Source organism: Gossypium hirsutum, chromosome A03, assembly GCF_007990345.1.
Source record: "Gossypium hirsutum isolate 1008001.06 chromosome A03, Gossypium_hirsutum_v2.1, whole genome shotgun sequence".
NCBI classification, from domain to species: Eukaryota; Viridiplantae; Streptophyta; class Magnoliopsida; order Malvales; family Malvaceae; genus Gossypium; species Gossypium hirsutum.
In genome coordinates, this window is record NC_053426.1 from 101,073,430 (window position 1) to 101,145,518 (window position 72,089).

The window sequence follows — 72,089 nt, forward strand, 5'->3', positions numbered from 1 at the left end:
TGATTATGTACCATAATTTTAAGTAATATATCAAACATAGTTTATATCTTAAATTTTTATTACTTAATTATTTAACTCTTATTTTTTTCTAACTTATTGAACAACACTTCAAGTAGAGTTAAGCTTGAAAACTCAAGACTCCCGCAAAACGAACATAAATTATGGGGCTATCAGATCTTAATTATGCCCTTTAATGCTTCAGTAAAGGATGCCATTACAATAAAGGAAGCAAATAACTTGGGCACATCAAAGAAATGAGACTGTGTGAGAGAAAGAGGGTCTTACCTAGATATTTATACTTTTATCTTTAGAAAGCACGAAGCATATTCATTCGTTGGCAAACTTGCCAAACTTGCATTTTTGGCATGACGGTCTGCCTAGTGACCAATATATTGAACACTTTTATCAAAATGTGTTTATTTTTGTTTCATATGCATGATAAAAAATTTTGAAGCTTTGAGATTGGGGAGAAGATTATGGGAGAGAATCTCAATTGTAAAGCCTACCACCACTTATGTGTGTTAAGGTCCCATTAAATGCCCCTAACATAACCCTACCTTTAAACCCTATAAATAGTCTATAACACTAAAGAACAGCCCATACCACCACTTATTGCCCTAAGGGTTCATGAATAAAATGTGTGTGGTAAAACTAGTCTTTCCACAGTAACCATCAACATTTGATATCCACTTTTCTTTGGAAGATTCACTTATTGGTTGTTACTATTTTAGAGTGGGTTTATTTGCCTATCTCTACTTTATAAGTGTAAACATGAGCATTATTAGTATATACGAGTAATTGTTACAAATGGGACACAATATATACTTTGTAGTCATTGGAGATACTTGGAGCAAGTTCTTTTTATGAGCTTGATGTCGACTTTGATGCAATATGAGCATTGAGTAACAATGTCTATAAGAACTTACGCCTTAATATCCTTCATAGGGAAAATTTTAAACCAAATTCTCCTAACTTTATTTGACCATTTTGAGTGACAAATCAACTCAATTAAAGATGTGGCACCCCCACACCCGACCTGATTGTTGGATCTAAATGTGTGACATCACATTATGTTGCTAAAACAATTCAGACTAATACAACATAATTCTATCAGGTTTAATTCACATTTATCAATAGTATAACAAATCAATCGTTTAATAAAAGCATTCACATGAATTCATAAGGTTTAAGATTTTATTTCATCTAATTTCGAGATTATGCTAAGATAAAACCGGAGTTAGGACACGAATCCCCAAACTCATTTGCCAAAATTCAAGGTTTTGTCTCAAGATGGTCCCCCATCTCAAGATAGGCCATAACTTATTTTGAAAATTCTAGCTTAAAAACTAACATGTTTGAGACACTAGAAGTTGTGTTTCAAGGTAAAGTCCCTCATGTCTCGAGACTAGCCCTCCCATATTTTCTTATTTTTGCGTCGATGTTTGGATGTCTTGAGACAAGGGATTCTTATCTCGAGACCTAAAATAGGGAAAAATTAATTTAGCTTCGAAATACTTTAGCCTTGAGACAAAGGCTACTTGTCTTGAGACTAGCTTGCCAAGTCTCAAGACATTAAGCACATTGGAGAACAATAAGGTAAAATTTATTCTAACTATCTTGAGATATGTTCTTCCTGTCTCGAGACTTAATGATCAAATAGCCAAAATTACACATTTCTAAGTATCCAAAGCCTTAATCAATTGAACCCAAACTTACCTAAAATTTGCCTCAAAACATAATCATCAGATCAATCTATCTAAACACATTCAAATATCACCAAATCATAACCTTCAATCATCAACACTTAACCAGTCAATTCACACAATCAGACTAATAAAAACAGGCATATTTAAATAATAGTCAAAAGATAAAATCCAACCATTATAACATTATAGGCCAACTACTAAAAGTACCAAATCATTAACTTAGGCAACAAGCCTACCAACCTAGATACATGTCATATGACCTCAAAACCATGTATACAAACAAAATAAGGACGTAATGGTTTCCAAGCTGAGTTGGAGAGTTGGATTCTTGACCAAAAGTTTTTTTATAGCTTTTATCCAATACTTGCATGCGAAAATAAACAAATTCGTATGCTAAGTAATGGTTACTCAGTGGTGCTAACATAATTCGAATTCAATTATAAACATAATAAAATCAAACATACAACCATTTAGCAAGATTATTCATAATAACCAACAACATTTTAAGAATAACATTATTGGAACATATACAATTGAAAATCATTAAGCCATTTATGGCACGTTTGGTTCATTGTAATGAAATAGAGTTGTAATTAGTAATTCAATTGTTTGGTTGAATGGAATGAAACAAAGCTGTACTAGTATTTTTGTGTTTGGTTAAATGGAATAGATTTGTAATAGCATAAGAAAAAAAGCTAAAATGACCAGAGTACCCTTAGCAGAATTTTGTTAGATGATGATTATTGTTATTAAATTTTAATAAGATTATTATTAAATATGATTTAATAAAAAAATAATTAAATAACATTCTTAATATAATTATATTATATTATATTATATTATATTAAAAGATTTTTTATTTTTATATAAAATTATATTAAAATATTTAAAATATTTTATTTAGTACATTTTAAAATAATACACTAGTATTTGAATCCGTTGCTTCTCAAGTTATATTCATTATAGTTGACACACAAAAAATACATTCTAAAAGTTTAATTACTAATGAATTTAAAATCTATAAAAATATTTTTGAATTCAACAAATTCATATCTTTAACTATTTTTTAATCTAATTTTATTTGTTTAAAGTATATACATTTTATTCTTACTATTTACATCTTCCTTTTGTTTTTTAAAAATAATTAATATTAATTGTTAAAAAATATTTAAAATTTATATTTTATATATAAAAATATTAATAATGAGCTAATAATAAATTAATTTCTTTTATATCCTTACTAAAAAATATATAATATTAATGAATTTAAACATCACATTTACTTTAGCCAATAATATTTTATATCATAACATCATGTCTAAAGTAAATGTTTAATCTATTAAAAGTACTTTTTGATAGCAAACTAAACACTTTTAAACTAAATTCTTTAAAGTATTCGTCCTCTTTTGTAATGACGTCGTTCCGAATTGTGTCGTAAAAAAAATAATTTGCTCTTTACTTTAACATAAATGTACTAATTTATCTATTTCTTAAATAGAGATCAAAATACAATCTGACTCGTAATATAAGAGCCTCCATGATAGTTCTACCTTTAGCCAATCTCACCACCAGTAATGAAAGCTTTCCATGGCCGAGTTTTACAAGCTGATCCAATGTTAGACTTTATGCCTATACATGTTACCAAGTTCTATACCAAGCAAAAATTGTCCTCAATAAAGAAAAGGTATAACTCTTATTTTCCTTTATTAGCAAATTTCATGAAAAAACAAAGAGAGCCTCTGAAAAAAATTATGGGGCAAATCAAAGTTACTTCACCTCAATTAAACAAGGAATGACTAAAAATAGTTATCACATTTTTTTCACTTTATTCTTTTTAAAAATGCAAAATCATTGACATAAAAAGGAATATGGCAACACCATGAAAGTCAACAACAGACTGAAACTTCAAAATTCTTTTTAAGTCTACCATACTCTTACCAAAATGAGCTTTTTTTTAAGCTCTTAAGGCTTGAGTGCCAATGCAAGTCCGACCTTAGGGCTCTTATCAATCGACTTTGTATCCACCTCTCCAGAAATGGTAAAGACGGATTTCGAGTGCCACTTGTGCTGGATGAGTACGTTTGCCTTACCGGCATGGTTCATCTGTGCCTTGATTGTGGTTAATGGATCCAATGCATGTTGTGTACCCACAGTGATGGTGTTCACATTGGTAGAGAAGCTATGGGTCACCTCAGCACCAATAATAGTGTTGGTTGATGGATTCACAATATGGTAGTAAGATGCATTAATCGAATTATCCTTTTCATTCATGCATTGACAAACAATGTATTAAACTTGAGATTATATCATTGCCTAGTCTTCGTGTCAAATGAGATATCAGTACCTAGTGCAAGAACATCTGTTCCAAGCACACCCGAGAAGTTAACTATCGGATTGGCAGTCAATCCAATGCTTCAGCTTATCCCAGCATACTCATGCAAATATTAGAGTTCAATCTGGTATACACAAAAGCGAAAAAAAAGGCATGTCCAACAGCATCTCAAAACACATTCTAAGTAACATGTTCTTGCGAAAAAAGCCAAAACAAGAATAAAGCTTAGAAAGATACAAATTGAAATCTGAGATAGAATTTTGTACCTTGCCAGACCTTTGATCAGGGACTCTGAAGCCAAAGATTGCCTTTAGCCCAGGTACAGGTTTATCAACTGTTATGGTGGTAAATAGCTTATAAACATAATGTACTTTAGTACAAAAAACGATTTTCAAAAAGGCTTACAAAAGATGGCATACATATATATCAACAATAAAGGAATATAAGAAGGTAAAAAAGAAACTATGAACTAAACCAAAGAGATCCTTCAATTGAAAAGCATTTCCGCCATAGGTCAGGTTTATAACACCCCTAACCCGTATCCGTCACCGGAACAAGTTTACGAAGCATTACCGAAATTTACAGGTCAAATAAATAGATATTTCACATCATATAGAATTCATATTAGAAATCAATTGAAATCAAGCATAATGTCCCTTATGTGAGCCATCGAGGCCCAAAATACACATTAGAAACAAGTCGGGAGAATTTTTTAGAAAATATTAAAGTTTTTCAAAGATGCAGGGGACACACGCCGGTGTGGCTCACACGGTCAAGAGTCACACCCGTGTCTCAGGCCATTTAGGTATTCGAAATAGGGGCACACAACTATGTCCCAACTCGTGTCCAAACTTGTGAGGTCTCTGACTTGGGTCACACAGCCAAGCCACACACCCGTGTGCTAGGCCGTGTGAGGATATTGACTTGCATTCTTAAAAAGATACAGGTGACACATGCCCGTGTCTCTACCCGTGTGGAAAAAAATAGGCCATTTTACAAGCTATATTTATCACCTAATTTGGTGTTAGCTTACAATCAACATTATGCATATCAACAAGCCAAAATTAGGCACTAAAACAAACCAAAATCAAGCTTTTCACATATAATGTCTTCATATACAACCAATATGTCTTTAGGCACCTCAGATGACAGATTATAACATGTGTACTCATGTATTCAATATATTCATATGTATAACTAACTTAAATGCATATTTGTACCCAAGGTTTACCAAACTAATTTGCATTATTTCAAACCAAGTTACTTACCTACCAAAACATATCATTTGATGCCAAAATGTATTTCAAATACTAGCATATTTAGTTATATATACCTTATATATCAAGGTACCGATTCATGATCAACTCATCGCATACTAAAACACAAGTATAGAAATGCACATTTAGCTAACACTTTACCTTTCACTATACATGAACTAAACCACACATCAACCACATAAGGCAAATATGCACAAACCAAAATGTGCCAAAACACAAGCCAAATAAGTGGCTAATCTCCACAAAATACATATAGGCCAGCATTTAGCCAAAATAACCTATACATGCCATTATAACCAAAATCAAAACATCCAAAAGTACAAATAAAACCAATGGATAGTGTGATATAACTTTGACAAGCTTCCAACCTAATCAAGCTTCTGATAATCTGAAAAGTAAAGAAAAACAAATACGTAAGCAATGAATGATTAGTAAGCTCGTATAAACTTTAATCATATCAATTCATTTCAAATATGAAATTTATACATATCAAGAATAATCCAATATCGATACCCCAAGATTCATGAAGCTATATTCAACAACTCACAAGGTGATTAAATTCACAACATCACTTATACATAACATCCCTAGCATAGTAGGATTTTAAATAACTTTAAACCTTACAACTCTTTCATGAGCTCAAACATATTTTCATTTGAACACTTACCATTTCAATACAACTGTGTATTTGCTTTAGTGGTTAAGTGTTTTGGGTGTGTGTGGGAGGTTTTGGGTTCAATTTCCCACTTTGGCAATTTTTTTCATTTTTGATCCAAGACTCACCCTTGTTGAGTAGGCTTATAGAAAATTATCTGTTAATCCATATCAGAATGAGCCTACTGGTTCGAATGGTAAGGAGGTTAGTATGTGAGAGGACCTATGTTCGAATCCTTGCACGAGCGTGGAGGTTATATTTTTACTCGGTTGTTTGATAGGGTTTTGCTGGAGTTGGATTCTGAGAAGTCGGTTGTTAGTGGGTAGTGGGGAGTAATTTGAGGGATTTAGGAGTTATCTTTCATTTTTATTCTTTTGTTTTCAAAAATTTTCACTCTTTCCAGAAAAGAAAACTGACGTCTATTTTGTTTTGTTTCCCTTTGCTCCTTCGTTTTTTCTTTTCTTTTGTTGTTTCCCACTCCTTTGTTTCGATCGGTTGTCAAATATCTGTAATCTGCTTCTTCATTTTCCCTCGATTGTTGGTAAGTGGGATTCTAGAGCTTTTTAGTTTTCGATTTCCAAATTACCATTTGGAATCTTAATTTTTATTTTGGTAGTAGTAAATCGAGTAGGGCGAGGTTCTCTTCTAGCAGAATTGTAGTAGAAATTGCTCAAGAGGTTAGTAAGTGTCAAATGCTTGATTATTCATCATTGTCAATTTCTTTGGTTCAGTTTAATTGTGGATTGAGACTGACTATGTGAGTTTGGTTTGTCAATATTAGGTACTGTATGTCTTGAGAGTGTTTCCATACCAGAATCGTACCAGGTGTGTTCCCAAATCGTGAAAAATGAGGTTTTGGCTTTCACCGAAATTGCCCACTGTCATGTCACGAGGGCGTATGGTCACTCATGTGGTTGGCTGTGTGCGAGAACACGGCCGTGTGGTACTGTGAGGGTGATTGTGTAGGTCACACGAGCTAGGCCAAGTTGGGCATGTAGGCCCATACAGGCATGCCACACGCGCATGTGGATTTGGGGCCAGGTCGTGTGGGCCACACGGGCAAGGCCAATCTAGGTGTATGGGCCTAAATTTTTGAAATTTTCCCAAGGGTCGCACGGGTCGTTTCGATCAACTGTGGGCCTACCATAGGGTCGGTAAGGGCTAACCAAACCCTAGCTTATGTGATCTGGTATTCTGATAGTATGCTCTGAGTAGGACATTTTTATGCATATTTGACTATTCTGCTATATGTATGTCTGTTATCTGTATAGAAGCATGCTGAGCATGTCTAATTTGTAATATATGTATCTGATTTCTGTAACTGTTTTGGGGTGAGATTTGTTGTAATGACCCGAATTTTTACAGTTATCAAAAAAGTGCATTTTCGGGTCTCCGTTTCTGAAAAATAGATTTGTAAATATTTATTAAAAATATTTACGAAGTTAAGAGAGTGATTAATTAAAGTTTAATGAAACAAATTAGCTTAAATAAAGGATAATTAGATAAAAGGATTAAATTGAATGAAGTGTGAAAGTTTAATTATAGGATAAAGAAATTGAAATGACTAAATAAGTAAATAAGCCAAAGGAGTGCCAAGTGTATGGCAAAAATAAAATATATGTGTAATAAGTATTATACATACATTTGTAATACATGTATGTATTTACTTATTATTTAAGTAAATAATTAATATATTTATTATTATTAAATTGATATTATATGATGAATAGATTAAATAAAGACAAGTGTATGGTAATGATTTGGTACAAATGTATTAATAAAAAAATACATACATTTGTAATATATGTATTTGATATTAAATGGATATTTATTATTTAGTGAAAGATATTTATTAAATAAATAATTATATTATAATATATTTATATGATAAATAAATGTAAAATAACAAGTGTATGGTGGGATGAAATACAAATGTAATAATATATGTGTGCCCAAGTATAAAATAAATATTTGATATTAAGTAGATATTTAATAAAGTCATTATTATTATTATTGTTATTATATATTGTATATATATATATATAAAGTAAAACAAAAAGAAAAAGAAAAAAGAAAGGCAACAGAGAATGAGACGAAACAGGGGAAAGAAAGGAAGGAAAGAAAAATAAAAGGAAAATTGGGGTTTTTGAAGCCTTAAGCTTTACTAGGTAAGTCAATTTGATCCCCTTTCTTGTAATTTTGATGTTTATGAAATTCTAGAGAAGAGTACTACATGAATTATATCAAAAGTTAGGGAGTTAATGAATTTTTTTGTGTTGATTAAGTTGAACAAAAAGATGAATTAAGGGCTAAATTGATAGAAATTCAAGTTAGAAATGAAATAAGGATTGAATTGTAAAGTGATTCATAAGTTTTATGCTTTAAGGACTAAATTGAAAGAATTTCGAAATTATGGTTTTATGATGAAAAATAGATAATTATGTCTAAGTTTGGTTAAAAATTGAGTAGAAATAAAGTATGAATTAAGATAGAAAAGTAAGTGAATTTAGTTAGGATTAAATTGAAATTAAAGTAGAAAATCAACATTTTGCATTAAGACTGTTTGGGACAGCAGCAGTAGTTTAAGTTTGAAAAATCACCAAAAAGTATAAATTGAATTAGAGGATGAATAAAATATTAAATTAAATCTTATTGAGTCTAATTTCTTATAGAAGAAACGGTTTTTAGCAATTGAATTGTAAATTATAAGATATAATGAGTTTTGTGAGACAAGGTCAGAATGAATTCGGGTTTCCCTGTTCTGAATTTGAAAAATCACAAAAAATTGAATAAAAATAATTAGAGGCTTAAAGTTATATTTTTATAATTCATAATGAGTATATTTTCAGTATAAATCAACGGGAATATTATCTGAGTTCTGTACTGTGAGATAATTAATTTTTAGTGAAGAAGGGTCGGAACTATCAGACAGCAGAATAGGGGTGAATTTAAAGAATAAACTGTACCTAATGGCTAAAATAAAAATTATGAAAATTTTATTTTAAAAATATATATGAGTCTAGTTTCAGGGAAAATTAATGGATCTTAATTTGGAGTTTCATAGCTCGAGTTATAAATATTTAGTGACTATGACACAGATGGACAACTTGAATATTCATAAAAGTAAATAATAAAAATTATAGATAATGTTACTTACAAGTGTGTTATATACACTAAGGATGTGGGATGGAGAGGAGAAGGAGAAAAAATATGTATGAATATTCATCTAGCATGGCTAATTTGCATGTTTTAGGCTCAGGGACTAAATTGAATAAAAGTAAAACTTTATGGGTAATTTTGTAAAAATGTCAAAAATGACCAAATTGCATGAAATGGATTATTTTATTATTTAAATTACAAAATTGAATGAAATTATTAATTTAATTCAAGATCGGGGGAAAACATGTTTTAGGGATTAAATTGAAAAGTGTTGAAATTATGGAAAATTCTGATATTTTATAGAATTCATGGATTGTTATCAATATGTATGAGAATAATATCTAGAAATAAGGATTAAATTGCAAGAACTTTATTTTCCTGACCCTAAGGATGAAATCGTCATTAATTAAAAGTTTAGGGGCAAAATGGTAATTTTTCCTAGAGCATTAATTAAATGCATTAGAATATGAAATGAATGAAAATGATGATCAAATTTATTTATAAAGATCCGGATGACTCAAAAATGAGACTTGATCGTGGAAAATAAAAGATATCGGATTAATGAAATTATAAATACAAACAAGCAATGAGGTAAGTTTGTGTAACTTGAATTGTATTTTAAATACTTGAAATATGTGGTTATGTGATGAAAATATGATTTGAATGTTCAATTCATGATAATTGATGAAATATTGCTAATACTCGATATAAATTGAAAATAAAGCCCGGTTGAATGAAAGGAAAATTCGATGGATCTCTGAAAAGGAATTGATGATAAAAAGGATCTAGTCCGGACGAGTGATCCTATTCTGATACAGTCCTCCCAAAGAATACGTGTAAAATGGATTTATCTCGGACGGGTAATCCGAATTAGGGTCTGAATTTAGCCTGGACTGGTAATTCAGATCCAAGCTTATTAGAGTAATTGTCATTGCAGGGGATTTAGCCTGGACTGGTAATCCCGACAATACTCTTTGAGTTTATATTACAGGGGATTTAGCCTAGACTGGTAATCCCACTGTAAGGATGAGGTTCGCGGGAGTGTGAAAGATACCATGGCAACCTGATATGAAATGTGTAAGACCATGGTTGAAAGATACCATGGCAACCTGATATGAAATGTGTAAGACCATGGTTGAAAGATACCATGACAACCTGATATGAAATGTGTAAGACCATGGTTGAAAGATACCATGGCAACGTGATATGAAATGAATAAGACCATGGTTGAAAGATACCATGGCAACGTGACATGAAAAGAATAAGACCATAGTTGAAAGATACCATGGCAGCATGACAGAAAATGAATGAGTAAGACCATAGTTGAAAGACACTATGGCATCATGTCAAAGATAAATAAGACCGTGGATGGGAGACGCTATGACATCTATTGGACAATTGATATGTAGGTAATACTTATCAGATGACGAATAGTTATATGAAATGGTTGTGTGAAATGTTTACAAGAACTAGTCATATGGAAATATATGTACAAAATAGTTGTATGAAATAATTATGAAGATAAATAAACGAAATAAGTATAAGTACATGGAATATAATTTATGTCAGGTTTGATATAAACTATTACCGGAATAAATATACATAAAATATATGGAAATGATAGAGCATGAAATAGTGATATAATGAAATGAATGATATATGCTTATGAAGAAACGGTAAGAGCATGATATGTTTCATGACATGTACATATATGATTATCTTTGATATGTTGATACAAGGAAATTATGTAAGTTGAGACTGTTATTAAACTCAAGTGCGATATGTAGAGAAAATAAGTATATCAATGTTGAATTTAGATGAAATGTGTGCAAGTATACTAACAATGATGTTGTTTGACGCTTAGACAAGTGCCAAACTATTGATTGAACAGTAACATATTTAATTATAAGGAGCATTGAAATAGTAGGTACTTAGATGAAAATAAAATTTAAGATTTTGTGAATTTTTTTTTATAATCCCGATTTAATTCTGGTTGGTTTCTAATGTATCTTTGGGGCTTCGAGGGTCCAATAGAGAGACGTTATGATTATTTCTAAAATATGAATAATAAATGACTCAGAATTATCTGAAAATGTTCAGTAAACTCCGGTAATGCCTCGTACCCTATTTCGAAAATGGATACGGGTAGGGGGTGTTACATTTGTATATGTTGAGGAAGTGTTCTGTATGGCGATCGCAGCTTATATTCTGGAAGCATGGCTGCATAATATCTGATATGTGTCATATTGACATGATATGGTGTGTAGGGATGGGTGGGTGTTTTTAACCCCACATGGTGTCTTGGGATGGAGGGAGTTGGTGTGTAGAAGATGGGGTAGGATTTTGCATATCTATATCTATTATCTGAATCTAAAATGGACATAAGTCCGTATTTGTATTTGACTAAGCATGAGATTTCTGAATGTTTTGCCTGCGTATTTCTGTTGGGTTACACACTGAGTTTACGAAAACCCACATCTGTTGTCTATTCTATACAGGTAATCTACAGACTTAAGCGGATCGGTGCGGTGGAGACTCAACGGTGACCACTCATACGAGAACTTATTATACTCAGTAATTATGGTTTTTATTTAAATTTCTAACTTAATTGAGAGTTTGTAATTTATGGGACTCTCTGGGTGATTTTCAAACTTTTGGTTTTGGTTTGTTGCTTGTTTATTTGAATGGTTTAACAAAATGTTTAAGCAAATGATGTTTTTACTCAAACAAAAAGGTTTTTCTAAAAATACAAATTGGATTTCCAAAATATAACGATATTCTTAGACTTCCGTTGTAAAATATGTTTTGACAAACAAGCCGATTAATTAACGTTTTCGGCAATGGACATAAAAGAATATGAGTTAATAAGCTGAGATGATATAACATAACAAATCTGTTTTCAAAACCCATTCTTCGTAACATCTCCAGATTCGGCCATAACATCTAGGCCGGGTGTAACAGTCCAGTTTAGACCCTAGTCGGGATAGTGGTTTCAAGACCACAGATCTAAGTCAGAAAAATATTTTAATATTATTTTCTATGTTTAAAATATGTAAATTAGTATGTGTGAAAATTTCATATCAAAATTTAATCGTTTGTGTGCTCAATTTGATAAAAAGGACCTAATCGAGTAAATTGTAAAAGTTGCTTGTCATATGTTAAAAGTGCTTATTTGCTATGTCTCTTTAATTGAGAGGTCCTTATGTTGTTATTATGCCATTTGCATGATAAGTGGACAATTATGGCCTTGTATATTAATGTTTTATTAATATTTTCATTAAGGACAAATTGAAAAATTTTAATTAAAGGTTAATTAAATTAAACAAAACACAAAATAAGGTTATTTTGTGTTCATCCTAGCCGAATTCATCAAAGAAAAATAAAGAAAACTTGAGCTAGGGTTCGGCCATGTTAAAGTTTGATTAAATGTTCGTTTTTGATCCGTTTTCGATAATTTCTATGTTTTTGTGATCGTTGCTTTGTGATTTACTAAGCCCATGTCTCAATTTCTAAAATTTTGATGATTTTGAGTTATGTCGTTATTGATAATGTGAGCTTTGTAAAGTTTGATGATAGTAAATGAAAGATATGTGTTAGATTACTAAGTTTTATCTTTGAATTGTTTATGAATTTGAGTAATTTGGGCTAAATTGTGAAATTTGAAAATTGAGGGACTAAAATGTGAAATAAATGAAATATGTGGACTTTTATGAGTGCTATGAATATTCGTCTAGGCATGTGTACAAAGAAATTTTGTTAAGTTTGATGATAGTAAATGAAAGATATGTGTTAGATTACTAAGTTTTATCTTTGAATTGTTTATGAATTTGAGTAATTTGGGCTAAATTGTGAAATTTGTAAATTGAGGGACTAAAATGTGAAATAAATGAAATATTTGGACTTGTATGAGTGCTATGAATATTCGTCTAGGCATGTGTACAAAGAAATTTTATGTATTTTGTGATTTTGTGAATTAGGGACTAAATTGTCAAAATATGAAAATGTGAGGGCTATTTTGTAAAATTCCCTAAATGTGTGTTTTTGGATTGATTTGAATGATTTGGTGAATAAAAGAGTTAAATTTAAATTTATTTAGATCAAGAACAAAAGAAAACGAAATTAGATCAGGGAAAGTCGAAAGTTGTCGAGTAGTCGATTCTGTTCATTCGAATCCGTACAAGGTAAGTCTATATACAAATAAATGTATTTGAAATGGTTTATTTATAATTATATGTTAATGAAAAATGATGAATGGCTTTATGCCTTGAATATGAGATATCCGAGAAAGTATCTACAAAGTTCCGACGTCCGTAAAGCCTCGTACGAACCTTAGGAATAGTTAGGATACATATGCCATGACATAGGATCCGATATGTGTTATCGTATAAGACCATGTTTGGGATGTTGGCATCGACTTATGATTTACGTGTAAGACCATGTTTGAGACGTTGGCATCGTATTTGATTTCGTGTAAAACCCTGTCTGGGATAGTGGCATCGATATTTGATTACATGTAAGACCACGTTCGGGACGTTGGCATTGTACGACATTTCTGAATTATCAGTGTATCCTTATAATTTCGAACTATTCAACGAGCATTCTGAGAAAATAAATGACTATGTGAATTTGTATCCAATTCAGGTACGTTTGAATTGTATATCATATGTGAGAATGAAAGGTAAGAAAATGTACCTTGATGAATATATGATATAATTATGAGTTACTATGAGAATGAGTTATGATATGTATATGTGAGTTATGTTCAAATGAATTATAAGAGATATGTGGTTAAGTGAATGTATTTTTCCTTAAAATTTATAAATGAATTGGTGTTAATTGTTAAGTTTATTTGTATATGGCTTACTAAGCTTTTGAAAGCTTATGGTGTGTGTTTGCACTGTTTTATAGATATCAAAGCTACTGGGAGCTCGGGGATTGTCAAGGATCATCATCACACTACTGAACCTTATTTTGGTACCTTTTGACATTGTGAATATTAGAATATGGCATGTATAGGCTAGAAGTATTTGGATATGTTTTGTAATGTATATATCATGCCATGTGATATGGCTAGTTTGTTGTTGAACTTATGGTTTGATTTTGGTATATGATATGTGATGCGACTTATGCTTATGTACTGTATTTATGAGTGACCAAATAAAATGGTCAATTCTAGTAAGTTTTCGAATGTGCATATTTGAGAAATTGGTAAGTTTATAGCATGTGATTGAATGAAGTAAAATGAGGCTATGAAACAAAAGTATAGATATGATTTTGTGTTATGTTTTGGCATAATTTGGTACGACTATTAAGCATGAAATTGGTTGAAAATGTTATGGCATGATTGGTGCAAGTTTTGGTATTGAAATTGGTTGATATTATAGTGCAAATATGCTTGGTTTGATGCTTGTAGGTTTGACCCAAATTGGGTGGCAAATTGGCTTTTCAAATGGCCTATTTTTTTTCCGCACGGACAGAGACATGGGTGTGTGTCTCAGCCATTTGTGACACGCGATCATGTTGCACGGCCGTGTGTCCCCTAGGGTACTCTACAATTTTAAGTCAATCTTGAGCACGGCTAAGGCACACGGGCGTGTGGCTAGCCGTGTGACTCAAGTCAGTTTTGACCACGACCAAGGCACACTGGCATGTCTTGTGGCAGTGTGATTAAGTTAGTATGTATGCCTTGTTTTTACATGGCCTAGACACACGGGCGTGTCTAAAGCTGTGTCAGGCACACGGCCTGTTCACACGGGCGTGTGACCTGTACAACTTTGAAAAATATTTAAGTTTTAAAAAATTTTGTATGAGCTCGGTTTAGTCTCTACCTCTTTCTAATGCATGCTTAAGGTCTTGATGATCTATATAAGGGACATTATTGTGATGTATGACTACGATTTTTGAATGAAGTTTATGAATTATTCATAAAATGTTCCAATTGTCTGGTAACGCCTATAACCCCAGTCTGGCGATGGATACAGGTTATGGGTGTTATATTTGGTTGGTATCAAAGCTACGGTTTAGTCGATTCTAGGACTAACGTAACGTATGTGAGTCTAGCTATACATGTAATATTTATGAAATACGATAGTGTGATCCTGACAATGAAAATGTGTTTTCATATAGCAAATGGATCCCGAACGAGCCGTAGCTGACTATGTCGAGAGTAATGCGCCTGCTCTCGTGCAAGGGACAACGCCTTTCGATTCTAGACCGGCTAGAAGTAGCCATGATGGAGAGGCTAGACAAGCCTTCTATCAAATGATGAATGATTGGTTCAGTCAATACATTAGAACTAATCTGGCTGTTCAACAACCCCCAACCCCGACTAATCCTCTACAAGTCCCTGTTATGCCACAAGCTAATTTGACTCAGTTAAATAAGCCTCCAGTTGATAAAATTAGAAAATATGGGGGCTGAAGAATTTCGTGCTACTAGGAATGATGATGCTGAAAGAGCCAAATTCTAGTTAGAGAACATGATACGAGTGTTCGATGAATTGTTTTTGAATCCGGATGAATGCATAAAATGTGCCATTTCAATTCTGAGAGATACGGCGTATCACTAATGGAAGACTTTGATATCGATGGTTCCAAGAGAGTGAGTCACCTGGGATTTCTTCCAAGTTGAATTTCGAAAGAAATACATCAGTCAGAAATTTATCGACCAGAAACACAAAGAGTTTCTTGAGCTTAAACAAGACAATATGTTTGTTACAGAATATGAGCGAGAATTTGTAAGACTAAGTCAGTATGCTCGAGAATGTGTATCTACTGAGGCAATAATATGCAAAAGATTTGAAGATGGTCTGAATGAAAATATTCGTTTGTTAGTCGAGATTCTTGAGATAAAAAAATTTGTAATGCTTGTTGAACGAGCATGCAAATCTGAAAAGCTCAGGAAAGAGAAAAGAAAAGCTGATTCAGAAGCTAGAGAAGTGCAAAAGAGATCATCGAACCAGTCACTTCAATCTGCCTTAAAGAAGTTTTGAGATGAGTATAGCGGTTCAAAGGCTAATGTGGGATATGCGAGTAGAGATCGTACGAGATGGCATTCGAGTTTCAGAGCTCCAACTATATCTATTGCTAGTGTTGGAAATGTTCGATCTGATTGCTCTGAGTGCAAACACCGTGGTAAAAGACATCACGACAATTGTAGATTGTATGATCGGGCTTGTTTCAAATGTGGATCATTAGACCATTTTATCAGTGACTGCCCCGAGTCTGTCGAGCAAGAAATTGTGCAAAATCTGAGGCCAAGTGGCAATGCATCTCGTGGTAGACCTCCCAGAAATACGGGAAATGTGAGTGTAGTCAAAGAGGGATTAAAGACACTTCTGTTCAATTCGAGGTTAGAGCACCTACTAGAGCCTATGCCATTCGAGCTCGTAAGGAAGCTTCGTCTCCAGATGTTATAACCGGTACTTTCACACTTTATGATACTTCTGTGATTACTTTGATAGATACTAGATCCACACATTCGTATATATGCATGAATTTAGTATCCAGTAAGACTTTTCCCGTAGAGTCTATTGAATTTGTGATTAGAGTATCGAACCCCCTATGCAGATGTGTTTTGGTTGATAATGTCTTGAAGAAATGCCTGTTAATGTTTAGAGACATTTGTTTTTCGGTCGATCTGATGTTATTACCTTTTGATGAGTTTGATATAATTCTGAGTATGAATTGGTTAATGTTGCATGATGCTATTGTGAATTACAAACGGAAACTATTGATTTGAGATGTAAAAATGATGAAATAGTTCGAATTGAATCTAGTGATTTAAATGGGTTACCAGCTATGATTTCGTCAATGAAAGCTCTGAGTATTGTGAGAAAAGGTTGTGAAGCCTATTTTGCCTATGTGATTGATTCGAAAATGTCAGAAAAGAAATTGATTCGAAAATGTCAGAAAAGAAAGTTGAATCAGTGCTTGTTGTTTGTGAATTTCCTGATGTGTTTTCTGGGGAACTTCCTGGATTACCTCCGATACGAAAAGTTAAATTTGGCATTGAGTTAATACCAAGAACTACTCCTATTTTGATAGCTCTGTATAAAATAGCTCTGACCTAATTAAAACAATTAAAGTCTCAGTTGTAAGAATTGACCGATAGAAGGTTTGCTAGATCGAGTTTCTCACCTTGGGGTGCACTAGTTCTGTTTGTGAAAAAGAAAGATGGTACGATGAGAATGTGCATTGATTAACGTTAGATGGATAAAGTGACTATCAAGAATAAATACCCTCTGCCTCGAATTAATGATTTGTTTGATCAATTGAAAGGAGCTACCGTGTTTTCGAAGATAGATTTAAGATCCGATTATTATCAGCTGCAAGTAAAAGACTCAGACATTCCGAAAACTACATTCAGAACAAGGTATGACCACTATGAGTTCTTAGCTATGCCTTTCGAATTAACTAATGTACCTACTATCTTTATGGATTTGATGAACAAAATTTTCAGACCCCATTTAGATCGATTTGTTGTTGTATTTATTGATGACATATTGATTTATTCGCTTGATAAATCCGAGCATGCTGAGCATCTGAGAATAGTATTACAGACTTTGCGTGATAAACAATTATATGCAAAGTTTAGCAAATGTGAATTCTGGTTACGAAAAGTCAGTTTTCTGGGCCATATTGTATCAGTATCAGGTATCCAAGTCGATCCGAGCAAAATTTCAGCTATTTTGGATTGAAAGCCTCCAAGAAATGTCTCCTAAGTTTGTAGTTTTCTGGGACTTACTGGTTATTATAGACGGTTCGTAAAAAAATTTTCGATGATTGCAACTCTATTAACGAAAATGCTTCAGAAAGATGTGAAGTTTGAACGGTCAAAAAGTGTCAGAAAGGTTTTGATCAATTGAAAGCCCTATTCACTGAATCTCCAATGTTAGTACAACCTGAATCGGGTAAAGAATTTGTGATCTATAGTGATGCTTCATTGAATGGTTTGGATGTGTTTTGATGTAGGAAGGAAAAGTCATTGTTTATGCTTTGAGACAGTTAAAGCCGCACGAAAAGAACTATCTGACGCATGACCTTAAGTTAGCTATGATTATGTTTGCTTTGAAGATTTGGCGCCACTATCTGTTCAGTGAGAAATCTCACGTTTATTCTGATCATAAGAGTTTGAAATATCTGATGACTCAAAAATATTTGAACCTGTGACAGAGAAGATTGCTAGAACTGTTAAAAGACTATGAGTGTAACACCCCTTAACCCCGAACCGTCGCCGGAACAGAATTACGAGGCATTACCAGACGTATCGAACGATTTACAACAATTCTTAAATAAATAACCAATATATTAAAATAATTCATAAAATTTATTAGTTTGTTTACCAAATGACTTCATTTTTTTTTATAAAAATTTCGGCAGCATTTCTGCTTATTTTTACATAAAACCCCCTGCAAATTAAAACCATATAGTTCCCAAATATCACCAATTCAACCAATTCATTTCACATTCACATTTTCTATTCTAAATACTTCTAATCAAACTCAATCTACACAATATCAATTTAAAATTTAACAATGTACTAATTAGATAAAATAGATAGACTTCTTTCATTAAAATCCATAAACTTTTAATACTAACATTTTTAACCATTATATATTAAAACATAATAACCTTTATACACAATCTATGTACATGCCACCTTTACCAAAGGAAAAATACATCACCAAGTTTTGCCGAAGCCGGGATTAATCTGGATGCTGAACCGGGACCTTTGACTTCTATCGACCTGCGCACGGAAACAACCATACGCTGAGTAATTCATACTCAGTGGTATTACCATAATTCAAATTATAACAATAATGTACATGTAATGCATAAATCGTATATACAATTTAAATTCAATATTTCAACAATAGCAATTCATCAACCAATATCGTATATCCACAATTTGAGTTTGAATAAATCACGAACCTTAGGTTCATTTCTCAATCTCATTTCACATTTCAATTCACAATTCAACTTTTTCATATCATTTCAATAGCTCGTTTGACCAACTCGTTCGGTTTATCATTTCATCATTTACCCTATTAACAAAACTCGGACTTTGGCGGATACACGGATCCAACCAAACACACCAGAATGGCACCCAGTGCCTCATCGGATAGTTCGAAGCAATAGTTGACACCCAGTGTCTCATCGGCAAAGCCGAAGAAAGTTGGTACCCAGTACCTCATCGAATCTATCCGAAGAAATATAGTGACACCCAGTGTCTCATCGACTCGAGGTCGAAGTATCCCTGAACTCTTCCAATCCTATGGCATGCCAACTATATCCGACTCAGCCCGACTAGTTAATAGGGTATTTAAATCACATATATTCTCAATTCAATCACAATTTCTCACACTTTCAATTCAATCATTTTTCCACCTTCAATCAATAATTATTTCACAAATTCACACATTTTCACAACTCAATACATTTCCATACAATTTAATACCATTCACAATTCGATTCAAATTCATTTCCCGCTTTCAATCAACAAACAATTCAAATATTAATTCATATAAACTATTCAATTTAATTCCCACTCATAATAATAATAATAATACTAATAATAAATTAATACTAATATTATACTTACCTCACATTTCATTTACTAGACACTTAAATTAAAATTTAGCATTTAATAATAAATAACTTGAATTATAGTAATACAAACCGTTATTCTCCCGTTTTAGTCCTCGATAACTTTCTCCTTTCCTTTTGACGCCGATGCCTCGGGTTCTTTGTTAGCTACGAAAATAATAATTTGTAATATTAATTACAGCACTAATTATAATAAATAATTGAATTTCTATTCAATTTCTTCCTAATTCTCAATTTAATCCTAACTAAATTCACTTACTTTCCTAATTCAATTCACACTCTATTTCTATTCAAATTTCATCCAAACTAAAATTTAACTATCAAAATTTCAGCATATTTTGCTAATTTCGAATTTCCCTCAATTTAGTCCCTAAAACATAAAACTTATAGTTTCTTTTACAATTTAATCCCTTTTTCAATTCTAACTTAAAATTCCTTCAAGTTAATCCCTAATTCATCTCTTTTGTTCAACATAAACTATACTTGAAACCTATGAATTTACAAAATATCAACTTAATTCCATCAAAACTTTGTTTTAAAGCTTTTAAAACATTAGAATTAAGAGAAAAGGGCTAATTTGACTTACCAATCAAAGCTTTAAACCTTAAACCTTCAATTTTTCCTTTTTCTTTCTTTTTTCTTCTTTCTCCCCTGTTTCTTCTCTGTTTCGTCTTTGGCTATTCTGTTTCTTTCTTCTTTTGTTTCTTTTATTCTTTTATTTTAACTTACTTTACTTTATTTACTTTATTTTATTTCTTTTGTTTTCTTTTATTTAATTACTTTAATATAATAATTAAAACAAATATCTATTTAGTAATTAAATATAAGTATTACAAATGTATGTATTTTATTAATACACTTGTATTAAATATCACCATACATTTGTCTTTATTTAATTTATTTCTTAATATAATATTTATAATATAATTAATTTAATAATATCTTTATAATTAATTTATATATTTATATAAATAAATAATATAAAAATCTAAGATTTTTACAATGTTATGCCGCTCAACCTCCAAATGTGGCTTAATTGCCCATTTGGTCCCTCTTATTTTCTTTTGATCTATAATTAAACATTTACCCTTTATTCAATTTAATCCTTTTTCCTAATTATTCTTAATTAGATTAAATTCATCTATCTAAAACTTAATTAAACACACAACTAGTCTCGTAAATATTTCTAATAATTATTTTTGGACTCAATTTACTAAGACGGAGGCCCGATATTATACTTTTTCGATGCCCGTGAATTTTGGGTCATTACAATGAGCTTGTTATTGATTTTCATCCGGGGAAAGCAAATGTTGTTGCTGAAGCTTTGAATCGAAAATCACTATTTGCTCTTTGTGCGATGAATGCTTATTTGGTTGTATCCAATGATGGTTCGGTTTAGCCAAATTGAAAGCAAAACCGTTATTCATTCAGCAAATTATTGAAACTCAAAAGATTGATAATAAGATTTTAACAAAACGAGCTCAGTGTAATTTAGATTCTGATTCAGAATTTAGAGTTGATAAAGAAAATTGTCTGAGATTCCGAAATCAAATTTGTGTTCCGATAAATCTAGAATTGATTTAGATGATTTTGAATGAAGCTCACAACAGTCGTTTATCTGTTAATCCGGGTAGTACAAAATTGTATAATGATCTGAAATAGCTTTATTGGTGGCCTGGTATGAAGCATAATATCTCTGAATTTGTTGCGAAATGCTTAATATGTCATCAAGTTAAAGTTGAACATCAAGTGCCCTCTAGTTTGTTACAACCAATTATGATTTCAGAATGGAAATGGGATAGAGTGACAATGGACTTTGTTTCAAGTTTGCCCTTATTTCCAAGAAAGAAAGATGCAATTTCGGTTGTAGTTGATCGATTGATGAAACCAGGCCATTTTATTCCAGTACGATCCGATTACTCACTTGATAAGTTAGCTAAGTTATAAATTTTCTATATTGTGAGATTGCATGGTGTGCCATTATCTATTGTGTCAGGCAGAGATCCGAGATTCACATCGCAATTTTGGAAGAAATTGTAATATACTCTGGATACGAAATTGTACTTCAGTACTACTTTTCACCAGTAGACAGATGGTCAATCCGAGTGGATTATTCAGATACTCGAGGATATGTTGAGATGTTTATTCTTGAGTTTGAAGGTACGTGGGAACAAGATTTACCTTTGATTGAATTCGCTTATAATAAAGTTTTCAACCGAGTATCAAAATAGCACCATACGAAGCCTTATATGGTCGCAAATGTCGTACACCTTTGTATTGGACGGAGCTCAGCGAGAATAAGATTTACGGGATTGACTTGATAAAAGAGACTAAACAGAAAGTAAAAGTGACTCGTGATAGTCTGAAAATAGTTTTTGATCGTCAGAAATCATATGCAGATTTGAAACGAAAAGACATTGAATTTGAGATCGGAGACAAAGTGTTTTTGAAAGTCTCACCATGGAAGAAAGTACTCCAATTTGGCAGAAAAGGCAAATTGAGTCCGAGGTTCATCGGGCCGTATGAGATTATCGAGCGTATCAGACCGGTTGTATATAGATTGTTGTTGCCAGCAGAGCTAGAAAAGATTTACAATGTATTTCACGTATCAATGCTTCGATGGTACAGATCTGATCCTTTACATGTGATTCCTTCATCTGAGATTAAGATTCAGTCTGATATGACCTATAATGAAGAACCGATCTATATTTTAGCTCGTGAGATTAAAGAACTGTGAAATAAGAAAATTTCGTAAGTAAAAGTAATGTGGCATCCACACGGTGTTGAAGAGGCTACGTGGGAGCCTGAAGATGTTATGAGGAAGCAATATCCGAATCTGTTCAACGGTAAGATTTTCAGGCACAAAAATCCCTAAGGGGGAGAATTGTAACGGTCTGGTTTAGACCCTAGTCGGGATAGTGGTTTTGGGACCATAGATTCGAGTCAGAAAAATATTTTACTATTATTTTTTTTCTTAAAATATGTAAATTAGTATGTGTGAAAATTTCGTATGAAAATTTAATCGTTTGTGTGCTTAATTTGATAAACAAGACCTAATCGCGTAAATTGTAAAAGTTGCTTGTCATATGTTAAAAGTGCTAATTTGCTATGTCTCTTGGATTGAGAGGTCTTTATGTTTTTATTATGCCATTTGCATGATAAGTGGATAATTATGGAACTGTATGTTAATGTTTTATTAATATTGTCATTAAGGGAAAAATTGAAAATTGTTAATTAAAGGTTAATTAAATTAAACAAAGCACAAAATAAGGTCATTTTGTGTTCATCCTAGCCAAATTCATCAAAGAAAAAGAAAGAAAACTTGAGCTAGGGTTCGACCAAGTTAAAGTTTGATTAAAGGTCCGTTTTTTATCCATTTTCGATAACTTCTATGTTTTTATGATCGTTATTTTATGATTTACTAAGCCCATGTCTCAATTTCTGAATTTTTTTATGGTTTTGAGTTATGCCATTATTTATAAGCTTTGTGAAGTTTGATGATAGTAAATGAAAGATATGTGTTAGATTACTAAGTTTTGTCTTTGAATTTTTTATGAATTTGAGTAATTTGGGCTAAATTGTGAAATTTGTAAATTGAGGGACTAAAATGTGAAATAAATGAAATATACGGACTTGTATGAGTGCTATGAATATTTGCCTAGGCATGTGTACTAAGAAATTTTGTGTATTTTGTGATTTTGTGAATTAGGGACTAAATTGTCAAAATATGAAAATGTGAGGGTTATTTTGTAAAATACCCTAAATGTGTGTTTGTGGATTGATTTGAATGATTTGGTGAATAAAAAAGCTAAATTTGAATTTATTTAGATCAAGAACAAAAGAAAACAGAATTAGATCAGAGAAAGTCGAATGTCGTCGAGTAGCTGATTCTGTTCATTCGAATCCGTACGAGGTAAGTCTATATACAAATAAATGTATTTGAAATGGTTTATTTATGATTATATGTTATTGAACAATGATGAATGGCTTTATGCCTTGAATATGAGATATTTGAAAAAGTATCTACAAAGTTCTGATATCCATAAAGCCCCGTACGAACTTTAAGAATAGTTAGGATACATATGTCATGACATAGAATCCGATATGTGTTATCGTATATGAGTACGTCTGGGACGTTGGTATCAACTTATGATTTACGTGTAAGACAACGTTTGGGATGTTGGCATCGTATTTGATTTCGTGTAAGACCTTGTCTGGGACAATAGCATTGATATTTGATTACATGTAAGACCACATTTGGGACGTTGGCATTGTACGAGATTTTTGAATTATCCGCGTATCCGTATGATTCTGAACGGTTCAACGAGCATTCCGAGAAAATAGATGACTATGTGAATTTGTATCCAATTTAGGTACGTTTGAATTGTATATCATGTGTGAGAATGAAAGGTAAGAAAATGTACCTTGACGAATATATGATATAATTATGAGTTACTATGAGAATGAGTTATGATATGTATATGTGAGTTATGTTCAAATGAATTATAAGAGATATGTGGTTAAGTGAATGTATTTTGCCTTAAATTTTATTAATGAATTGATGTTAATTGTTAAGTTTATTTGTATATGGCTTACTAAGCTTTTGAAAGCTTATTGTGTGTGTTTGCACTATTTTATAGGTATCAAAGCTACTGGGAGCTCGGGGATTGTCAAGGATCATCATCACACTATCGAACCTTATTTTGGTACCCTTTGACATTATGAATATTAGAATATGGCATGTATAAGCTAGAAGTATTTGGATATGTTTTGTAATGTATATATCATGCCATGTGATATGGCTAGTTTGTAGTTGAACATATGGTTTGATTTTGGTATATGATATGTGATGCGACTTATGCTTATGTGATGTGTTTATGAGTGACCAAGTAAAACGCTCAATTCTGGTAGGTTTTGGAATGTGTATATTTGAGAAATTGGTAAGTTTATAGCATGTGATTGAATGAAGTAAAATGAGGCTATGAAACAAAAGTATAGATATGATTTTGTCTTATGTTTTGGCATAATTTGGTATGACTATTAAGCATGAAATTGGTTGATAATGTTATGGAATGATTGGTGTAAGTTTTGGTATTGAAATTGGTTGAAATTGTAGTGCAAATATGCTTGGTTTGATGCTTGTAGGTTTGACCCAAATTGGGTGACAAATTGACTTTTCAAATGGCCTATTTTTTTCTGCACGGGCAGAGACACGGGCGTGTGGCTCAGCCATGTACGACATACGGTCATGTTGCACGGCCATGTGTCCCCTGGGGTACCCTACAATTTTAAGTCAGTCTTGAGTACTGCCAAGGCACACGGGCGTGTGGCTAGCCGTGTGACTCAAGTCAGTTTCGACCATGGTCAAGAGACGCGGGCATGTCTTGTGGCTGTGTGATTAAGTCAGTATGTATGCCCCATTTTGACACGGCCTAGACACACGGGCATGTCTAAAGCCGTGTGAGGCGCACGGCCTGTTCACACAGGCGTATGACCTGTACAACTTTGAAAAATTTTGTATGAGCTCGGTTTAGTCCTGACCCCTTTCTAATGTATGCTTAAGGTCTCGATGATCTATATAAGGGACACTGTTATGATGTATGACTACGATTTTTGAATGAAGTTTATGAATTATTCGTAAAATGTTTCAATTGTCTGGTAATGCCTATAACCCTAGTCCGACGACGGATACGGGTTAGGGGTGTTACAATGGGTTTGGGGTGTTACATAATTTCCATGTATCAACATATCAAAGATATTCGTATATGTTCATGTCATGATACATATCATTCTCTTACCGTTTCTTCATATACATATATCATCCATCTCAATATATCATTAGCTAATTTTTCAGGAATTTTAGACCAAGCTTTTGATAAACTTTGATTTTCGACTAACCCAGCATTAACCCTTCGATATATTTCTTGCTAGAAGTATCCTTGACCCCATAGATAACGAGTAGGTCCAAATAATTCGATGGGGGTAGTTGTTGAACCATACCACATAATTCCGGCAACAAAAAAGCTACAAAAAAAGACAGCAGTTATACTATTGGCAAGGACGATTTCAATATTTCCCATACGTAATCCTTTGTATAAACGTTGGGACGGGCGGACACTAAGATGGAATAAGCCCACTAATACGCCCAATGTCCCTGCTACAATATGATGAGATGTTACTTCTCCAGGAACAAAAGGATCAAAACTCGAGACAATGGGTGTAATTCGAAAAAGAATTTCTTTCAGCAAGGATGTGAATTAGGAATGATTGGTCGACAAAATATGAACCAGAGATTGAATCTTAATATACCTCAGAACAATTCATTTTTGTTACCGCGAGATATATTGGCAGTTGCAGATAGTTTGATTGGAATGAAATTTGGAATGGGTACACGTGGCGATATGAATCATTTGAAAAATAAGTGTATTTGTTCTGTAGCGAATCTCATACAAGATCAATTCGGATTGGCTCTTGTTTGTTTAGAAAATGTAGTTAGAGGAACTATATACAGATCAATTAGGGATAAAATGATGCCGACTCCTCAGAATTTGGTAACTTCGACTCCATTAACAACCATTTATGAATCATTTTTTCGGATTACACCCATTGTCTCATGTTTTGGATCGAACAAATATATCAATATATCATGTACCATCATTTCCATGTATTTCGTGTATATACATGTATTAGTTTGTATCAAACTCAGATCGTCTCGTAACAGAACATTGCCCATTGAACCATTTAAAATATCGTTGGATAACTTTGAAATTCATTAAATAAATCACTTTACCAAGACTTTCCCAAATCAAAGAATGACTTACGGATAAGAGTACATCGTTAACAGAAGCTCATAAGAGCTGGGACTTCCAGATACGCCAATAGAAACTCGAAAGCTGAACAGAACCTCATAAGAGCTGAACAGGAACTCGTAAAAGTTGAACAAAAGCTCGAAAGAACTAAACAGAGGCTCGAAAGAGCTAAATAGAAAGTAAAACACGAGAGTTCCCAACAAATGCTGAACCCCGATTTACTTGAGTAATTTGCCAACATCTTCCTTTAATAGCGTCATACGCCAAATAACAAATATACTCAAATCCAGCGTTCCATTCAACTCGAATATTCAATTCAATATTACAATTCCAACAAGAATTCATTTTCAACAATAAAATAACTGCATAATACCATTCATCAAATTAATACAAATATTAATTTTTAACCATACGAACTTACTTGGATAAATTGCAGAAATACCGAGACTTAGGGGTATTTTGGTAATTTTTATATTCCTCGATTATCCACCCGATCTTGATCTAAATTAATAGTTTCAATAAATATATTAATTTATACAATAAAACAATTCATTTAATGTATTTTGGTTAATTTTTACACTTTTATAAAATTATCCCTAAAGTTTTACTTTTATTCAATTTAGTCCTTGAACCCAAAAAAATGCAAATTAACTTTTTTTAATACAAATACAAGCTAGCTGAATATTCATGGCATTCAATACAACCCATTTTTTCAATAATTTCACAACAAACCCTTGTATTTATACTATTTCAACAATTTAGTCCTTAATCAGAAAATTCAACAAAAATCACATAATAAAATACTTTTAAATAACAATTAATATCTTAAATTCATCATTTAATATAAAAAATCACAAGGTTCATCAATGGAAACTTTCAAAATCTTTCACAGTTTCAAAATCGAAGGTATAGGCTAGCTGGATCTAGTTGCAACGATCTCAAAAACATAAAAATTATTAAAAACGGGACGAAAATCACTTACCGATTGGACTTTAAAGCTTGGCCAAACCCTATTTCTATTTTCATGGAAGCTTTTGATTGTAATTGAGGAAGAAGATGATAACCACACCATTTTTTCTTATGTTTTTATTTTAATTTAATTTAATCCATCAAATTACCATATTACCCTTAGTTAATAATTAAGTTAAAACATCAAATCTATGCCCATATTTGTCCATCACATAAATATATGGCACAATTACCATCAAAGGAATGTTTAATTTCACAATTTTTCCTTCGATTTAATTAAATTCTAACTAAATAAACTTATTTACAATTTAATCCCAAACTTATTAAGACTAAAAGAGCAATTAATCCAAAATCTAGTGGAATCAATCATAACACCACCGCTTGGAAACTTTGACCATGGTTTAATTACCATTTAAGTCCCTTTTCCTTTATCAACTACCCATTTAATCAAATAGTGATTAAATTTTACATCTTTTACAATTTAGTCCTTTCTAATTAATTAATTATCGAAACATTAAAATTTTCCAACGAAACTTTAATACTACCTTAATGCCACTTCGTGAATATTTATAAAAATATTTTTGGCTCGGTTTATAGAAATGAGATCCCGATACCTCACTTTTTAAAACTACTTGACCTAGGATTTTACCACCCGAACCTAATAATTTATTATAAAACATAATTTACCCATTCAAAAATATTTTTAAAACCATATTTGACTTGTAAATATTAATTTACGAGCTTACTTTCCGAATTTGGTGGCCTCAAACAACTGTTTCTGATACCACTAAAAAATCGGGCTGTTGCAAGATCTCGAGCAGTATGATGTTCTAAACAATGTTATCAAGCATATATTCTCCTAGTTAAAGCTAGGGTTTCAAACAAGAGGGGAAAAGGCATGATTACTAATTTTATTTTAATAAAAGTTGGATAAAGGTCGAAGAATATATAATAGAGGAAAAAGTATCATATCTAACTTGCAAAAGAGAAATTTCGACCAAGAATTCAAACTTATACATAAAACTAGAAACCAACAAAGGAGCAGATGAAGTACTTATATTGGAGTTGATGTCCACTTTGATATCAGTTGTAACGTTCCTAGACTTCAGTTGGGTATTAACATTAGCCAAGAAAAGATCACATTTCTTCGTTCTGGCGGAGGTAATTGCCTAAAAATAAAGGGAAAAACAACAAAACAAGGCCAAATTAATTCAAGTTCATATAGCAGATTGAGAAATCAAACATCTTCCATGATACATTATAGTTAAAATATTGAGATAACCATAATGAAATTAAAGAAAAATAGTTGCTATTACAATAAGACATGCATTTTATATAAAATTAAATATGACAAAAAATCACAACTTAGGTTTCACAGGACAAAACATCTCAAATGTATTTCTTTAATAATAATTAAAGAAAACATAATCTAGATAAAAAAATTAAATAAACCCAGAAAATAAGAACCAAACTTACAACACCAGTGGGAGAGCAAACAATTAAGCAACAACTTTTTTTCCTTATATTTATAAAAAATAAAAAATACTTGGAGAAGGAGAAGGAACACTAGAGAAGGAAGAGAAGAGAACCCATTAGTCTTGAGCGAGAAAGAATGGTTTTTGGGGATGGGTTTGGAAGAAAGAGAGGAAGGAGGTGTTTAGAGGGGGTGGAGAAGTATTTAGAAGAAAAGGTTTGAGGCAACAGAAGGGAATGAAGGAAGTGTTTAGAGGTCATGAAGAGGTTCGATCTCATAGGGAAGACATTAACTCTATGTTATCTACTTTAGAGTCTCAAATGGCGTCTCTCCTTGCACGTTTTCCTTCGGCGCCTACTTTCTCCCTCCTCATGATGATTAGAGTAGCTCTAGGACATACATTTCATTTTCATAACATTTGCACCTTCATTTCTATATTTATGCATGTGCCTTTGTTTTTATTGCACTTTATTGCTTTCTTTGTATTTTGAGATACAATTTTTTTTAGTTAATTGCTCATTCAATTTTATCTCTCTCTTGTGATGAACTGACTTTTTTTTTCCTTGAGCTTTATTTGATGTTTGATATAACAAAAAGGGGAAAAAGAAAAGGTAAATTGATTGATTATTGTTTGATTATTTCTTGATGATAACTAAATGCAAATTTTTGTGTCCAATTTTCCTTAAAGTAAAAATGAATGTCAACTTGACTGACAAATTTTATTTTGGCCTCAAATTTAAAATGTCTTTTATTAATGGGAGTAATTATTCAAAAACAAATTTACCAAATGTTTTGTTATATCAAAAAGGGGGAGATTGTTAAACTAAGCTTTATTTGATAAAAGATTTTGATATAACAAATTGAAGTGTTTTTAAATATAATTTAAAATTGACAAAATGATTTTTAAATTTGAAGTTTAAGAAATAAAACTTTGAATATTTACATTAAACTCTTAGAAAAATTTGAAATACTTTTAAAATCAGTGAAAATGATTTTAACCAAGCCAAATGATTTCAATCAAGTTAAAATCATTTTAACACATCAAAATGATTTTCAAACAAGTTAGAATTGCTCCAGACCAAAAAGTATTGACACCATTTGGCCAAGTATCAATATTTTTGGAATTATTGATACGCTTAGAAAAATCGAGACCAAACATGCATTTTGTTATCAGAAACCCTAAAAATTATCGATACCATTTTTTCAATATCGATATTTTCTGAAAATAACCGATACCTTTCTTAAAAATGATACCAAAATAGCATTCTGTTTCTTATAAACCCTACAAAGTATCGATCTGGTATCGATACTTATTTCAAAAAGTAACGATAAAATAATTTTTTGGTATCGATTAATAAATCCCAACGATCACTGAATCAACATTTATTACAAAAATTATTGATACTCTTTTATTTGTTATCGATACTCGTAGTTACAAGTGAAATAAATGTTCTGGTTTTACATCCCCAACGACTATATTCACTACACCAACAACCTTAACGATTGGAAATCTATTTGAGGGTATAAATACCATCCTCCAAAGACTTGCAACATTAAGAAAAGCACTTTCAAGCAAAAATCATCAATCAAACAACCTTGAAGCTTAATTCTTTCACATTCTTCTTACATACTCTTGTGAGTTTTATCTCTATTCTCTTTCTCAAGTGTATTTTGTTGTATTTGAGCTTCATTTTGCAAACAACTTAATCTTGTAAGGATTGTTTCTTTGTTTGCTTATTTGTATCTCTTTGAGAGGGTTTGTAACTTAAGATTTGGGGTAGAAATATTAAGGAGTTATAAGGTTAAACCTTGTCTTCAAAGGTTGAACAAATTAGTGAATTTGGAAAAATCCTTAGTGATGGAAAGCTAAGGTAGTGGAGTAGGCAATTGGGGCCGAACCACTCTAAATTCTTTATGTTCATTGTTTCATTTTTTGTCTTTGTTTTCACTAAAATTTTTAAAGGCCAATTCACCCCACTATTGGCATTTTTGTTTTTTTCCGTTGAGCTAACGTAAACTTGCTATTTTTTTAACATGCATGACTCAATTCTAACCATTCAAATTTTTTTAAGTTCCCATCCATGGAAACTCAAATCAAGCTCATGAATTCTCTAATTAATCATTTGGGCTACTAGTATCTATCATTAATCATCAAGATTTTAACTAACAATTTAGAAGAAAGCTTACATATTTTTTGCTACTAGATACGAAAATGGAGAGAAGGAGAAACGTGTTTCTTCCAAGCTTGGGCGTAAGAAGAAGAATGAGAAGATGATGTTATAAAATTATTCTTTTTATTATTTCTTTCTCCCACTATGTTCTCTTATCATATAATTTAATTTAACTAAAATTATTAATAAATTATCAATGGCTATTAAACCCAATATTTAACAAATAGTGGAGATTAATGGCTTTGATCACCCCAAGCCACAAACACTTATTAATGAATAGACTAATTACTAGTTAGTCCTTAGTTTAATTACCACTTAAGGACATACTAAGTTCTAATTCAATTTTTTCTTCATTTTGGTCATTACACAACTTAGCCTCTGTACTATTTTTATTAACCGATTTAATTCAATAAGACTTTATTATTCTACCTCCCGATTCATACATAACCCATAATTATTCTATTTTAATTATTTACTAGTTCAACTCAATTTCTTCAGTTTGAAATCAAATTTTAATATATTGATAGAAATCGGATCGTTTTAAAATATCTTCTTTAACGACTAATTAGATAAGACTATGATTGAGTGCTCTTTGAAATACTAACGTAGCTTCCACACTGCTACCACCATTGTAAAGGCAATCTTCTTCAACTTGGTGTAATTTAATCTATCATTTTGAAGAACTTTACTTACACAATACACTGGGAACTGGCAAGCTCCCTCTACTTTGACTAACACAGTGATGATCATCTCATCAGATGTTGTGAACTGGAGTTGGAGTCCATCACTAAACGAAGGAGAAACTAACAAGAAGATGGAACTCAAGTAGGCTTTTAACTACTTAAAAAGATATTTGACATGCCTCATTCCATTAGAAGGGGGTTTTGAGAGCTTTAAAAAACGACGAACATCTTTTAGCCATCTTAAACACGAACTTGTTTAGAGTTGTTATCCATTCTATTAGGCATTGAATTTCTTTGCCTATCTTTGGTGGACTCATTTCAAAGATGGCTTGATTTTTTGTGTTTGCCTCAATATCTTTACTAGAAATCATGAAACCTCATATTTTATTTCCTAAGCACCAAAGTACTTCTCGAGGATCACTAATAACTTAAAGAGTATCACTTTATAATGGAATAGCCTATCCTCCATGATGAAATAAATATTTTCTTAATCCTTTGGCACCATTGTAGTCTAATTTTAGCCAAAGAAAGCATCCATAAAACTCATGTATTTGTGATCAAATGATGTATTGACTAGCCTATTAATAAAAGGTTAAGGAAAACTATCCTTAGGGCATGCTTTATTCTAATTGATGAAGTCCATACATTCTTTATTTACCATTTAGCTTCTTCACCATGACAACATTGGGGATCCAATCAAAGTATACTAATTCTTTGATAAAATCAACAACTACAAGCTTGTAACTTCTATTCTTATAACCTAAACCGTAATTGGGGCAAATCTTCTCTTCTTCTATTTGACAAGCTTGACATTTGGATCTAAATTTAAGGTATGGACTATCATCGTAGGGTTAATGCTTGGTGTATCAGCAACTGACCAGGAAAACATATCAATGTTTTCTTTTAACAAGTTGTTTAAATTGTGTTTTTCTCATTTTGGCAAGATTGGGAAATATAAGTCATCATTTTAATGTCACTATAAAGAAACGTTGCAAGGGTTTTGCCTTCTTAATTGTCTTTGTTTTTTACGATCTTGTGTTTGATCTTAAGTCTAAGCTCTCAAGAGTCACCAAACTTAACAATTAATAGGTTGATTAGTGAAACTAAAAATCGACCTTGCCTTTTTCAACGCATTTTCATTTAAGCCCATTTGTTTGAAAGCTTGCCAATGTAATTGTTGGGGATCGACCCAATTAAGCAACGAACAAGTAAAAAATAGCTGAAAAAATTGAGAAATTGAACACACAAATTTAACATGAAAAACCCCTCCAAAAATGATAAAAAACCACGGGCAAAGATAATTTTACTATAATGGCAAAAGAACGAAGAGTACAAAAAATGGAAATAAAAACTAAACCCTGAAACCCGAAAATAAAATACCCTCAAAACGTAAACACGAAATTCTCCAAAATTGTTATGAGTTCTAATATTTTAATAGACTAAATTCGTAGGTCAAATAATAAAAATAATCTAGACTAATTAGAGTTCGACTGAAACAAATAAACAAAGTTTAACTGGGAGATTATCTCTCAATTTTGACTGAAGTATGAAACATACTCAACAAATCTCCACGTTGACTCGTATTTCCACAATGTTATCTTTGCCAAAGCCTGCCACGGGCCTATCTTGAACTATGTAAGGAATTAACTGAGTCAAATTTGTGCTTAGAAGTTGGAAAACTTCTAGCCTTCGACTTATGCACTACCAAATCAAAACTAACCCGAGTCTGATTTTCACGAACATAGTGCCCAACTTTTCAAAACCTGAGAACCTCTCTTCAATGAAACAGTCATACATTTTTCCCTCCTATGACCAAGCTGCCTCCGCTTCAAACGAGTTGTCTTCAACTCTGAAATGGATGAAGGACGTCTAATTTCACCAGTCACTATAGAACCTTCTAGAATATGAAAACTACCAATCATTTTACCTTTTAACAAAATGAGAGCCCCACGAGACACCTTAATGTTGTTCGACTCAATGTTGATTCTACAACCTTTCAAGTCTGAAATACTTAAGGAGATGAGATTCTTTCATAAATTAGTTGCATACTTGACATCTAAGAGTGTCATAATCGTCCCATCGTGCATCCTAATTTTAACAATACCAATACCGGTTACCTTACTAGATGAATCGTTTTCCATGCACACAACTCCACCTTCAACCGAACTGTATGTGGAGAACCATTCTCTATTGGGACACATGTGAAAAGAACATCCTGAATCTAAAATCCACTTGGATGTAAGCTCAAAGTTATCGCTCGTTGACACTAAAAAGAAACGATCACCGCTTTCATTGGCAAAATTAGCACTAGCTACATCTTCCTCGTTACTCTTAGCAGCTCTTTTATTTCGCAATTTATAACAATCTGCTTTGACGTGATCTAACTTCCTACAATAACAACACATTTTGTCTCGCTTCTTTGATGCTACCAAAACGGAAGATTGTTTATCTGCCTTACTATCCGAACCAAACTCATTGTCTAGTTTGTCTTTACTCAGCAAATGACCCTTTACATCATCGAATGAAAGTTTATCTCTACTATAAATCAGGGTTTCCCTAAAAGACTTGTATGAAGAGGGTAAAGAGCACAATATTAGCATAGCTTGAACTTCATCGTCAATCTTAACCTCAACATTTTTTAAATCATTCAAAAGAGCAATAAATTGACTAATGTGATCTCTAAAAAGCTCACATTCGTTCATGCAAAACGTAAATAGACATTATTTCAACACTAAACGGTTAGCCAGCGACTTAGTCGCATAAAGAGTTTCTAACCTTTTTCACAAAGCGAATGAGGTTTTCTCCATAAATACCTCCTACAATACCCTATTTGCGAGGCACAATTGGATTGCAGACAGGGCCTTTTCATCAAGCTCTTCCCATTCTATCTTATCTAAATTCTCAGGCTTTTCCCAGTAACGACCTTTTTTAGGCCTGTCTGAACTAGAATTGTCATCATCCGAACTTGCCACAGATTGAAATTTGTGACACCATTGAACTTCTCAATGTCAAACCTTGTCCTGCCATCTCTGAACAGGCTTATCTACGAAATTGGAACTAGCCCTTGATACTACTTGTTGGGGATACACCCGATTAAGCAGCAAACAAGTAAAAAATAGCAGAAGAAATTGAGAAATTGAACACACAAATTTAATGTGGAAAAAACCCTCCAAAGAGGATAAAAAACCACGGGTAAAGATAATTTTATTATAATGGTAAAAGAACGATGAATACAAAAGATGGAGATAAAACTAAACCTTAAAACCCAAAAACAAAGAACCCTCAAAATGTAAACACAAAATTCTCCAAAAGTGTTCTAATTTTTTAATGGGTATTTTTTCTAATGTTGTAAAAGAACATATTTATAGGCTAAATTTACAGGTCAAATAATAAAATAATCTAAACTAATTAAAGTTTAACTGAAACAAATAAATAGAATTTAACTGAGATACTCAACAGTAAAACTTCTACTATGCTTCAACTATAAAGCAATATTCTCTTAACCTCATTTCATTGTTCATTACCATTCTCGCCCAACATTATGTCTTCATCAACTTCATTAAAATTGACTTGCCATTTATGATCTCAACGAGACTTTTTGCCGTTGGGTTTATCACCATGATGCTCCTTAAATGCACTTTATGCTTAGTGTTGGAAGTGGTCTTTTCTTCATTGTATCGCACCTTTGCAAGTTGTTTACCAAAAACCTTACCTTGTGATACGGGGTTGCGCGCGGACCAAGATCGAGTTGCCAAGTCACGAGAAACTCCTACGAAAACCCTAAACAATTAGATCTGAAACGAAACAGAAAATTAAAAGATTAGATTTTTGAATTTTCAGATCTGAAATAAAATCCCCAAATCAGCAAAGAATCAAATTGAGAATAGAAATAAGTGTTAGGGTTCTTGAAACCCTCAAGGAGATTGTGATTCTGCCCAATTGAACACCAAGATAGTTTTCCCCAAATTTCGACAATCTAATTTCACCCAAAAAGAGTATGGAAAAACCCTAGAAATTGGGGATTTTTGGGCTGATTCCTTAAGATAGAAAAAGACTGAAAACACAATAAGAACAGAAAATAGATTAGATAATGATTCAGCACAAGTAGAAATAAAGAAAAAATTGACAGTAAGAAATTAAAAGATAAGTCCTAAGAAGCCTTGAAATCTCGAAAGATCTCACAACTCCCTTCAAACGGCTCTAATCTCCCCTCCAAAGAATATCAATGGCAAGAAGAAGGTTGAAGATGGCTCCCACAATCACAAGATTGTTAAAACAACTTCTAAAGAAAACTCAAGAGAGAAATCTTGGAGAAAACTCAAAGAAAATTCTGCTCTCAACAAATCTGAAATTTTAATAATAATGATAAGTGTTTAACAAGGTGGACAGTCATGCCTTTAAATAGGCCTTATAACTAGTCCTAATCTAATTAGAAAACTAAAATAAAAAAAAACTCCTAATTATTTTAATATGGAAATTCGGTCAAAGGTCATTTTATCTGGGACTCTTGGACTGAATATTGACATAAAAATTTAAACTAAGTAAATAAATAAATAAATAAATAAAAATAAAAATAAAACTTTACAACTTGGGCCACTTTGACAATTTGGCCTGATTTTCAACTAAGTATGGATGGATTTCTTGATTGGGCTGGGAATTTGCTTATTGGGCCTCGCCTTCAAGAATTTGGGCTTTTGTGACTCGTATCATTCCCCCCTTCCTCAAAAAGATTCGTCCTCGAATCTGAAAAATCAAATGAACTCGACTTTCCTCTATCGAACGGGACTAATGGCAATTGAGTCCACTGAAAAGAATAGCCATGAGATAGTAAATAGTAACGGAAATAAGCTTGTAGTCCAATCATAAGCATAATAGAACAGGTATAACGCATGTGAATGGACAGATTCAGATTACCATGCAAACAATCTAATTTACTCACCACTGCCTCGTCAAATATTTGAAACAAAGATGGACATGTTTTAAGGCATTCAGTCGTCTCACATTGTTCCCACAAACCATGAATAAATTGCGAGTAATAAATCAAATGGTAAACATAATCGTCACAAGTAGGTATTTGAAAAGATTCACATGGTTCACAGAGTTGCATAATCATACCATGCATTAATCGATGGTCTATAGATTCACTCACACATGCATTATCAAAAACAAGAATCTTTTTATCAACCATCAAAACAGATAGATCATCAATAAATAAAATAGGACAGTCAAGCACGTTTCGATCTAAGTGTTCATCAACACGATCTTTATCACTATCCGAGGAGTACAAAAGTGTTTCAAAGGTTTCAAGCATCTTACCCCGATAAGCAAAAGAATAAGGGTCGATTTTACCTTTTTCATTTAAAACAAACCTTCGTTCATCGGGGGCATAGTGTAGTCGAATCTCCGTTGTTGAGTTAACCTTTGTCAAATGGAACTCAAACTTCATGTACAACCACATAAACTGTTTAAGGCAAGAATATAAATTGAAAACAAATTTGGCAAATTTCGTTACCTTATTCTCCAAAACAGATTTGGACAAATTCAAGGATTTTACACAAGGTAAATCAAGAGAATAACAAATCACGCTTCTTTTCGTAATGACTTTATCAACCACAATCGAAGAGTAACAATTAATCAGATCAAAATGATGGGATCTTTTAAGAACTAAGTCACCAAAAGTTTTATCAATAATTTTCAAATCTGCACTGGACTCGGTTTCTAAAATTTCCTTACCTCGCTTACCTTCGGGATCATGTAGTGTGATTTCATCTTTGCTTAAGTTGATCGTATGAAAGCGTCTTTCATTTGAGAGGTATTGAAGTTGAAAGTTATCTTTCGATCTTTCGGGAACCTGAAAAGTAGCAACACAAGAAAAATTCATATCTTGGTTAGTGGAAACATTCCTCACTAGCCTTTCCTCGTCTTTTTCTTTTGTTTCTTTTTCTAACTCATTTTCTCTTCTTTCTTCAACTTCTTTTTCAATTTTCTTTTCTGTTTCACATTCCTTTTCACTCTCAATCTCTTTTTGCTCTTTTTCATTCTCTTTTTCTTTTTCCTCACTTGTTTTAACAGAATTTCTCAGTTTGATTTGGTCCTCATGGACTTGTTCCGGAGTGAGCGGCACTAAGGTAAGTTTCTTTCCTTGATGCTTGAAAGAATACCTATTGGTACGACCATCGTGAGTGACTTTTCGATCCAGTTGCCATGGTTCTCCTAGCAACAAATGGCAGGCTTGAATAGGCATTACGTCGCACACAACTTCGTCTTGATACTTACCGATAGAAAAGGCAATGCGCACTTGTTGAGTGACCCTAAATTGGCCTTCGTTGCTAAGCCCTTGTAGTTGATAAGGTTGTGGATGCTTGGTAGTGGTTAAGCAAAGCTTTTCCACCATCGTCGTACTGGCTATGTTCGAGCAACTTTCACCATCAATAATAACTCTACAAAGCTTACCTTGTACATGGCAGCGAGTATGAAAGAGATGTTCTCGTTGCTGCTCGCTCCTTGGTTTTGCCAAAGATGATTGTCCACGATCATGAAAATCATCATCCATTCTAGTGACACGTCGAGGGCCGCGCCTTTGGGGTTGGTTATCCCTATCTTCCTTAATTGGATCTCGATATTGATGTTTTTGATTCACTCGTACCTCATTCAAAGTAGTATTCAATGCTTGAAGTGTAGCATTTATTTGTGTGATTGCAGCAGTATGTCCATCTAACTGTTGTTGGACTTTCATAAGTGCATCATTATTATCACCTTTAGACATCTTCAAAACCTGTAAAAAATAAACACTCAACACTCAAAAATAAAAGTTAGCAAACCTCACCATTAATCACTCAAAAAGAAAATTCAAATTCTCAATGAGGTCGAATTCAATCTTGTGAGTTCTTTATCAGAGTTTATATCAACCAATTAGAGAGTGTGAACCAAACTACCAAAGAATCCTAATTTGCACTAGGATGCCAAAAACTGACGAGACACCAATTGATTCGTGTTGCACCGAGGAAGAAGTTGTGCACACGTTTAAATCCTACTAACACAAGAAACAAGAAGGTGTTAGATAACGTAAAGGAAGAATAAAGGTAAACAAATGAAAACCTACAGCTAAGAATCAATAAAAATTGCTGAAAACAGAAAACCCGAAAAACTGCGGAGTAACTTGACAACTTCGTTCGAGGTGTTCCCGATCTCCAAAAATCAAGAAATTAAATCTGGAGTGTCCTTATATATTGAATTTTTGATCTGGAAATTTTGGGCACCAAATTCAACCCGCTAAATCTTTTTTTAAATTTTTATTGAATTTCGTATTTTTTGATTTTTTGACTTTTTTGACTGATTTTTTGCGGGAATAATTTTTTTATATTCAATCACAGTGCCAAAAATATGTATGTAAAATTTCAGATCAATCGGACAATGTTTACCCACTCAAATGAATTTTTTTTAAACAATTTTTCTGGGTAAAACTGCCGTTTATGCTTTAAAAAATAGAGATCAGTTTAGAAATCAACCAAGAACACCCAAAATCTGATACCAAATGATACGGGGTTGCGCGCGGACCAAGATCGAGTTGTCAAGTCACGAGAAACTCCTACGAAAACCCTAAACAATTAGATCTGAAACGAAACAGAAAATTAAAAGATTAGATTTTTGAATTTTCAGATCTGAAATAAAATCCCCAAATCAGCAAAGAATCAAATTGAGAATAGAAATAAGTGTTAGGGTTCTTGAAACCCTCAAGGAGATTGTGATTCTGCCCAATTGAACACCAAGATAGTTTTCCCCAAATTTCGACAATCTAATTTCACCCAAAAAGAGTATGGAAAAACCCTAGAAATTGGGGATTTTTGGGCTGATTCCTTAAGATAGAAAAAGACTGAAAACACAATAAGAACAGAAAATAGATTAGATAATGATTCAGCACAAGTAGAAATAAAGAAAAAATTGACAGTAAGAAATTAAAAGATAAGTCCTAAGAAGCCTTGAAATCTCGAAAGATCTCACAACTCCCTTCAAACGGCTCTAATCTCCCCTCCAAAGAATATCAATGGCAAGAAGAAGGTTGAAGATGGCTCCCACAATCACAAGATTGTTAAAACAACTTCTAAAGAAAACTCAAGAGAGAAATCTTGGAGAAAACTCAAAGAAAATTCTGCTCTCAACAAATCTGAAATTTTAATAATAATGATAAGTGTTTAACAAGGTGGACAGTCATGCCTTTAAATAGGCCTTATAACTAGTCCTAATCTAATTAGAAAACTAAAATAAAAAAAAACTCCTAATTATTTTAATATGGAAATTCGGTCAAAGGTCATTTTATCTGGGACTCTTGGACTGAATATTGACATAAAAATTTAAACTAAGTAAATAAATAAATAAATAAATAAAAATAAAAATAAAACTTTACAACTTGGGCCACTTTGACAATTTGGCCTGATTTTCAACTAAGTATGGATGGATTTCTTGATTGGGCTGGGAATTTGCTTATTGGGCCTCGCCTTCAAGAATTTGGGCTTTTGTGACTCGTATCACCTTGCCTATCAGAATTTGAAGAACCGGGTTGGGTCTCCTCAATGTGGCAATTGGTTTTGATCCATAAATTGCTTTAGTCGTCTTCGCTTTAATAAACACATAGACAGACAGTCAAATTTTTGCTTTTGTTTTTCAAATTATGTGTAAAATACCCCAAGAGAAATAGTTGAATTAATTCTGTATTTTTATCATATAAATATTATCACGGTATATATTAAGATTTCGGAGTAATTTAAAAGAAGAATTACTGCTATTGATATTATTACTCCAAAATTTTAATATATAATAATATTATGGTAATTACTCTTTTATTATCATATAATGTTAATTGCTCTTCTAAATTATGGTAATAATATTATGGCAACTCTATTCTATTTTACAAGGTAATAGTATTATGATAATTGTTTTTTCACTATCTTTAATATATATGGGTTAGTATTTGGTATACTAGCAGTTTAAATTTTTTTTTTATTTTAGAAATAATCTTGAAAAATTGTTACATGTCTTTTTTTTTAAATATATTTTTTTAATATTTTACTATATCCTTGTAAGACACTTGTCAACTCCTAATCTTATTTATAGAGTTTAAAAACTCTACTCATAATATACCAAATATTTTATATATATATATGGTAAATAGTATTATGATAATTGTTCTTTAATATATACGGTAGTAATATTATGGTAATTGCTCTCTCTTTATATAGATTTGACGGTAATTACTGTTTTAATAGCACGTATATAATAATTTCATAAATTAATGTTAATTACTCTATTCACTGAGTAGGATTATCCTCTTTTTGGCCATGTCTTCGGAAGCATTTGGAGAGGGTTTTCATTAATTGCGATTCATTTCACGACATGTTTTAATTTTTTTACATTGATTATTTATTAAATTAACACGTGTCAACCAATAATAAGGTTGCTTGTGGAAATTCTATGCTGCCACCTATTTGAATTGTTTATGCGAAGCATAAATACAACTCAAAATTAAATTGAAAGTAACATTTTGATAAAATAAATAAATAAATAAATATCTGAAACTCATCCAATTGCGGAATATTAAAATGGTTTGACTTTTACATAAATGATGTTATTTTGGTTTATCATATTAATGTCGCCACCCACCCATTTGCGTAGTACAAATGCCAGCGAATATGTACTTGGTTAAAAATTCTGACATTTTCAAATTAATTTAGAAAACTCGTACTTAAGAGATTAAACTTGGATGAACCATCAAATTTAAAGCCAAGTACAAAAGATAGTACAATTCTAACTTCCTGCCATTACCAACATAGTCTTCTATTGAATTCAACCCCAGAAGCAGTCACCTATTTAAATCCATCCATCCGCTAAAACATTGTTGGAATTGAAAATATGGCATCTGCGGTTACAACAGCCATCTTTGCTGCATTACTCATCATGGTTGTTTCCGCTCACGAGGGGCACGACCACACACCTGGAATGGCCATGTCTCCGGGACCGGCGGCCACTAATATGGCCAACATCTTGGCTCCAACTGCAGTGATGGGGGTATTCCTTGCTTTGGTTGTTGCAGTTTTGGGTCCTTTAACAGAATAATATTTAATATTGCAGTGTTGTTTCGGATTTCTTCGCTGGTCTTAATAAATGTTTTCCATGTATTGCTTCTCATTCCGCTTCCCTTTTCATTTATGAAAATTTCATGCGTTACAGTTTATTAAATTTGTTGTTCGACTTTCATTAAGAAACAAATGTATCATCATTCAAACGAGCGTACAAGACTCAACTCTCATGTCATTTTCTTATTTCATTATTAACCAAATAGTTGGGATTTGGATCCCGTCAACAAATTACATCTTAACAATACAATTTCAGACTCAAGTTTTTTTTTTATTTAACAAATTCGTCCACTGGTATTAAATTAATTAATTGTAATTACTAAAAAATAAAAGATAACAATAATAATTTTATTTAAAATAAATAAATGCAGATAAGAAACTACCCTTGATAAAAACTAAAAACTAAACCAACTCAACAAATAACTTTATTTTTTTCCCTCAGACCACAATTTGTATTTATTTAATTTATCGTATTTTTTTCTGTCACTCGCTAATTTCTGTGTCAAAATCTAGTAGAACTATATAAAATTCTGATCATAAAGGGTAATGTGTATGTATATATTTCGAGAGAGATACGTACATAAAAAAAGCGATTTTTATTTTATTTTACCCCTTCCTCTAATCTCCCATGTTTACGGTGATCTACCTCTCTCGTTTTGCAGATATTGTATAAACCATTTTTTCTCCGGCATCCCCTCTCTAAATAAATGAAGGGCAAAACACAAACAATAACTATCCATTTGAATCAAACAAGAATACGCAGGTGAAAAGTTCCTTTGATCAAATTTATGCTACGTTTTTATATACATAAATAAAACAATAGAGAGGATAATACAATGTTCGGTTCTAAACAGCAATTTTGCAAACATAGATAGGATTTCACCCGTCCCCCACCCCCCCCTCCAAAAAAAAAAGAAAAAGAAAATAGAGAAATAGGATTAGATAGGATAGGATTTAAACTACAAAATAAAAAGGATTAGATAGGTTTAAGTGTTGCATATGCTGAGATTTACATTCTAAACCTATTGGAAGCCTCCTTTTAAAGCACAAATTACATTGTCCAAGTCCATTGAAGCTTTTTTCTTGTTGAAAGCCGAAAGTTTTTGCCGTGGTCGTTATGTGGTCACGCAAGTTCAATGCAGTTCCACCGTTAATCATTGGCTACTGGAACCACCTGCGATGTGCATAATACCTATATATTTACATTAAATGAGGATTGTATGATGGAATAACCTCGTTTGGCCGACCAATGAAGCCCCTTGATATTATTTTAGAAGTCAAAATAACTACACTCGAGAATCTGACGGTTTTGTTTCCTTGAAACTATATTTTGTTAACTCATTACTGTATTTCATCTAGCCTTAGTTGGCTTCTTCTCATACTATGCCACAACAACATTCTTCATACTACATAACCACACTACGATAAGTAATCATCTTCGAAGTTGAGAGAAAATTTAGTACTGGTGAGGGATGTCAATAGGTCGGGTTTGGGCAGGGAGTGTATTCTACCACCTCGTCCTGCGCCCTGATAAGTCCACAGTGTTGATCAATGGGGGAATCTTACAAGTGCTCTTGTTGAGAACAAGCGGATAAATTACAAATAAGACCCAGAGAAAAAAAAACTAAATAAAAAGGAAGAAGAAAGAATTTTACAATAACAATGAGTTACTGTCATCCTTGACGTGCTGAAGAAATGGTTAACTTCTATCTTAACCATCTTCTTCACATCATGATCAACGCACAAATCTTGAACCACTGCAATAAATGATGGGTGCAGAAATTGATGATTTGTAATTTGTGCAGACTTCTTTATCCTGATATAACATTTCGCACGGTTTAAGCAATCATAACTATTCATCAAAAAAGGGCGGCAAGCTTTTCTTAGAAAACAAATCCCATACTGTACCTGTTCAGCATGGCTGCTTTCTCTTGTCAATTTTTAAGTGGATATTATACCATCTCTTCTTCTTAGTTCTATCTCTCGTAGAATGTTTCCTGTCTCTCACTTCACCTTCTTTGGCCTCCCTGGAGACACCCTTACTCCTGTTCCTACTTGAACTTCTCTTACTTGGAGGAATCATCGTGTAGGAAGCATGAATCTCATTCCTTTGTTTGAGAAGCTCATCAATCTGCAAAACCCGCATATAGGATTTGTCCAAGAAATTTATCCATTCACCTATGAATATCAATTCTCACGGAGCTTAACTCATAATTCCCACAAGTTAATCTCACCTCTTGCATTTCCTTTGTGTATCTGGTTGTCATCTCTGTAAATTGTGCCAGGACCTGCAGCAATCAACATGAATATCAACAAGAACAAAAGTTAAATACTGGCACACACACCACATTTGTGGAAGCAGATACCTCTCTGTATTCAGTTTCAAACTTTGACAGTTCCACCCTTTTGGAGAGAATCTCAGCTTCCACAGCTCTAAGGTTCTCTTTTTCCTCTATGAAAGGGGCCGTACAAATAGCTTCTATAGTGTAGCTTACACTCTTGAAAAAGTTGTCACCTAGAAAAAATGGTAGTGAGTTTCATCCATGCATGCAAATCAACTAACAGGAGATTTGAAGGGCATAGTAACAAAGGAAAAACCATAAACAGCAAAAAAATGTGTGCCCGGTTTTAATTCAGTTATTTCACATGGTTGAAATCCATCCAGTTTTTTGAAGAAAGCTGTATCTGGATCCTTTGCAGCCGCAACCTGCAGTGAGGCATGTCAAAACCAGATTAAGGATGACAACAAGATCAAACTTCAACTTGAAGTCCAACTATGTCATATTTGTAAATAGTCACTCACTGAGTTGACTGTTTGATCCAAGCGATAGACAGGGAAGCCAAGAAAATACATTCCCGCAGATGTAACTTTTCCTGTTTTTGCACTGTCCTCCTACACCAAAAAGAAACAAACTTACCTTCAACAGACAGATAAGTAACATATGCACAATTTAAAATGAGGCCCAAGAGCTTAAAGTTTTAAACAACTATGCTACTAATGCTTCCATTAAAAATAGAATTTTCTTATCAGAAGCACCATAAGAGATCACAGCAAAGCCATGTCCCAGACAAACCAAGTATATTGACATTTTATTACTGCACGAAAAGCACCAAACAGTTCTAAGAAAGAAAAAGAAGGTAAGAGGAAATGAATAAACACATGAAGTGAGAAAAAGACAAAGGATTGGATTACAAGTTTCTGAAGATAAATATGGTATGACAATCTGTTACAGTTCCAAAACCCAAGACAGTTTTGCCTAATTCTCCACAATGTTCTGAAAGGGGATAGGTGGAGCATATAACTGAAGAGGTAATTAAACACAAAGGTAAGAGAGATGGTTTTTACAGAATTCTCTTGCAGATGATGGGGGAAAGGCCTAAAGTTCTATGAATTGTGAGCTTGCTTTGCGCCAACCTGCTCTCTGGAAACTTGTCCTAATAATTTATCAAAAATCAACTGTTGTTGTCTAGAGATGCTTTTTCTTTACTCAAAATTGTCAAGGGAGAAGACTTAAAATTGTTCTAGAATTAACTTTACATAGCAGTTTATGAAACAGAAAATCTACATGTTATGCAGAAACAGAACAGAAGAGCATTGAATTTGGAGATTCTAAGACTTAGTTAAGGCTGTAAATGAACAGAGCGTTCAATGAACAGTTCATGAACAGTTTGGTTTTTGTTTGTTTTTGTTTGTTTATTAAGCTAAATAAATGAACATGAACAAGATTTTGAGGCTCATTTATTAAACGAACTGAACACAAACAAAGTTTGCTCAGTTCATTTATGTTCATGAACAAGCTCGTCTTTGTTAGTGTAAAGCTCATTTAATAAATCATTTAAAGCTCGTTTATTGTTCCATTAGTATATATTAATAAAAATATTATGGTTTGTATGCTTTTATATTTATAATATAATTTTTAATATTTATATTTGACTATTTTATATCTAAAAAATTCTATATATATGTTTATTTATTGTTGGATTGTTTATTATTACATTGTTCGTGAACATGCTCAATTATATGTTAATGAACATGTTTGGGAACATGTTCATTTAATGTTCACAAACATGTTTGTTTAACTTAAGCGAACAAACACGCAAAAAAAATTTGAAATTCTTAACGAACATGAACAAACTTAAAAATAAACAAACGAACATGAAAAGAGGTCCGTTCTTATATTATGGTTTGTATGCTTTTTATTTATAATATAATTATTAATATTTATATTTGACTAGTTTATATCTAAAAAATAATATATATATATGTTTATTTATTGTTGGTTTGTTTCTTATTACATTGTTCGTGAACATGTTCAATTATATGTTCATGAACATGTTTGAGAACATGTTCGTTTAATGTTCACAAACATGTTCGTTTAACTTAAGCGAACGAACACAAACAAAAATTTTGAAATTCTTAACGAACACAAACAAACTTAAAAATAAACAAATGAACACGAAAAGAGGCCCATTTGTTCAAGCTCAATTCATTTACAGCCCTAGACTTAGTGATAGTTCATCTGAAGAAACTTGCTATGCAACAGTACACAAAAAGTGCATAACTCAAAAACTTTAAGGCTTTGCTTGGTATGAAGAATGGAAAAAATGAAGATAGAAAATTTGTTAATCAAATAGTTAAGATTCATAACTACTTTCCTACTTCATAACTTAACCATTAAATTATCAAATTTTACATCGTTATCCTTCATACCAAGCAGAGCCTAGAAAGAGAAAGGGGAAGGAAGGGACCACATTACCTGCAGTGCAAGGCTTAATCCACCATTCTCTTCCTGATCAAAATACAATAGCTGCACAAAACCAATCCATTAAGAAAACAATGAGTAATTATTGATCCACCAGAAAAGGATAAAATATTATACTTCATTTTGTTTTTCGTGTCTCCTGGTAAACCAGACAATTAGTTAGTGACGTGTTCTTTTTGCAGTACAGTCGACACAAATACATAAGAATAGCGTATATAGTATAAAAGTAGTATATGTTTTTATTTCAAAATATTTTGAAAGGGGAACAAGCCCAATATGATTGCCCATTGGATCTCAATAAAGTAGGCAGCTCTTAGCAACTCATGCAACAAAAGTTAAATGTTATAAGGATCCTGAAAGCATAAATTATTATTTTAATAAAAGGGTTTCAATAGAACTCAAATGAAACACTACCAGACTTGCTTGTAATCTGATTCAAACTAAACTGAAGCAGTGACACTGGAATCAATATCAAAATTAAAACTACTGCCCTAGCCCGCAAATTAAAACTATAGAAAGAAAACACAAGCACATGCCTCAATAAAATTATCAAGAACAAAGATGTATCTATCTATTCATTGGTACTTAACTAAATATCGTCAATTGACCATGAAAGAGATGAAATACCTAAATCAAATCTGTGACTTAAAGTAAATGCTTCAATTGTTCTCAATAAATCAAATCTTATATCCTAAATCAATGAAGCACTCACAGGGCATGGTTTCTGTCTTCTATGGTGGAGAGAAGGGGAACCTTAAATTTCTTAATGTGATAAAAAGGAATGTACTCTCCCTGTTTAAATCCCTTTTCTTAAAAAATGTCACGGCTACTTAATTTTTACTGTTACCACATATTGCCAAAGGCTCAAAATGGATACAGTTCAACTTTTGTTCATTGGTATGGTAATAATGAAATCAATCTCGGTCTCTATAAATGTCAACCACCCCAACCCCCACCAAAAAAAAAAAAAAAAAAGGTTTGCATACGCAGATGCAGTTGAACCAACCAGTTTCTGACTCATTATATATCTACCTTGAACTTGCTTTTATCAGATGATTGTACTCGGCAAACAAACCCATCTCTTGCTTCCTCTTCTGTTATTTCGACAGAGTAGAAGTGAGCACATTGTTTTTCAACCTGTAAAGGTGCAATAAGTTCAGTGACTGCATAAAAATCAGTATAAAGTACCAGAAAAGAACAGGAATCTAATCACCTCACCTTCCTAGAAACAGGTTGCCCCAGTAGAAGTGGCTGAATAGTGACCACACCATTAAGTGCCTCCTCCAAGACAGTCGCAGATACAGTGGTCTTAATAGGCACACCGAGTTTACTATGTATAGGAATTAGTTAAATACATACCCAATGCATAGCACTCATAAAGGCACAGGAGAGTTGGAAATGTTAAATAATATAAAAGGAGTTACCTAAAAAGTGCAGCAAACATGGTGTTCACAGCCCCCAAGCTTGAAAGATCTAGTTCCAATTCTTGGTTTTCAGCTTCAACAGCCTGTTGAAAGGAAAGAATATCATGATCGACAAAACTCCATGATTCATCAATAAAATCACATTTTATGGTGCACGATGGTGTTAATAAGCGGAAGCATGGAACAACTGACTTCTTAACAGCCTCTGTGTACAACCTGAATGAGTGAAACAGAGAGAAAGTTGCAGATAACGATGATACTCCAACTCTTCATTTTCTCTAGAATACCCGTGTTTGACACATATTCGAACTAGGTATAGGCTTATAGTCATGGAAGTCGATACCATTCTCGCCCAAAACTAGTACCAAGTAATTTAAGTTCCATTTCGGTCAAAATTTTGGAGTGTCCAGTTTGTTTCAACCAATACAGGCCTGTACCAGTGCATATTGTTGGTACAAAATTTTTATTTTTAATTGTCCTAACCATTTTCTTTTTATAATTACATTATAAAATAAAATATACTATATTATATTAAGTTATTATACTCAATTAAGAATTTTAAAATTTATATTTGCATATACACATATTTATACATATGCAATTCAGATATACTAGAATATAAATATAATATACATTTTCTTAAGAAAGTAGTTATAAGACTATAAATATATATAAAGAAATATCTAAAAAGTATTAATAAACCCGAAACGATACATCAAAACACACTGACATCGGTACATACTAGTACCAGAAAAAAATGATACATCCACTGATTCCATACTGACAACCTTGGTTATAGTCCTCCAAAAACTTGAAATATTAAAAAAAAAAAACATTGATAATACCCATGTCAGCTCCCTATCTAAAACTTACCCACGAGTCCAAGTAACAAGGGCAGATAACCATTAGCCTAACAGTACTTCAGACATTAACTGCATGAATGCATATCTCACCTCAAAACCAGCTGTATCATACTGGTTTCTTTTATCTGGATCAGACAAGATATTGTAAGAAAATGTGACCTCCTTGAACATATCAGCTGCAACAGGATCATTTCCATTCTTATCAGGATGGTACCTGAAATGGCCCAAGATTAGCATCTATACCTAACCAACCTAAATAAAGCAAGAGTATAATAGGAGCTTAATTTGTACAATAGAAAGAAATAAACAACATGCAAATAATGAATGAATCCAACCATCTCAGAAGTAGTCAAAGTCCTGAATAGTATGTCCCAAATCAGATTTTTCCTTGTCTAAAACTCTTTGCCTAAGTGAAAGTGTGAAACCGTCAAGGGCAAATAAACAATTCTTTAGGTTCATGTTGGAAATAAGCCCCTTCCAAGGTGCACAATTACCTTTGTCCTCGGAATACTTTTGGCAATTGTTTATCTGTTTGTTTGACCGGTTTTCTAGATAACTAACTAGTTATCATAGCCAGTGCTATTGCCCCATCCTTGAACTCGTTACAAAATAGAACTCCTACGCTGAATCTATCAAATGGATAAATACCCGATTCAAAAATCTGATGTCTGGTAAAGTCCTCGACAGCTACTTGGTCTGTAATGATACAATGACTCTCCTACACCCTACCAATAGAGGGCAAAACCGCCAAACCTAATCCCAGACACTCATCAAGCTCTAATAATCATTCCCAATTTGACTTCCAGATTAAAGTCCTAAATACTTATTCTCCCAGTATACTCCATGTATGCGTGTGAGTTTAAGCCATAATTAACCAACAATTATCACTATGCTCAAATTAGTGAACCCTGATCTATAATATAGTAACTGCTAAAAACTTTCAAGAAAAAAGACCGAGAGTTTTAAACATTTCAAAACTTTCAACTTATAAATTGAAAAATTAAACATACTTGAGAGCCATTTTTCGATACGCGCTCTTGATTTCCTGATCCGTAGAGTTCCTCGAGACTCCAAGTACCTCATAGGGATCTCGACAAAGATGCTTCGCCATTCCGTCGTTTTTCTCCGACTTGGATCGATGTGGCGGCATTTTTTAAAAACACCACCAAAAAAAAATACAATAAGGGAATTTTCTTCTCGGTTTAGTTTTTCCTATCAGGAACCCTAAAAATCCAAAAGTTGAACTAATTTCTAAAACCAAATGAAAATTATTTTCCTTTTGGTTTCCACCTCATTTCAGCGAACTACAACATTTTTTGGGATTAAGAAAGGCAAAAAGAAAAGAAAATTAAAATGAGTCAGGTGCATTGAGAAGAGCAGAGAGATAGAAGAAACTCCATGGGACCTCCAAGCTGAAGCTTCGGAGGAGAGAGAGGAGACAAGGAGGGTGAAATTTTGGAGGTGAAATGGTAATATTTCTTTCTTTTTCGTTTTTTTTTTTTCGTTTTGTAACTTTTAGGAGAAAAATTATTGAGAAATCAAATCCTACCATTAGGATTAGATTTAATTTTGATTGGAATTTTAATTTGTTTAGTTAACAATTGTAATTATATGAAAATTGAATAAAATAATTTTCTTTAATCAGTTTTATTAATAAATATATTTTTGAAAATTAATTAACCAAAATAATTTATAATTATTTAGCGACTAATTAAAAAAATTAATGAGAAAGTAGTTTTAGTGAAATCTAAAATACTCCTTATTAGCTTTTTAACTTTATTTGATTAAATCAAAGCAATATAGAGATGATGTTATTATGTGAAGGAAGGTGGGATGGTGATTGGTTTTTGAAAAATACAAGGAAAATCTTTAATTGGGAAATTATATTTCAAAAAATTAAAAGAAGCAGGAATGGAAAAAGGCCGGAGCTTGATTTGCATAATCAAAGATGAAATTTAACACTACTAGCATGTTTGGTTGGGTGTATTGGCATAGCCAATACACCCCTAATCGTGGGCCCCATTTATTACGCCTCTAATCCGTTGTTTGGTTCAATGTATTGCTATTACGGGGCTAAACCATTACTGACTTAATCGGTGAAATCCACCGATTTCTAATACCTCCCTTTTGCTCCGTTTAGGCGATCCTTCAGTTTACCCTCCCTGTTTTACCCTCCCAGGCTTCACCTTTTATTTTCTTTTTCTTTACAACCGATTTGCTCCTTCTCAACCTTTTCTTTTCTTTTTGTATCATTATAGCTCCAAATTTTTGTTGTTTGATCGAATCCAAAATATTAATCTCAGTTTCGCACAAAAACTGTAAGTCAAATACCTTTCTATCAGCAGTTTATTTCTTTATCGTTTTCGTTGAATTTTGCTGCTCGTTTAGTTATTTTTTCTGTCGAATCTGTGATGAGTTATGAATATCGGATATATGTTATCATTATCTTTATTTCTCGTTGTAGTTCCTTGAAATTTTTTTTATTTTGTTGAAACCAAATGAAAAGAATCAATGGAGGGGCTGATAAAATACCCTAAAATTGAACCAGAAGACAACCAGTTTCAATTCTTATCTTCCCAGGTAATTCTTATTATTTTTCTTTCTCGTGTTAAATATCTGTTTGGTTGCATTGAAAACCAAGGAAAAGGAACTGGAAAGTTTGTAAATGTTGTTTCTCTGCTTTTTCTAATTGGGTTTAGCCCAGATGGTTGAATGAATAACCTTAACTAAGATGGAATACAATTTTCTATTGTTTATTCTTTTTTTCTTTGAAAAGGGAGCATCTGTTAGTTTTAGTTTTCTTTTTGTTTTGGATTAATTGTTATTTAGCTTCTCCAAGTAGAGGGTTGTTCTTAGTATTTCTTTGTATGAAAAAATTTGAAGGTTCTTATTGGATGCCTGAGATTGATCGCACGAGCATTGCTGCATTGTTAAGGATAGTCAGTAGCTATTAGTCAAGAGTAGCTGTTAGTCGAAGCTGTTATACAATTGGTTCAATTGTAACTATTTGCTATCCATTATAGTCTGCTAAGGAGTTAATAGTAGCTGTTAGTCGAAGCTGTTATACATATTCTTGTATGAATAGCTATAGAGACTTTATTGTAAAGAGATCATCTTTGCAGATTGATGGTATTTCAATATCAGATGTCTTCCTTCTTGTATATTTAGTGTGTATCTTGATATGCATTGATGTGATTTCCCAGTACTAGAGCAAAGTCATTGTTTAAATTGTAGGTTATTTAATTTGATATGGATTTTAGTATGGCAGCAAGTTTTATGTCGAAATGTACCTATAGGCTATAGCATATTTTGCTTCTTTTTTTTTTTTTTGCTCGCATAATATGCTTATCTTTGTTCTTTTAGTTTGTGGTTGCAAGCAGTTCTGTGTTTGCTGCCTGTTGTTTAGAGGATCTTGGGAGTGTCATATTGGGCATCCTTTGTCATGTCGTTTTTTATTTCTATTTTTTGTTTCTCCTATTTCTCCTTATGTCTGACCTTGTTTCCATTCTTGTTTATTGATGGATATTTTCTTCCATAATGGTTGTTTCCTTTTACTGTGGTTTTCCTTGTTTCAAAAAGACCAGTTCTATACTCTGGAATTAGTGATTCAGCCTGGAGGAATTTCAGACTTCCCCATCAGGTATTCTTTCATCCTTCACCTCTTCTTCTTCTCACGGTCCCCATTCCTTATGCATTTGACTTGCTTTTCCTCAGATGATGTCCCCAGCAAACAATACTGGGCCTTCATCTGGCTCACAGATGGATTTCTTAGCTGAGTTTCGTCGTGCAATTCGAAATGGCAATACCGGCAACTGACTACTGACAAAGTGTGATAATGGCAGATGTGGACTTATGAAGAAATTCATGAACTTTGCACTCGAAGTACCTGTTGTATGTGTTCATTAGTTACTGAAATCAAATGCTACTTATTTGGGCGATCGTGTTATTCAGTGTAAAGCATGGTCCAGGCATTTGTTTATGTCATGGTCCTTGGACATGTAATTTAGATGAAAACGTTATGAAATATGTCAGCTATACAGTGTTATATTATTACTCTGGAACTCTAAGGTGGTGTTTTTATTCTCTTTCCTTTTATGAGACAGTAGTAGGGGAGGGGTATTTTGTTGCCAGACCTGTATGGATTTTGATGAATGCAAATCTCTATCTAGTAAAATTAAGCTGTTGTTCTTTTTAAGACTGATCATTCATATCTGTGTTTTTAGGGAGGAATGACTGCTAAAGTGAATCAGAGTTGTATTGTTAATTCAAATCTTAAAGCTGCAGTGCCCTTTTTACTCTTTTGTTCAACCTAAAGGTTTGACATGATGATGGGAATTGATATTTGCTTTTCTAACATTGCCCTGAATTAAGCATCTAAAAAGATTCATTTTTCAAATTGTAGAACAATTATGAATTGGAAAATTTTGTATGAGAGCATTATATTCAGACATGAATAATATATAAGAATATTAATTATTCTTATATAAGAATATCACAAGCAATAACAGTCATATATTATGATTTGAGTAAATTCATATAAGAATATTGATTATTAATAATATTATTAAATTATATATTTTAATTATAATATATTTAATAATAATTATGTTAATTTATATTTTATAGTATCATATATTATGATTTGAGTAAATTCATATAAGAATATTGATTATTAAGAATTTTATTAAATTATATATTTTAATTATAATATATTTAATAATAATTATGTTTAAATATGATTAAATTATTTATTATTGATATTAATAATCTTATTAAAATTTAAATAACAATAACAATAATCATTTACCAAAACAAATTTATGGTAAGGGTATTCTAGTCATTTTAGTTTTTTCCATTATGCTATTACACCTCTATTCCATTCAACCAAACACAAGATTACTATTACGCCTCTATTCCATTACATTCAACCAAACAGTTGATTTGCTCTTACACCTCTATTCCATTACACCTCTAATCCATTACACCTCTAATCCAATACAGCTTTAATCCAATACAGCGAACCAAACGTGCCCTACGTTTGGTTGGATGGAATTGTTATTCTATTCCGCCCAAATTCCACACGCTACAGTAAAGCAGCTGTTTGGTTCACCGTTTAGGTGATTCCACGGAATTGCTATTACAGTCTCATTCCCTCAACTCACCGTTTAGGTATTCAGGGGTTGGGGGTCTGAATACCTATTCAACACCACACCGTTTAGGTTTTTGGACCAAAATAGTCTGCCTCTCTTCTTCCTAAAATTCTCTCCAGATTTCTTCCTCAACATTTATCTCCAAATCAAGTCAAGCATTCATTCGCCTTTCATCTTCATCTCTGATTCACTTCTGTTTCACTTTTGTTTTCCTTGTTCTCTTCTACATTCAGCGAAGGGGTGCTCTGAGGTTAGATCTTTTCCTTTCTTTGGCTTTTTATGTCCATCTAGAGTTTTAAAGGCTTGGATCTCTCTTTCATTCACCTTTTCTTTTTCGGTACATAGGAAACAAAGAGGAATTTTGACTTTTGGTCTACATTTCTTCCAATACTAGCTTTTATTCAAGGTCTACTCTCGATTTCTTATTTTTCTTGCTTAGATTTTGCTTGCTTGTTCGATTTTTTTCCCCAATTTTTCCTGCTTAAGTTAAGCTTGATCTTGATGACTATCAATTCATTTTCTCTTATGTTGATTGACGAGAACTAAAAGGAAAAAAAAAGTAAATTATTTAATATACATATATGTATGTCTTGAACTAGATTCTGTGCTTTCTGTTGATTAAAATATTATAAGCATGGTTTAGATGCTTTCTGTTGAAAAACGATTTAAGTGTGCTTTAAGCGAGGCTAAATAGAAGGAAAAGATTTGTGTAGTTGGCTCAAGAGTTATGCTTTAAGCATAAAAAGGTGATGCTTGGATAAATGGTATCTGGGCAAAACTTTTCCAGATATAGGTAGTGGTTATATGAAGAGAAACCACTCCTCTTTGAACTGCAGCAAGATGTAAGAGCTAAAACTCTTCAAGGAGAGTGGGCCAGTTTATTGTCTGCTACTGTTGCCTTAATTGGCTCACTCAATCCTTTTAAGAGGTAAGGGCTTGGTGTCAGTCTTTAGTTTGCCCATTATCCAAGTACTCCCAGTACATTTCTTTCAGATATTTATTCCCTCTTGTAGATGTAATATTGTGGACGTAATTTCCTTGAATGTGAATCCTCTACTAATATCCCATGATTACTGAGTTTGATTTATATTCTTGGAGATGTTTACAAGCAATCATGTTCTCGAGTGTCAAGTAAAAATGAGTTGATTTATGTACTTGGAGACTTGAAATCAGGTTTTAGAATGGCTTATTAATAATTATTTTTGTTTTCGTGAATGATCGGAAAACATTGCATTCAGTGATTTCAGCTGGTATGGATTAACCGACTTGTTTGTTTGATGACTAAATATCAGGCTGCTGAAGAACCTGGGAGTAATTCATCCAGTATAGCAAATCAACCAGTTGAAAAACGTGCCAATTCACCAAGGTATATATGTTTTCCTTTTGTATCTACTCTTGTATTTGTAGGATGTATTTAGGCCCTTAGCCTTCAAAATTATGGAACGTAGGGTTCACTGACCAAGTGCTGACTGAGTTCTATCTATTTGAGTGGCATATTTAAGTACATTCAAGTAGATATGTCAATTGGGTGAGTGGGATTAGTTTTGGCTTTGGTCAATTCATGTTATAAAATTTTTTAGTCACTTCAGTTCAGGTCAATTTCATGTTTGGATCAATTTTATGTTGGGGTCATTCCAAGTTCAGGTTATTTTGGGTTTGAGTCATTCAGGTTTGATGCTAAGGTTTTTCGAGTCAGATTATTTTCTGCACTTGGTAGTTGCAGTATCACTGTAATCTGTTGTACAGCCCTTAATCAATATGTTGTTTAGTTGCATCCATAGTTTATTGAAATTGTCAAACTGTCTCTTATGTGGCTAACTATAGATGAAAAATCATTGTTTCAATAGGCTGATCAATCAGAAACTATAGTCGAGATCATTGTAGAAGATGGCAAAGCAGTCAGCATTTATTCGGTTAGCATTCTTTGCTACCTTGATTCCAAATAATGTATATGGATGGATGGATGGATGGGTATTGAATTGTGGATTTGAAATAAATTTGATTCTTTTTCCTTTTTCCTCTTAATTTTTTATAAGCTTTTCTGTTTAATGTTTTGAGTTTATTTTAATCAATTTTGTATCCTTTCGATGTGGTGGTGTCATCTCGGTATGGTGTTTAGGAATGTTTAATGGCTTGTCCTTTGCATTTTTGGGTTTCCAAATTGTTAAAAAATATTATAGTGGAGATGCTCAAATTGGGTTAAAATAATTAAATTGGGTTTAATTTTTTTTTATAGTGGAGATGCTCAAATTGGGTTAAAATAATTAAATAAAAACTATTTTTTTTCGAATGTGCTCCAATAATGATTAAATTTTTTTAAATTGGTCAAATAAGGATTAATGTATTCAAATAATGGTTTAATTTAGTTAAATAAAAGCAGTTTCAAGTTATATTTTTACTTTTTAAAAATAATATTAGGTGTATTCAAATGTAAAAAAGTATTTACCTACTTGGATGTTATATCTATGTTTGGGAGTCATACGTTTAATGGAGAAGATGGTGAAAGAGTGTATGGGGTTACTTTGGCTGGTAAAGCTTTTGTTAATGACGAACATAATGGATCTTTGGCTGTTTTTACTAGCGACAAGGCCAACATTGAAGTCTGGTAAGTTCTATATTTTGGTATAATCTCAATTAGTCTTCAGCGGTTACATCTTATTACAAATAAAAATAACCCCCGAAGTTCTTATAGCAAATCAATTATCACAATGTTGAGACTAATACTACTTTGTTAAACCACATTAAATTAAATTGTACTGTTAAGTTGGAATCTAGTTTATGGATGAATATGAATTAATCAACCCTTCAAATAATAGTAATGATTTTAAAAATCAAAGTTTGAAATTATGTAATTTGGATGTGGATGTATTTCAAGATTAGATGTTCATTATTAATTTCTCTTTTAATGTTCAAGATATTATTATTTGCTAAACAAAGAGTTGATTTTGTTGAATGAAATTTGATAAATATGTATTGTTCATTTTTCTTTGACAGTGCGTTATTACTTCCTTTTCTTATTTGGCTTGCTTGATTGCTTCCTCCACTCACAATTGAGCTTCTTGTACTCACTAAACTACTGTAAGTTCTTTAATCAATTAAATTCTTTGATTTTGTTTTACTTTTATTGAAATTAGTATTGAAGAAATGTGACATTTTTACTATGATTTGAAGATATGTAACATTTTAATATCTTGCAGTAATGGCTCGTCTGCCTTTAATAGTACAAAGTGTGAGGCGTAAAAGAATTGGTCTTGCAGTGACAATATGGTTGCAACTGTGTACAATTGCGAGTTGGTTCTTACTTACATTGGGTGCCATCCATAGCCTACATACTTATAGACCAAGGATTAGATCCTATATTTTAGATTTTTATGCAAAACGAGATTATGTGAAAACACTTGTATATGCTAGTGACGAGACCTGTACTGAACAAGTTAGGATGAATAGAACTACATTTTTTAAACTATGTGAGATGTTACAAACTTTAAGGGGATTGAAGTCGTCAAGGAACATGCTTATTGATGAGCAAGTGGCAATGTTTTTACATATCATTTCTCATCATCTTAAAAATCGAGTTATCAAGCATCACTTTAATAGGTCTGGGGAAACCGTTAGCAGATCATTTTACAATGTTTTAAATGCTGTCATACGCTTACAAGATGTGCTATTTAAAAAAGCAGAGCCAATTACAGCTAATTCTACAGACCCAAGGTGGAAATGGTTCAAGGTATTAGAGTGAGTTCTATATATAGCTCGTACATAATTTAGTTGACTTAGATTTAAATATAGTATCCTAACTCGAGGTTTTCTACATGTGATATAGAATTGTTTAGGTGCTTTAGATGGAACCCACATCAAGGTTAGGGTTCCAACAGTTGATAAATCTAGATATCGAACGCGAAAAGGTGACATAGCAACAAATATGCTAGGTGTTTGTACACCTGATATGCAATTTGTTTATGCTCTTCCTAGTTGGGAAGGTTCTATTACTAATGGTAGGGTTCTTTGAGATGCCATTAGTAGGAAACATGGATTAAAAGTTCCTCATGGTAAAGTGCAAAATTAGAAGACTTTGAATAAATCTTTAAGATCATACTTTTTTGGGAAATTAATCATGACAAATAGTTTTTTTTTTATAAGTTGTTATTATCTAGTTGATGCTGGATACACAAATTGTGAAGGATTTCTTGCACCTTTTAGAGGACAAAGATATCATTTGAATGAGTGGCGTCAGGGTTACCAGCCAAGTACTCCGGAAGAATTTTTCAATATGAAACATGCTTCAGCGCGTAATGTTATTGAAAGATGCTTTGGGTTATTAAAACTTAGATGGGGAATACTTAGGAGTCCATCGTTTTATCCTGTGAGGGTGCACAATAGAATCATTATTGTCTGTTGTTTGCTCCATAATTTTATTCGAACCTATATGAGTCTTGATCCTATTGAAGCAGAGTTGGGAGAAGGATTACCTAGTAATGTGATAGATGACGATGATTCGAATATCGTAAATATTCATCCATCAGATGCATGGGCTACTTGGAGGATGGAACTAGCCAACCAAATGTTCGATGAATGGCAAGCATTTAGAAATTAGTTAGGTTTAGGGTAAAAGTAGTAAACATTAATTCGTTTATGTTATTTCATGAATCTAGTTTATGAAACTTTGGTGGTGTTTGAATTATTTTTTTGTATTGTACTAGACTTGTTGAATTATAAATTATTTTGTATTGATTCATCATGTGTTATAATTTTATAAAGTGTTCACTTTTTTATTCATAATATTGAACTTATGTTTAATTTTTTTTCCTTAAGATAATTATGTCAAGTTTTTCACAAGCAAATGTTTCTTCCCAAAATTCTCGAGGAACCAAAAGGAAATGGCTTCCAGAAGAAGATGCTGCGTTGGTTGCCTGTATGGTCGACTTGCACAATGTTGGAACCTTTATGCTGATACGGGATTTAAAGCCAGTTATTTAAATGAGTTGGAAAAAATGTTAGAAAAAGTTTTACCCGATGCCAAGTTAAAGGCTAAACCTAATCTTGAATCGAGGATAGGACATTGAAAAGGGATTGGTCAATCGTTTATGACATGCTCAGCGGAAAAAACAATAGCGGTTTTGGTTGGGATGAGAATAGGCAACTTGTTGTTGCTGAAGATGCGGTATGGAACTCATATATAAAAGTAAGAATTATTTCAAGTCTTTATTATCTTAATTTGACCAAACTTATATCTAATATGAATTCTTATTTTTTTTCAGAGTCATAAAGAAGCCGCTCAATTCAAACATCATAGTTTCCCTTATTATGACCAACTTACAGCCATCTACGCAAAAGATCGAGCCACTGGGAAAGATGCTCAAATAGCCGCTGATATTATTGAAGAAATAGATGCTGAGGATGTAGCTACTACAAATACTCATGAAGAAAGAAATGATTTTCATGGATGCGAAGCTGATGTTTCTTTGGATGACATGGATCTTTCAGGCACACAACAGCAACCAGCTATAAACCAAGGTGATTCCACATTTTCAAAGAAGAAGAAAAAGACTTTCGATGCAAGTGATCATATTTCATCTACTTCATTTAATGATGCTGCCACTTTATTAGCGGAAAAGATCGAGACCGTTGGCGTTGAAATTAGTAGGAGTATTGCTTCCGAGGTGCTAATTTGAACAAAGGTTAGAAATGACACTTCAAGAAAGTGCTCTAAAATTATATCCAACATTATGTGAAGTAGAAGGTTTAACTGAGGATGAGCGCTATCGCGCTTTGAGCAAAATTCCAGATAATCCAACGCAAATACTCATTTTCTTTAGTTTACCTTCTTCTGTGCGATTGGGATGGGTCAGAAGATTTCTTGCTGACCATTAAAAAATTATAGTTGTGTTGATGATATTTTGGTAACTTTTTGTGTTTGTAATAGTTGGATGGTACAATGACATGATAGAATGTCATTACAATGTTGTAACTTTTTGAGGTTGTAAAATTTTATAACATATGGATTATGACATATAAACTAATGAAATCATGTCACTTTTTGTTAATATATGAATATTATGTTTGGATGTGAAATATGATTCTCAAGTTATTTATTACTTCTTATATTTTACTTTTTATTGTAGAATAATCAAATTATTTATTTCACTTATGATATTTTAGCACATTATGTAGTGTAGTTTAAAAATAATAAAGTAGATTATATATTATTTTTATACTATTATATATTATGATTTTTTAATTTATTTAATAATAATTATATTAAGAATTTTATTAAATTATATATTATTTTATTAAATTATATTTAGTAATAATCATGTTAAAATATGATTAAATTATTTATTATTTTTATTAAAATATTTTTAATATTAATCTTATTAAAATTTAATAATAATAACAATAATCATATGGTATGCTAAATTCATTTTTTTATATCGACAATTGTGACCTAAGACAACAGGTGAAAGGCTAGATTAAAACAAATATATTAGGCATTGAAATGTTCTTAATAATAATTTTAATATAAAATTATTATTAAATATTATTAATAATTATATTAATAATGTTATTAAAATATATATTATTTTATTAAATTGCATTTAATAATAATTATGTTAAAAAATGATTAAATTATTTATTTTTATTTTTATTAAAATATATGTATCAATAATCTTATTAAAATTTAATAACAATAATCATCTACCAACAAAAATTCTGTTAAGGGTACTTTGGTCATTTTAGCCTTTTTGCTTATGCTATTACAACATCATTCCATTCAACCAAACACAAGAATTCTATTACAGCTCTATTCCATTCCATTCAACCAAACAGTTGAATTACTGATTACAGCTCTATTCCATTACACGTCTATTCAATTACAGCCCTATTTCATTACAGTGAACCAAACGTATTGTAAGTACGTTGTAAATGGGTCCCACCCTTCAATTTTTCATTTTTATTTCAGGTTTGAATATCTAATAACAAAGGAAATGAAAGATTAACAAATTTTGGCTTATAACCCTTTAACTATAATCACATATTTTTTTTATAATACTTTTTATATTTAAACACATCCTTAAACTACAATCACTTATTTAAATAAATTCTTATAATATTTTTTTATCTCTTAAACTATAATTAAATAAAATTTTAAATCTGGTTGACATTTCTATAGTTTTCATATGTTTTTAAGGTCGCAAATTAAATCATGGATTTAAAATTTTAAAGATATATTCCAAGTTGCATCAACTAGGTAAAAATAATATTAATATCCTAAAGTTATAGATGTATTTTCCTTTCTTTTTTTCTTTTTCTTTTTTTTTCCTGTGATAAAATTTGAAAAGAAAGATAAAAGCAGTTTGAATTTGTAAAACACATTAATTTAATTTTAAAGATGTTTGTATGGATAGGTTTTTTAATTTATTTTTTTTTGGTATTGTTACTCCTAATAATATCATTTCTAAATTCTAATGTTCAAACATACATTCTCTCATTAGAAGTGCAATATGTCTTATTACTACACTTAACACTTATTAGTAATCCTCCTAAATTTTAATAAAATTGTTTACTTTTTGATATAATCACAAGTGTCTCTATTTGTTTTACAGTTCAAAACAAATCTTGTTCGAGTCAAGTAGTATTAAAATAAAACCTTCCTAACAATCACACTTTAAGATTCAGACTTAGTTCAAATAATCTAAAAATAAATTCATTCTACTCTTTTCAATCACTTGCCGATCCAAAATGATAAAAAAATATTTAAATATATTTATTTGTTTTTAATAGTAGGTTAAAAATAGTACCACAAAATTATATTTGATTGGATAGAATTTGTTGGAAAATTAGAGGATATAGAAATCTATATGAAATCAAAGGGATGGTATAAATTGTATGTATGAAAACACAGAATAAAGTTGGAAAGGTGAAAAGGTGCTGAGTTATCCATTTCATTTTCCTCTTAAAAGTATAATTTACACACAAGAAAGGAATTGATGCAAAATAAATAAATAAATAAATAAAGAATTACAAACATCACAAAATTTGCCTTTTTTATAACCTTCCTTTTTAATGTTAACCACAAAATTGTTTTGTCCACTCAATACCTACACAATATCAACCTTTTTTTAGTAAACTTTGCCACCTATATTATTAATGATTATTTTAATGCTTTTAGAAAAAAATGTTCCTTGCTTGATCTCTTTAGGTACCATATTTATTTATGGTACTAGATTAAAAAATATTGAAGTTATTTGTCACTTATAGTACTGGTTGCAGATGGAATATCGTTCTCAAATTCAATCAATGTTAGAGATGGTTTAAGGAATATATGGGTAAAAGTTTGACTCATATTTTTTATTAAAAGTTAAATTGATATTTAAAAAATAGGTAAATAAATCTTTGTATATTAAATTGAAGAGTAAATTGATCTTTTCTATTAAAATTTTTATCTATTTGTATTGTAAAAAACTGGCGCGATTGATAAAATAACTCAACAATGACACTTGGCATGTCTTGTGTACCTCATTTTAATGTACAAGGCCTAACTTTTGATACTAGAAATGAATGAAATTTTTAATAAAATGATCAATTTAATCGAACATACAACGGGCAAAATGTAATCCTCCTTTTCACTAGTAAATAAGAAAATTAAATCCGCTTGAAATCATATTTTTCACCTGAAGTAATAATGTCAAGATATATATTGAAATGATGAAATTTGTGGTGTTTTATGATTAGCAAAATGAGGGGTGTAAGTAATTTGGACCACCAAAATTTCTATTCACATGCTGATTGATGAAACTGGTAGTCTAATCCAATTATTGGCTCTACCCTTTTCGATCATATATACCAACTACATTCAGCCCTACTTATTATTTTTTAACATACGGCAAAGGTAATGATGTGGGTATCTTTTATATAAAGTTAATTGTTGCAGACCTATTTAACTAATTTTCTAAATTTAAATGTATACTTAATATTTGAAAGGGTATTCACGAAAATATAAAGCTAAGCCTATAAAATGGGAAAGTGATAATTATCAAAGGACAAAACTGAATCTGGTTCAGTCCATATAAGCGTCCGGAGAGATTAATCAATGATTTAAGATGGACTGATTTATCATTTTATCAACAGAGGTCCATCTTTGGCGAACCAAAATTGAACATTTTATCAATAATTTAGTATAAAATTTTATTTATTGAATCTCTTTAACATGAGTTATGTTGAGTAATTTTTCGTTATGTTTCATTAAAGGGGACAATCGAATATTTATATATATAGTTACTGTTCTTGGAATTAAGGTTCTTAGTAAACTCTATACATGCTGGACACGTGTACTATTCTGTGCTGTTTGCTAGGCTTCGTGGTCCCTACATGCAAACTTCTTGAATATATGTGAGTTGAGACAACGAGCTCCCGTTGTTGACCTCTCCCTATAAAACTTGCGCATATCCATCCAGTAGGATTTAGCCGGGTCGCGAGTAAACAACCCATACCTTATCTAATCTCTTTTCATAATTTAAAAAGTTTATTGTTAAAAACCTATAATACTAATGAAAATTTCATCCTAAGAAATAAAGAGAATACGAAAATTTAATTCCTCCCTAAATAAAAATATTTCGTATTTTGATTTTATTTGAAAATAAATATGTTGATTTGCATGAAATTAAATTTTCATATTTTATGGTAGGTGAAATTTTAAAAAATTATGTATATACTTTCATCTAGCTCTAAATAACATCTCAAACTTTTAGGAGTTTTCTTCCCTTGAAAAAACCACTATGAGTAAGTTTTGCGTAATAATAATAAGGGACAATCCATAAGTCCCATGGGACTTACCACTAAATATAGGCTATTTATTTATTTTTTAGATTTAAGATTAAGATTTTGTATCTAAATTAATATTATATATATTTTAAAATAAGGTTGACGCCCATGACAATGAATTAAAATAAAACTGAGGTGGAAAGATAGATTAATTAGTCAAAATTCATTTTTTCACCCCTAAAAATTATTGAAAACGTATTTTAAGAATAAAAAAATATATTTGCAATATTCAAATATAAAAAGCGAAGTGGATAAAACTTTGTACCCAGATTTGAGTCTGGCATCGGCGGGGACGACTTGAGCAAAGAATTCCTTGTTGCTAAGCTTAAACTAGAATTGACCAATTAACAGCAGTGCCTTTGTTTTTAGATTTTATCAAACATTTTGTTGGACATGTGTATCTTCTCCGCATACTTTACCACTTACCAAATGACTTGTCTTTCAAAGCTGTCGATATTTTGAACAAATGTCTATAAGTTATCTGGTAATGAAAAGGTTATATATAGAAAATATTTGGAAGAGTTAAGGCTTTAAATCACAATTCGGAATTTCAGACTTATAAAATCTCATATTAAACTAACATGGTGGGATTTATTTTTCAGAAGATAGTGTGGAGTCTCCGTCATGCAGCCTGTTAAAAAGAAGCTGGGGTATATTTACTGTTGAGGGTATTAATTTTATATGATTTTTTCCGATGGTGAAATGCAACCAACCTTGCCACCTTAATTTGCTTTGTTAATTGCCCGCAAAAGAGGCACTGATGTCCACCAAAACCCCATCTTAAAATCAGACTTACAAAAGACTTATATAGGAATATGATACTAATGCATAAATATTAACCCATAAAAATTTATGCAAATATAATTCAATTTCTAATTATCATTAATATTTTTCCCCTTAAATTTGTTTCTTCTTCATCATCATATAATGTTTTCTAAACTGGATCAGTGATCAAATCGATTAAGTCACTAGTTCACCAGTCCGATTAAAAAATATTAAAATTTTTTTAAAAAAATCTTGTTTAATCAATTTAACCCATTTTTTAGTTGGCTCAATCAGTCTCTACCGATTTTCGATCTAATTCGTTTAAAGCCACTCTTCAGACAGATACCCTAATTGATTCTCGATTCAACCAGTTTGACCGACTAGTTCGATACCCTAACCGATTCTCCCACTTGCCCTAATGGAGTAAATGTGTCATGTTTTACATTTTCATATCAACAATGTGTTTATTAAAACTCTCAGTTACAAGAGTCTTAGTAAACGAATCCGTAAGGCTATCTTCAGAAGCTACTTTCACCACATCTATTATTCCTTCAACTAAACAAATATTTGGACATGTGCAAAGCATAGTATATATAAAACTTCCAACTGTCGATGCATATGGAACCTTACTCATATACTCTTTTTCTACCGCTGTCTTAGGACAGTCATCCAAAGAAAGATGAAAAATCTAATGTAGTCGGTTGCGTGCCTGGTTTCCCATCAACCATTGCAAATCATTCCCGTACTTTATCGATGTATGTAAATCTTTGTCCAAACTCGATCTTAATCAGGTCGGGTACTTTGAACAGGTCTATTTACCACCAGTCTACCATGTTGGTTATTTCTCAAGAGCATTTTTGACAAATTTCATTTTCTTAAAATTATTTTCTGTCGTGAAGAAATTATTATGATTATTTTCTCTCTATATATGTATTGTGATTTAAGAAATTATATCTTTTATACTCTCTATATGGTATGAATTGTCGAAACCATTCTTTTAAAAACGGGGATCGACTTTGTTTGAAAGTGAAAATTAAAACGGGAGTCGCCACCAATCTTTTATCAGGTGTGATCGGATCACCTTTGTTTTAATAAATCAATTTTAGTTTACTAAAACAGGGCCTTTGGTCTACGAAACTTGAGAGAATGAGTTCGGGAGTCGGTTACGTGCGAGGAAGGATTAGCACCCTCGACACGCCCAAAAAATTGGTACCGAATTGATTAGTTAGTGTCTTAATGTCGAAAATTAAAAATCGGGAAGGGACTTGAAATACGATCTTTTCTATTAATACTGATTTTAAAATTCTTGAATTAGCTTAAATCGATTGGTTTAAAGATTTCCTTATCTCGAGATATCGGAGTATCACATCCCGTAAGTTAGGACACAATACCATGAATTCCCGAGCACAAGGTCGTCTTTTAATTTAAATTGGAAATCCATGCATTTCAAAACTCAAAAGGATATTTAGCTATTTAGAACCAACAAGAGAACTGAAACCCCGTAAGTTAGGGCACAATTCTTCGATGTTCCAAAATGCGAAACATTGCCTTATTTATTGAAATTAGTAAAAACATGAATAAAAATCTTTAAAGTAATGAACAACAGAATGATATAAAATAGGCGGGAGACAAAAATAAACGAGTTGGGAATACATTGAAACAAATAATAAATATGACAACAATATTAAAACAATAACAATGCATGCGATATATTAAACGTAATAATAGTATCCAATGTGAAATAAAAACAACGAATATATACATAATAAAGATATTAAGAGTATGTACGTAATATATATATATATAAATAGTAATAGTGTTAGAAATATACTATATATAGTGTTTGAAGTATATACATAAAATAGTGAAAATATAACTAGTAATGTTAAGATATATATAATATATACATATGTATAAAATAGATGTAAAAAAATGTAAATAATATAGTGTAAAAAATACATACATAATATAATTAAAATATATACATAAGATAACATGTAGAAAAAAATTTATATATAAATAATACAGTATTAAAGATATATACATAAAATAGTATAATATATATATACGTAATATAGAATTTAGAATATACCTAATATATTAAAAGAATATATACATAATATAATATTAAGAAATATAATAATAACAAAAAAAAGAGAGGGAGAGAGTGGGTGATTTCCGGCCACAAGGCCGGCCACCGTCCGGTCACTGAACCACCGCCGGCCACCGTCAGTGCCACCGTACACGGCAGGCGGACCTCAAAAAAACTTTTTCGGTAAAAATGGGAAAGCTTCCTCCTTTTATTTTTACTTTCGTATAAAAAAACAAAATAAAACTGAAAGGAAAACAATAAGTAAACAAAGAACTTGAAACGAGAATAGACCAAGAAACCTCTTTTGCTTTGATATTTGATTAATCTTCAAAAAAAAAACTAGCTCTCCAAAAACTAGCCTTTACAATAACTCTTCTCCTTGATTACTCTAAAAAAACCTCTCAAAAATCCTTTACAATAACTTTCTCCCCCAAAACTTCTTCCTCCCCTAAATACAAAATATGAGAAGGCTTATATAGCCATTTACCAAATATTTTTTATTGTTTATGTCTTTATTTGTAGGTACAAGTGGTGGTGGAGCAAGTGTGGCTAATGGAGTAGGTGGTGGAGCAAGTGTGGCTAGTGGAGTAGGTGGTGGAGCAAGTGTGGCTAGTGGAGTTGGTGGTGGCAAAGGTTAGGATTTAGTTGAGAAAAGTTTAGGTTGTGGGCTAGGGTTTTTTTATTTTGATTTGGGCTTAGGGTTTGGGCTATTGGGGTTTTGATGTAAATTCGGCTTTGGGTAGTTAAGATTTTGGGTTTTGGGTTTAATTTTGGTGGGTTAGGTAAGGTTAAATTGGGTTTTGATGTAAATGGGTTAAAATTGGCCTATAACAGCTGCCCCTTTTTGCTTATTATCGTGTAACGGGAATAAAGCAAAGACACAAAGAAAGGCCAATTTTGCCCGGTCTTACTAAGTATGGACTTCTTTGGTGCTCTTCTCATCCAAGTAGTCTCTTTCCAAACCACTGTATCTTGTTGTCTTGATCAAATCCACTGCATCTTCTGATATATGCCTTGTAGCTTCGATTTACTCCAAGGTGACTTCAAAAAGATAAGATCTACAGCTTCAATCTGCTCTTCCATTGCTTTAGTCAGATAAAATTTGTGGTCTTCTCTTCTGTAACTTTTAGAAAGGTAAGATCTGATATCATCGATCAGCTCCACTGTAACTTCAATTAGCTTCACTGTAACTTCAGGGATATAAAATCTGTGTCTTCGATTAATTCTAGTCTTTATTCTTTACTCGGTATGTGATCCTGAGCTTAACTCATTTCTCGCAATATGAATTGACTCTTTAAAACTAAACATTAAAAACAGAAATTGAAAATAGCTCAGCACGTGAGCCAAGGCTCAACTCACTTCTCGCAATATGAGTTGATTTTTAAAACAAAATTTGTAAAACAGATTTTGAAAATACCTCGGTATGTGACCTGAGGCTCAACTCACCTCTCGTAATATAAGTTGATTTTTGCAAAGCATAAATTGAAATAAAATAAAATAAAATAAAAATCAATTGAACATACCTCGGCGTGTGATCTGAGGCTCAACTCACCTCTCGCAATATGAGTTGATTTTTTTGACAAACATAAATTGAAAAAAAAGAAATTGAAAATATCTCAACGTGTCCTGAGGCTGAACTCACCTCTCGCAATATGAGTTGATTTTTTGGAAAAATAAAATTTGAAAAACAGAATTTGAAAATACCTCAGTGTGTGAGTCAAGGCTCAACTCACCACTCGCAATATGAGCTGATTTTTTTTGAAACACAGAAATTGAAGAACAGAAATGGAAAACACCTCAGCGTCTTGAGGTTCAACTCACCCCTCGCAATATGAGCTGATTTTTTTTGAAAGACAGAAATTGAAAATACCTCAATGTGTTTTGAGGCTCAACTCACCTCTCGCAATATGAGTTGATTTTTGACAAACAAAAATTGAAATTACCTCAGCGTCTTGAGGTTCAACTCACCTATCACAATATGAGTTGATTTTTTTGAAAAACAGAAATTGAAAATACCTCAACGTGTCTTGAGGTTCAACTCACCTCTCGCAATATGAGCTGATTTTTGACAAACAAAAATTGAAATTACCTCAACGTGTCCTGAGGCTCAACTCACTTATCGTAATATGAGTTGATTTTTTTGAAAAACAGAAATTGAAAATACTTCAACGTGTCTTGAGGCTTAACTCATCTCTTGCAATCTGAGTTGAGTTTTGACAAACAAAAATTGAAATTACCTCAGCGTGTCCTGAGGCTCAACTCACCTCTCGCAATATGAGTTGATTTGAAAAGTAGAATTTGTAAGGCAAAAATTGAAAAACAGAAATTGAAAATACCTCAGCATGCCCTGAGGCTCAACTTACCTCTCGCAATATGAGTTGATTTTTGAAAAACAGAAATTAAAAGCAGAAATTGAAAAACAAAAATTAAAAATACCTCGGCGTGCCTCGAGGCTCAGCTCACCTCTCGCAATATGAGTTGATTTTTGAAAAGCATAAATTGAAAAAACAGAAATTGAAAATACCTCAGCGTGTGACCTGAGGCCCAACTCACCTCTCGCAATATGAGTTGATTTTTTTGAAAGATAGAAATAAAAACATCAAAATACCAAAAGATGTCATCTGGTGGAACTCAGGTGTCCTTTCCTTTGATTCAGTACAGCTATCATCGAAATCTCTTGTTCTGCTGAAATACATGTATATGTCATGCATGATGTTATCATGAAATGCACATGTTTGCCTTAAATGCCTTTATGCCTACATGATCATGCTATGTGCCTTGGGCTTGCTTGTCATATGTCCCTTTCCGTCATGATTTTTGATGATCTGTGTTCATTACTTTGACTCTTGACTTTCTCTTCAGGCCCTGTACCCATCCTCTAGCTTCACGACTAATCTGCGTTTCTCAGATATCGCTCTTTTGCCCCTGGTTGAACTTTGTCCTTGCTTTGAAGCTCTTGTACTTATCAAATTCTTGTCCAGGTAATGCTTAGCACTTCTTTTGTTTAGAGTATGTCATTTCACTATTTATCATGTAAATGAACCACATAATGAGATGCATGAAAATGGTCAGGTAGGGACAAAAGGATACCTCACATTTATTCATTTCAAATGTAGCAAACAAAGAAAGTTAATCAATGATAGTAAAAAAAAGTGTCATAAAGAGAAAGGGGATCGCATTTCAACAAATACAAATGCTCTAGATATTCAATGCATGAACTCTTCCACATTCCTCAATCAAGAATCTTTTCGAGCATGGCTTTCTTGCGTAAGAGATTTCGAGTTTTCAGAAATGCTTCAAATACTATAGTCTCTCTGTTTGACCCACTGTTCAAAACGCCTTGCTTTTTAAGCCAGTACTTGCTTCATTAGAACGCCCTTTAGGGTTTTCATCCTAATCTTTTGTGTTAATCAAGACGTCCTTTTCAGGTTTTCACCTTGATCCCTTTCTCTTTTTCTTTTTTCTTTTCTTTTCTTTTCTCTTTTTTTTAAGATGCCCTTTTTTGGGTTTTCATCTTGATTTTCCTTTTTTAAGCATAATATTTCTTCACAGCATCTGAATTCACTGGATTCGGTAACTCCTTCCCATCCATCTCAGTGAGAATCAAAGCTTCGCCCGAGAATGCCTTCTTTACGACATATGGTCCTTCCTAATTTGGTGCCCATTTTCCTCGTAAGTCCTTCTGTATTGGAAGAATCTTTCTCAGCACGAGTTCTCCTTCGTGGAATTCTCTTGGCCGTATTTTTTTGTCATGGGCCGCGATCATTCTCTTCTGGTACATCTGTCCATGACAAATTGCCTTTAAACGTTTTTCTTCGATGAGGTTTAACTGGTCATATCGAGCTCAAACCCATTCTGCCTCCTCTAGTTTCGAATCCATTAAGACTCGTAAAGAGGGGATCTCAACTTCGATAGGTAGCACAGCTTCTATTCCATAGACCAGAGAGAAAGGAGTTGCCCCCATAGATGTCCGTACAGATGTGCGATATGCATACAAAGCAAATGGTAGCTTCTCGTGCCAATCTTTATATGTCTCAATCATTTTCCCAATAATCTTCTTAATATTCTTGTTGGCTGCTTCAACAGCTCCGTTTATTTTCGGGCGATAGGGTGACGAGTTATGATGCTTTATTTGAAACTGCTCACACACTTCCTTCATCATTTTGTTGTTCAGATTTAAGGCGTTATCTGAAATGATTCTCTCAGGCGAACTATACCGACAAATGATTTCCTTTTTCAAAAATCTGCAAACTGCAGTCTTTGTCACATTGGAAAACTAAATAGCTTCTATCCATTTTGTGAAGTAATCAATAACCACAAAAATGAACCAGTGTCCATTAGAAGCTTTTGGGGAAATTGGCCCTATAACATCCATGCCCCACATAGAAAAGGGCCATGAAGAAGTTATGACATGAAGGGGCGAAGGGGCTACATGAATCTTATCGCCATAAATTTGACATTTGTGGCATTTTCTTGCAAAACTAATGCAGTCGCTTTCCATCGTCAGCCAGTAGTAACCGAGTCTCATAATCTTCCTGGCCATAGTGAAACCATTGGCATGTGTCCCACAAATTCCCTCGTGGACATCTTTAAGTATTTTTCTGGCTTCAACAGCATCTACGCATCTCAAGAGCACTTGATCTTTTTCCTCTTTTGTACAGGATGTTCCCATCAAGAACAAATCCCGCTGCCATTCTTCTGATTGTTCGTTTGTCATTCTCATTTGCTTGTTCGGGATACTATTGGTTCTTGACATATTCTAAGATATCATGGAACTATGGCCGTCCATCTGGCTCTTTTTCAATGCTGAAACAATGTGCAGGGACTTCATATATGCTCATTTGAAGAGGCATTATTTTTGTTTCTCTGTTTGCTTTGAACATTGAAGCCAAAGTGACCAGGGCATTAGCCAATTGGTTTTCTTCTCGTGGGAGGTAATTAAAATTTATTTCTTCGAATTCTTTAATCAGCTCTGCCACTAGATCACTTTATTTGACCAGTTTCGAATCTCTCACTTCCCAATCTCCACGGATTTGGTATATCACCAAGGCTGAGTCTCCGTATACCTCTAAAGTTTTGATGTTTCGTCCAATTGCTGCACGAAGTCCCATGATACAAGCCTCATATTCTACTATGTTATTGGTACAGAAAAAGTTCAGCCTGGCAGTGAGTGGGTAATGGTTTCCTTCTGGTGATACTAAGACTGCTCCAATCCCATGCCCCAATGCATTCAATGCA

General features: G+C 32.4%; 1 protein-coding gene, 1 long non-coding RNA gene and 1 pseudogene across 10 annotated transcripts; 1 reads left to right on the forward strand and 2 right to left on the reverse strand.

Annotated features, from left to right (window-relative positions):
- Nucleotides 1–3,668: 3,668 nt before the first annotated feature.
- LOC107887730 (mitochondrial outer membrane protein porin of 34 kDa-like) lies at nucleotides 3,669–33,764 on the reverse strand (annotated as a pseudogene).
- A 9,612-nt stretch (nucleotides 33,765–43,376) lies between these two features.
- Nucleotides 43,377–50,843, reverse strand: LOC107887704 (chaperone protein dnaJ 16). Of its 3 annotated transcripts, none has more exons than XM_041099973.1 (12): nucleotides 50,033–50,843; nucleotides 49,113–49,236; nucleotides 48,160–48,242; nucleotides 47,954–48,065; nucleotides 47,768–47,872; nucleotides 46,730–46,780; nucleotides 44,776–44,865; nucleotides 44,571–44,679; nucleotides 44,339–44,487; nucleotides 44,207–44,260; nucleotides 43,881–44,103; nucleotides 43,377–43,788 (listed from the first exon to the last, which is right to left on the reverse strand). In XM_041099973.1, exons 1-11 carry the CDS (start codon nucleotides 50,170–50,172, stop codon nucleotides 43,885–43,887), a joined length of 1,236 nt encoding a protein of 411 aa, XP_040955907.1. In that variant the 5' UTR covers nucleotides 50,173–50,843; the 3' UTR covers nucleotides 43,377–43,788; nucleotides 43,881–43,884. The 3 variants fall into 3 exon arrangements, with proteins under 3 accessions (XP_040955907.1, XP_040955912.1, XP_040955909.1); XM_041099978.1 differs by having other exon boundaries at nucleotides 44,619–44,679; nucleotides 50,033–50,549; XM_041099975.1 differs by lacking the exon at nucleotides 43,377–43,788 and having other exon boundaries at nucleotides 43,880–44,103; nucleotides 50,033–50,549.
- A 3,275-nt stretch (nucleotides 50,844–54,118) lies between these two features.
- Nucleotides 54,119–59,348, forward strand: LOC107888092 (uncharacterized). Of its 7 annotated transcripts, none has more exons than XR_005917551.1 (6): nucleotides 54,119–54,422; nucleotides 54,518–54,578; nucleotides 55,465–55,538; nucleotides 56,020–56,777; nucleotides 57,167–57,250; nucleotides 58,985–59,348. It is a non-coding gene; the product is annotated as an uncharacterized lncRNA (long non-coding RNA). The 7 variants fall into 7 exon arrangements; XR_005917555.1 differs by having other exon boundaries at nucleotides 59,047–59,348; XR_005917553.1 differs by having other exon boundaries at nucleotides 56,020–56,085.
- The last annotated feature ends 12,741 nt before the right edge of the window (nucleotides 59,349–72,089 follow it).

Excerpts from the sequence above, each read along its gene's own strand:
- LOC107887704 (XM_041099973.1), bottom strand. The coding sequence starts at position 50,172 with ATGCCGCCACATCGATCCAAGTCGGAGAAAAACGACGGAATGGCGAAG. Across the intron at positions 46,781-47,767 it reads CTGATAAAAGCAAGTTCAAG|CTATTGTATTTTGATCAGGA; the intron begins GTAGATATATAA and ends GGTTTTGTGCAG. Across the intron at positions 44,488-44,570 it reads ACATTTTTTTGCTGTTTATG|GTGACAACTTTTTCAAGAGT; the intron begins GTTTTTCCTTTG and ends CATTTTTTCTAG.